A 72,089-nucleotide genomic window follows, 5' to 3' on the forward strand; every position below is an offset into this window, starting at 1 on the left:
CTGATGCCTGTCAGTTTGGGCAGCGCTGGATTAAAGAAGAAGAGTTGTTTTTTTTATGTGCTGACTATATCTTTTAAGGGGGATCAAACCGGCTTGCAATCTCCTTCCCTTCCTCTCCCCACAGCAGACACTCTGTGAGGTAGATGGGGCTGAGAGAGTTCTCAGCCGGGTTTGATTCCCCACTACTCCACATGTGGTGGAGGCTAATCTGGTGAACCGGGTTGGTTTCCCCACTCCTACACACGAAGCCAGCTGGGTGACCTTTGGCTAGTCACACTCTCTCAGCCCCACCTACCTCACAGGGTGTCTGTTGTGGGGGGAGGGAAGGTGATTGTAAGCTGGTTTGATTCTTCCTTAAGTGGTAGAGAAAGTGGGCATATAAAAACCAACTCCTCCTCCTCCTCCTTCTCCTTCTTCACAAACAAAGAGTAACAAGGCACAAGGGTTGGTTACCAAGAGTACATAGTTCCAGGTTTCCAAACAAAAAGTTCCACTTCAGCGTTCAGAGAAACACCACAAGAATAGGAGCTGGCCCAGAAAGAGCCATTACCCAAATGAGCAGAACCTCTCTCAGACCACAGTGATGAGGTGTGGTTCTCTAGGCTGAATCCTGGTGTTCAAACACACTGTACTGATTGCTGCCTGTTCTCCTCTTGGGGGAATTTAGGATGGTCTTGGGGTTTGGATATTTTTAAAATGTGCTTACTGAACTGGCACCCAGCAGACGGCTTGTCACAGAGCCGGCACCACAAAGAGGCCGTTTGCACTGGCCTCTTCATATCGTAAGAAGTTGCCCTTAAAGACGAACAGCACCTGCCCTTTTACATGATAGGGAAGGGGCTGTGGCTCAGTGGTAGAGCATCTGCTTGGCATGCAGAAGGTCCCAGGTCCCTGGCATCTCCAGTTCAAGGGACTAGGCAAGTAGGTGATGCGAAAGACCTCTGCCTGAGACCCTGGAGAGCCGCTGCCGGTCTGAGTAGACAGTACTGTCTTTGATGGACCAAGGGTCTGATTCAGTATAGTTCAGCTTCATGTGTTCATATGTTTATCTCTACTGCTAGATTGTAGCATTTGAGACTCAAGTTGATGTCTGAATGGTTGTCTTCTGTGTGAAAAAAGAAATCCTTCCTGCGCATGCAAACATAGAATGATAGGGAAAGAAGACCCGGATAGAATGATTGTGGACAAATCAGTTGTGTAAGTTCAGGAAGTTTTTGTTTGTTTGTTTTGGAAGGAGGAAGTTTTCTAACATTTCCCCCTCCCAACTTGCAATCTGGGATAGTACAGTCCAGCAACAGGGGCATCACACAGGACTGCTGCTTGGGTACCTGGGTGCTAAGAATAGGGTTGCCAACCTCCAGGTACTAGCTGGAGATTTCCTGCTATTACAACTGATCTCCAGCCGAAAGAGATCAGTTCACCCAAAGAAAATGGCCGCGTCGGCAATTGGACTCTATGGCATTGAAGTCCTTCCCCTCCCCAAACCCTGCCCTCCTCAGGCTCCTCCCCAAAAGTTGGATGTATATATAGGAACAGGGCTTTTATTTGACGACCATTCAGTCAAAACACATTTTGCCTTGTACGATTTAATGGGAATGGTTCCATATTAATCTTTTGAAATCTATTAAAAGACCATTTCTATTAAGATTATATGTGCTTCTGTAATAGATCTTTATCTGTTCCTCAACCTTTTCTGGTTTACAATGGTGAGCCCACGTTCTGGGAGATCCATTCCGGAATCCCCCACGCTGGCATAGAAATTTCCCAGGTTACCCCAGGGTAGGGACATTTTCTCAGCCTAACCTCCCTCAACGAGTTGGTTGTGAGAATAAAATTGAAGAGAGGAGATGAATGATGATGTCACTGCTTTGGGTCACCACTGGGGATAAAAGCAGGGCATAAATAGCTAAATAAATAACAGAATAGAATTCTCTCGGCTGTGGTACTTCAGACTGCGAGCTGAGAAATTAAAGGTAAAGGTCCCCTGTGCAATCACCGAGTCATTCCTGATCCATGGGGTGATGTCACATCCCGACGTTTACTAGGCAGACTTTGTTTACGGGGTGGTTTGCCAGTGCCTTCCCCAGTCGTCTTCCCTTTACCCCCAGCAAGCTGGGGACTCATTTTACCGACCTCGGAAGGATGGAGGGCTGAGTCAAACTTGAGCCGGCTAGCTGAAACCGACTTCCGTCGGGATCAAACTCAGGTTGTGAGCAGAGCTTGGACTGCAGTACTGCAGCTTCCCACTCTGTGCCACGGGGCTGAGAAATTACACACTTATTATTTCCCTACAGGGAGTATTCCGACTCCCAGCATGTAGAAACCTAGGGCATTTTCAGACAGCCCAAATAATGCACTTTCAACCTACTTTCAATGCACTTTGAAGGTGGATTTTACTATGTGAACTGGCAAAATCCACTTGCAAACGATCGTTAAGGTGCAGTGAAAGCGGTTTGAAAGTGCATTATTAGGGCTGGGTGAAAGTGCCCCTAGTATCATCAAGAAAAAATGCAAGCGGGAACACTTCTTCCTGATGTGCAATTGCCTCATGATTTCTTACAGGAGCGCTGACAAATTGTATGCTCCCATCCTGCAGTTTGAAATGGTACAGTCCAGGAAAAGCTGCTGGCAGTGTAGATCAGCTTTAAGAAGGACCCCAAAAGGAAGGAGGAAGGGGGAGAGCAGAGCATCTAACTCCCTGCCTTTATATCCTGGCTGAAAACCATTCTTGCCGTCCTAGCTTCACAGGAAATAGGTCAGTGTTTCTAGTGGAAATTCTGGCGAGCAGGGCAAGGTTAAACGTGTTGTGCCTCAGAATGCATTAATAGCCTGGTGTTATCTTTAGAGGCAATAATGACACTATTACCATTTGTCAGCACGGTAGCTGACTTCAGGCGTCATTTTACTCAAGACTGGGACTGTTAGAGGACGGCGCGGAAGTGATACAGAAACCCGAACTTTTGCGGACCCAGTTTTTAAATGAGCCGTGGTTGTCAGATGTTGGTGAGCAGGGCTGGCTGTGGGGGCGAAGGCTCTCTGCAGGCATAAACGTGTGATGTTGAACTCTATAACTTTCTTTCCCCCCCCCCCCACATGCAGAGGAAGCAGACCCAGTTATCATTTGGCATTATTCAGAAATCTTAATGCAGCTACAATTCATGATCTTGATCTGCTGGCTGGCCTGCTTAGTTCCTCTATAGAACTGTAACTACGGTACACTGCATTCTCACCTGCCTAGCCAAAATACATGTGCTGGATGAATGATAGATGTGTTGAAAATGACTCATGGTCTTACTTTTTGTAGTTTAGGATTTTCTATCTGGCTAATTTTAACTAGTTTCACGTAGGGTTGCCAACTCTGTGTTGGGAAATCCTTGGAGATTTGGGGGTGGGGCCTGGGGCAGGAAGGACCTGAGTGGGGTATAGGGTTGTCAGGTCCCTCTTCACCACCTGTTGGAGGTTTTTGGGGATGGAGCCTGAGGAGGGGAGGGTTTGGGGAGGGGAGGGGCTTCAATGCCATTGAGTCCAATTGCCAAAGAGGCCATTTTCTCCAGGGGAACTAATCTCTATCGGCTGGAGATAAGTTGTAATAGCAGGAGAACTCTAGTACCTCTAGTACCTGGAGGTTGGCAACCCTAAGTGGAGTATAATGGCATAGGCTTCACCCTCCAAAGCAGACATTTTCTCCAGGAGAACTGATCTCTGATGTCTGGATAGATGTAATTCCGGGACATTTCCAGGCCCCACCTGGAGGATGTGGTAACCTGATTCCCTTTTTCTGCTTGCTTGGTTCACCTGTTTACTAGGTGTTTTCTTGGCTTTGGTCTTGGCAGAGTTATCATGTATTTATACAGCATGATTGATGCTTGTCTTAAAGCAGGCTTGGCTACCTTGTGATCCTCCAAACTGAATGCTGCCCACGGTCATGCATTGCCTCCAGGCAAGTGCTTGACTTCTTGGCCCAGGCAGGCAGCAAAAACCTCCTCATTGAGCTCTAGTAAGCAGACTGCCATTCATAGGTAGAGGCCTTTGGGGGTAGGGACTTGGTTGGTCACATATTGCCCAGGTAGGGTTGCCAGGTCCATCTTTGCCACCGGTGGGAGGTTTTTGGGGCAGAGCCTGAGGAGGGCGGAGTTTTGGGAGGGAAGGGACTTCAATGCCATAGAGTCCAATTGCCAAAGTGGCCATTTTCTCCAGGGGAACTGATCTCTATCGGCTGGAGATCAGTTGTAATAGCAAGAGATCTAGAGTCGCACTGCACTAATGTTTCACAGAGTTACTTGGATAAATTATAGCTTCCTGAAACTAGTATCCTGCTATGTAGTTTTTGCATGATTTAATGTGTTGTGTTAATACTTATGCTTTGCTTGACTTCTGCTTTTAGACTTCTGATTGGTTCTACAACCCTAATCCTATTGCATTGTTTATTGAACATCCCATCCTGTTGATTGCATCAGCTCACTCTGTGTAATCCAACTGAAGTCCAAGACAGAAAAGCATACTATAAATAACATAAAATAAATTTAAAATCTTTGACATATTTTTCGACTATCCTTATGAACTCACCACCCTAACTTGAGGGATAGGTTGGGAGAAACTCACTTAAAACCAAAAGAGTGCCTTTTCTAGAATGTCTTAGGGCTTCTCTTGGAAGCGTGAGAATTAGGAATCTTGTGATTGCTTTCCTTGTAAAGGCAAAAAGAAAAATAGCAATAAGATTTGAAAAATGGCTGGGCTTGTTTCCCCCTCCTCTCCGACAGGTCAGGGGCTAGACAGATTTCAAACAAACACTGTTATCTCATGCTTTGGCGAGACCTTGACTGTACAGAACAATTTACCATTATCTGCCCTGATGGACTGCAGTTGTACAGAAAGCAAAGATTGCTGTTGTGATATTTTCATTCTCTAAACTCCAGCCTGCATGGATTGTGCTCTCTAGAGCCTAAAACCTAAAATAAAATAAAGGCCACGTACAAGTGCTTTCAAATACACATCATGTATTGGGCCTTTTAAAAGATTAACAGTGCCATCCTAAGCAAAGTTACAACTTGGTAAGCCAACCAAAGTCAATGAACTCAGAAAGGTGTAACTCTGGTTAGAATAGCATTGAAAATAGCCTAGTTTTCCATATATGATTCTACATATGTTTCTAATCCATGTTCCCCCTCGGTGGTATTTGCTCAGGCGAGCAATGTGTGAGTGTCTTTGGGGTAGAAATAAGTCTACTTGGATAGAGAGTAGGGTTGCCAACTTTTGGTTGGGAAATTCCTTGAGATTTGGGGCTGGGGAAGGCAGGGATCTCAGCAGAGTATAATGCCACACAGTTCACCCTTCAAAGCAGATTTATTTATTTATTTATTTATTTATTTATTCCACCCTCAATCCCCGGCCGAGGCCAGGTTCAGGGCGGCTAACATCACCTATATTAATACAATAAATGCAATAAAACCACAACATAGATAAATTAAAATTAGACATTAGACATTTGGACACTTAAAACAGATGACGCTCAACATTAAGGTATAGCGATCACTGTAATTTCAAAAGAACAGTTTGGGGTCCCCCCATGGTAACAAGATAAAAGAGAAAGGGGTGGGGATATGCAGGCCAGCAGTGATGAAAGAACCATCACTGCTCTCAACTATAGGCATAATATTTCTGATTTACAGGCCCTGCAGAAATCTTTAAGATCCTGCAGGGCCCTGGTCTAGTTGGAAAGGGAATTCCACCAGGCTGGGGCCAGGGCCGAAAAAGCCCTGGCCCTAGTTGAGGACAGCTGGACACTTTTCTGGCCAGGGAACACCAGCAAATTGTTATTAGCAGAGTGTAATGCTCTCTGGGGGGTGTACCAGGAGAGACAGTTCCACAGATGGTCCCAGATACGGTTGCCAGGTCCCTCTTTGCAACTGGCGGGAGATTTTAGGGGTGGAGCCTGAGGAGGGTGGGGTTTGGGGAGGGGAGGGACTTCAATGCCATAGAGTCCGATTGCGAAAGCAGCCATTTTCTCCAGGGGAATTGATCTCTATCGGCTGGAGATCAGTTGTAATAGCAGGAGATCTCCAGCTACTACCTGGAGGTTGGCAACCCTATATAACAACCTGGTAACCTAGTCTAGATTACAAAATGGTCACTGTTCCAAAACTGCCTAGCTAAACTTCATGTCTGAGCTGGGATTTGAACCATTTTTGTCTGGGTCCAGCTCTAGTCAGGGGTACTCCCAAGATGGCCCTGCAGGGGGAAAATACTTTTAGCTTGTCTTTTGTTCCTGGACTTATTTTGTGGCTATTCCCATGTTTGAACCCTCAATACTGTACAATGATGTGCAGCAAAGTGAAATGCATATCATTAAAATATGGCAGTGCTAGACATGGGGGGAAATAGGACTTCTGGGGCAGGCACTTTATTGTAGATCTAACTTTTTGAGCTATATTTCTCTATGAACATCTTACTTAGACGGTGTCACGATATCTGTACTATAATGATTTATGAAAACATATGAAAATAGCTGTCTTATAATGAATCAGTCAATTAACCTGTCTAAATGCAGTATTGTCTGCTCAAGGTCTTTTCACACATTTCTCAGTACCAGCTCCAAGTTTGCAACAGGTTGAACAGAGAGCTACAGCTAATTCTGAATCTCTTTAATGTGCCTATATATATTTGTTATAATTGCGCCGTATTTTTAAACATACACTTAATGTAACCTGTGAAAAGACCACAAGGCAAGAAACAGGCCTCAGAAATAACTGAGGATGTTGGAAACTGAACCTGGAGCCTTGTTTTGCAGGTTTGTATAATTAAATGAGGTTCACAACTAACCTGATCTCTTCAGATCTCAGAAGTTAAGCAGGGTCAGCCCTGGTTAGTATTTGGATGGGAGACCACCAAGGAATACCAAGGTTGCTATGCAGAGGAAGGCACTGGCAAACCACCTCTGTTAGTCTTTTGTCATGAAAACCCCAAAAAGGGGTCGCCATAAGTCAGCTGCAACTTGACGGCACTTTACACACAGAGATAATTAAATGAGGTTTACAACTTTACAAAAACTAAGCTCTAATATTTGTTTTTGAAAAATATTCCTGTCTTCCACTAGGTGGCACAGTTCAAATTCATTCTGATCAGCTTAATGCACAGTCAAAACAACTCAATCCACCTTTGCCCATAGACAACTTATTTTAAGTGATTTATTTGCATGTTTGCGGTATAACTTGGTATCTGGTTGGAAAGTACTACTGTATATCAATACTTTACAAAGTGTCCATTAAAAAAAGAATGTGGCAATTGCTGATTCAGATTGATCTTCATTTACATCTTGCAATAAATATTCCATCAATAGTTGTTCCCCCCCCCCCCCCAGAAGCGGGCATTCAATTGATCCTTCAACAGCATATCCCAAGATATGTTGAGCATAGTGGTACAACACTTCATAGGGTCCAAGATTCAATATATGGCATTGAATTGGCATGAGGATGGGGCCATGGCTTTGTGGGAGAGAATCTGCTTCACGTGCAGAAGGCCTGGCACCTCCAGTGAAAAGGATCAGGTAGTAGGTGATGTGAAAGACCTCTGCCTGAGACCCTGGAGAGCCGCTGCCAGTCAGAGTAGACAACACTGACCTTGATAGACCAGTGATCTGACTCAGTGTAAGGCATACGTTCATTTCTAATTAAAGAATCTCCAGGACCAAGTTCAGCCCCCAGGTGAAAACCAGGGAGATCTGGAATAGTGCCAAAAAAGGAGTGTCTTCCTCTGAAACCAGATTCCTTCCACCAGAGCAAAGCTCTTTGGTTAATGGAAGTAAGTCATGAGATCCTCAAGGCATTGCCCAGTTCTGGAGAGCCAGCATGGTGTAGTGGTTAAGAGCGGTGGACTCTAATCTGGAGAACTGGGTTCTATTCCCCCACTCCTCCACATGAAGCCAGCTGGGTGATCTTGTGCTAGTCACAGTTCTCTTAGAGCTCTCTCAGCCTCACCTACCTCACAAGGGGTCTGTTGTGGGGAAAGGAAGGGAAGGAGATTGTAAGCCGGTTTGATTCACTTTAAAAGGTAGAGAAGATCGGCATATGAAAACCAACTCTTCTTCATCTTTCCAAAGGGCAAAAGATTTGTGCACATCTGCTCAGGAGTGCACTTGGTTTCCCTCCCCCCTCCAATGATTGCCTATCCAAACAGTAAATATGACTGAACATGTTTGACTCACATCTGTTCTATAATATGTACAACCATGTCTAGTATGAGCTTAAATATTTAGTTACCTTAAAAAAAAAAAAAGCCAAGTCAGTCCACTAACACATTTGCTTCATAAGCCAGCACAGGCCAGGCTGTGACAAAATAAATTAATACAGTGCATGACAGGCAGAAAAGAATTTTAGATATCTATTATAGCAGAAGCCCTGACCTAGATGGCCCAGGCTAGCCTGATCTCGTCAGATCTCAGAAGCTAAGCAGGGTCAGCTCCGGTTAGTATTTGGATGGGAGACCACCAAGGAAGTCCAGGGTTGCTGTGCAGAGGAAGGCACTGGCAAACCACCTCTGTTAGTCCCTTGCCATGAAAACCCCAAAAGGGGTCGCCATAAGTCGGCTGCGACTTGAAGGCACTTTACACACACACATTATAGCAGAAGGGCATTTGGTGATTCTTGATGAGAGGACAGTGAAGACAAACTAGTTTGTAAGTCCATGAAGAACAATAAAATTGTTACCATGAAAGTAGAAGCAAATGTAATTACCTTGGTAGATGTTAAGTGTCCACAGACAATTAGTCTGTCTCTTTCAGAAAGCGCCCAGGTCAAAAGCTACAAAAGAGTGTGACACTTGTATATCAGGTTTCAGATGTTTAATAATTCCTTAGATAATTTGATCACTATTTGATTTACAGAACAGCTTTATCAGTGATTTTTTTCTTAATTCATGATTTATACTTCAATAGATGCAAGCTTACACTTTGTTTTCAACACAAACGGTTGCTCTAAATAAGATTACATCTACAAATTCACAGTGCTAGAATTCTGTACAAAGACTATACTAAACATATACAAACATACAAAAAATAAGTGCTTATATGCACACATTTTTAATACTGTTTCTGTGTCTTTGGCACCTGCTGTTTATAAATACGTGAGTGGGGAGGTAAGGGAGAGTAGATAACAAATAAAAATTAAGGAACAGTGTTCACCCTATGACAATAATTTCCCTTAATATTAGGCATGGGAATGCATCAGCGACAAACCAATATAGTAGGACCAGTGCCCCTTTTCCATCGGTCCATATAGCACCTGTCTCCATGAGGTGAGAGGTTCCTGTAAGATTTCCCCATGCCCTTGCAAGCACTCTCCTCCTCAAATTCTGGTAGTAGGGAAAGCCTACAGAAAAATGAAAGGGCGCACACTTTTCATACAGACAGGCCCAGCTTCAATCCTCGACATGTCCAGGTTAAAAAGATGATATCAGACTGTGGAGCTGAGATTGTCCCCTCCCCAAAACAAAAAAGAGACACAGCCAGTCCCAGTAAAAGGGATCAATGGGATCAACTCAGTATGAGCCAGCTTTATAAGTTCATATTATTGTAAGGACAGGTAGAGCTAAAACACGGGTAATACTGTTTGATCTTGGCTTGGGTTTAAACAATTTCTCCTGTTATGTTGGGAAAATATACAGGCATTGTAATCTCCAAAAGAGGGACAGAAAGGAAACATAAAATGAGTAAAATTCAGTGTGATCTATTGAATTAAAAGTTTAAAACATGTTTACAAAAGAATGCACTTGGTTAGGTTTTAGGCAGTCCTGGGGGGCTATGTGGATCATGAACCAGCTTCTGAAGACCTGGGCATGGGGCAGGGTTTCTGCTTGCTTTAGGAATGAGTATTCAGAGGTAAACCTCTTCACTTGAGCCATTACAGTACTCACTGATTTTGGTACATCAGCATATCTTTATGTTCTTGAATTGTATGATATATCCTTGGATTTGATTAACTAGGGGTTGGAACTGAGGCTGGGAAGCTTAGGCCTGTCAGCAGGAGATCTCCAGCTACTACCTGGAGGATGGCAACCCTACTTGGTAGCCAACAATTGTTTCTTGTAGCCAGCAAGGCTTGGCTCTCCCACTTTTTGTTCCCCAGAAGACAAGTAAGTGGATCCTGTCTGTATCTACTGTTCGGTGAGCTGGCTTTATAGTGCATATGCCAAGGGACTTCTGATGCTGACCTTCCCGTGTTGCTGATGGCTTTTCTTAAAGAGCCTTACATTATTGTTTAAAAGTGTTATTTTAAAGGCTTTTCCAACTGGTCATCAGAATTACTTTTAGGGTCTCTATTGACTACCTGGAGGCCATTTTGTGGAACTCTGGTAAAATTCAATTGATAGTGATACTTTTTAATCTAACAGGTAATATAAAAAGACCAAAAAAGAAAAAAGAAAAGAAAAGGGTAATATAAAAAGACACTGCTGGTTATTCCAGTAGTTGATATCTTTGGCATGGGAAACTATCAAAGGACTATGTATAAGCTGGAATTCTTGAGAACTGGCTGAAAAAATAGACACCGTTCACCCCATGAACAGCTCTACAATCCTAGAAAACAGGAAATGACTTTGACATTACAGAGTTCCTAAGGATTCCCCCCCACAAAAAAAACCCTTCTATTGATGCAACATTGTGCATTCATAGCATGACATCTTGCAAGAACTTGCTTTTGGGGAAAAACAAGGAAGAGAGATGTGCCGTCTCTGAGCCCTTCTCAAGTTACACATAAATAGTGGTAGCAGATGTGTGAATTACACTCTCTTGCACTTAGTAGAGCCGCTACTTCACCGTATGAAAAGCCAAGCTTACTCTTCACTATCATCAAAATTGCTCTGGTTTTCTTTGAGCTGGGTTACAACAGGATTTTTTTTTAAAAAAACATTTTGCCCTCTTTGAAGTCTGTGTGCATATCGTTCAGTTTCAATAATTTGTGATGATGCGATTAAGTTTTAGGCTGAGAAGCAACATAAAAATTAGACAGCAGAAGGCACCAGAGGGGACACAGACCTGCAACACAAAACAGCATCTTGTCTTTAAGGTGACACTGGACTCCTGCTTTGTTTTAGTTGAGGTGTACATTGTAGTCTCTGTTGCATTTTCATTTGGATTACAAATGCGGTCAAAAAAATACGTCCAGTTTAAAAACACTTGTGACAGTGGTATAAGGTTGCAGGCCTAAGACTCATTAGCGGGTCTTTCTTCTGAGTAAAGATGGTTAGGGCCAAGCAGCATCTTCACGTATATTTGGAACTAAAAATTTCAACATAATTATTCTGCCCCTGAAAAACCATGAGATCAGCTGAATATGGTATCTGAAAAAGAATGCGGTAGGGGCCCCATTGATTTGCCTTTGAAACCTTATAGTCATATTTTCAGGGTTTTTGTCCCCTACCACCATGAGGGCCAGAAACACTGTTTTTTTCTTTTAAAGGTAAAAATGGTAATTCTCAAAACAGAAGCTAGCACCTTTCAAATGACTGCTTTTCACTATGCCTTGTCTGGTACACAAGGGCCACAATCCAAAATGGTGACAGCACCTATTGGAAGCATCATGGGTAGGCCCACCATTGTTGGTGGGCTCCAGGTACACTTGGTTGTAACCTCTGAAAAGAATAACTGTATAAAATGCACAACAGCTAGGAAAGCCCAAATGCCTTTACACTCTTAAAAATACTATTGAACATTTCCCATCAAGGATTGTTATTTGTAAACACAAACCCACATGATACATTTGAGAAGCTTTCTTTTTTCTTTTTGAAGGTTATAGTTATTTTTCCCTAGTATAAAATGACTTAAAGCCATTAAAAAAAAAGACTTATCAGTGTTTAGCGTTATTTATCATGACTAAACTGCTAATCTACCGGCAAAGAATTATCCTTATATCAATACATTTGCTCAATCATTAATTCAAAATCACAGTGTCCAACTAATCATTAGCCTGAAGCAGGTCCTGTCCCCTGCCGCAGCTTAATTCAAGGCGATGCATTGCTTTCTGTGAGGCAGGTGTATTTTTAAAAAGCTCCGTAAGCATCACTGCGAGTAGCTACTGCAAAGGCAGGATACGCTTCATACGCTGCATAGGTGGCCAAATCTTGTCCTAGAGTCACAGCTTGCTTGAGTTGTGTGGCTGCCACAGATGCCGCTGCATTAGCAATGGCGTACCCTGTAGGGAAATGCAAAAAATATGAGTGTTTTATTATTACCAGAAGAGGATGGTAGTGCTCCTTGACTGCTCTTCTGAGAGTGTCCATACATGTCCAAGCTAATTAATGAAAGAAGAAAAAGAAGAAGAGTTGGTTTTTATATGCCGACTTTCTCTATCACTTAAGGAAGAATCAAACTAGCTTACAATCACCTCCCCTCCCCCTCCCCACAACAGACACCCTGTGAGGTAGGTGGGGCTGAGAGAGCTCTAAGAGAGCTGTGACTAGCCCAAGGTCACCAGCTGGCTTCATGTGAAGGAGTGGGGAAACAAACCAGTTCACCAGATTAGCGTCTGCCACTCATGCGGAGGAGGGGGAATCAAACCCGGTTCTCCAGATTAGAGTCCACCGCTCCAAACCACTGCTCTTAACCGCTACACTACGCTGGCTCTGGTGTAAAGTTAAAACATAAGCCAGCAGATATTAATGGCATGAAGATAGCAATACTATACAGAGCAATAGTATACATATTAGAAAGGGTGATTATAATAGGTAAGGAGGAGTGATACCAACACTGACCGACTTTCCTGTTACAGCCCCATAATACTGGGATGGGGCTGTGGTTCATAGGGTTGCCAGCTCTGGGTTGGAAAATACATAGAGATTTCTGGGGTGGAGCCTGAGGAGGGCAGCGTTTAGGGAGGGGAGAGACTTCAATGCCATAGAATCCAATTGCCAAAGCAGCTTTTTCTCCAGGTGAACTGATCTCTATTGGCTGGAGATCAGTTGTAATAGCGGGAGATCTCTAGCTAGTACCTGGAGGTTGGCAACCCTAGTGGTTCAGTAGCAGAGCATCTGTTTTGCATGCAGAAAGTCCCAGGGTCAGTCCCTGGCATCTCTAGAGAAAAGGATCAAGTTGTAGGTGACGTGAGAGACCTCTGACTGAGATCTTGGTGGGCAGTTGCAAGGCAGAGCAGACAATACTAACCTTGATAGACCGGTAATCTGATTCAGTATTAGATTCAGTATTATTCATTAGTTTAGAAGGCGAACAGAAGTGTGCATATGGGCAAGGAACTCCAATACATTGGTCATGGTCTGCAGAGGTCTCATGACAAGAAACACGTCACATCACTGCCATGCATGGCGAGTGAAAGGCAAGGTTTGATCATGAATGTTTTTCAAGGATGGTACTTTGCAATACTGTCATGCAAATATATAATTACAGTATCACCTAATATATTGACTTTTCCTGATGTCGCAGTAAACCAAGATTTTTGGTGAAGAGGAAATGGATTAGTATGGTTGCAGATTTGCCCTATTTCCACATGCATGGAGGTCAAACACACGGACCTTTCTTATTGTGGAGCTTGAAACGCTGGAATTCCTTGCTGCTTTCCTCTGTGCCTTTTTATTTTTGCAGTTTTTTCCAGTCATGTGTGATTTTAATGGAGTAGGATTCTGAGGAATATTGCTGCTGCTGACTTTTATTGTTGCTGTGTTTCTTATAGCTAGCATGTATTTAGCTAATTATTTACTAGTCTAAAATCAGCTTTTTTTGTTCTATGAGCATATTTTGTAGAGAAGTGACAAATGTAGGAAGACAGGTGTGAAACATGAGATAATTACTGATGGATAAGAAAAGGTCTTTCCTTTATGTGTCCTTACCTTAAATGGTTCCTGTAAATTCAGCAAATGTCTAGAAGCATTGGTTTGTCAGCAAATATCTACTGGACCATAAGACAATCAGTATAATTTCCCCAACCCACTCATACTCCAAAAATTCCATCTAATTTAGACTGATGCATTTTGCGAACATTAAAGGGCAACCTGTTACTGGACTGCTGGCACCTGGCTTGGTCTTAACATGTATTTCTCAGCCTCCCAGTCAGAAGTAATGGTGGGTAAAGGAAAGTGAGAGGTCACTATAATTAAGTCGTAAATGGCTCTGCCTTCAATAAAACATCAGCATATCTTACATAATGGGGAAGCTTGAACAAGCTTAGACTATTGATTTTTCTGCATGGCAGGAAGCTGGATGGATTTTAATTTTTTTTAAAAAACTCTGACGTTCCTGACCAGTTCCATATTAATGAACAGAAGCGGTTGGTGTATATTTCCAGTAATGCAAAAAGTGGGTATCCCACCATGAAGGAAATGTAGTTAGAGTAGAAACAATTTTATGTATAATGCCTATAATATAATACTTATAAACCGGTCCCATATGTCTCCTCCTTTTCCAGATTGGGTTCTTAATGTAATTAAGAATTCTGTTAGAACATGATCCAGCCCTGCTGGATCAGACCAAGGTCTATCAAGTCCAGCAGTCTGTTCACACAGTGGCCAACCAGGTGCCTCTAGGAAGCACACAAACAAGACAACTGCAGCAGCATTACCCTGCCTGGGTTCCACAGCACCTAATATAATAGGCATGCTCCTCTGATGCTGGAGAGAATAGGTATGCATCATGACTAGTATCCATTTTGACTAGTTGCTCTAGTCCCATGATCATTTTGGTTGCTCTTCTCTGCACCTTCTCAAGTTCTGCAATATCCTTTTTTAGATGGGTGACCAAGACTGTACACAGTTTTCCAAGTGTGGTCTCACCATAGATTTGTACAAGGGCAGTATGATAGCAGCAGTTTTATTCTCTATTCCTCATCTAATTATGGCCAGCATGGAATTTGCCTTTTTCACAGCAGTTGCACACTGGGTTGACATCTTCATCGAGCGATCCACTACCACCTCAAGATCCCTTTCTTCGTCTGCCATAGATCCCATCAGTGCATATGCGAAGTCAGAGTGTGCTGTCAGATGTGCTGTCAGGTTTTGCTGAACCAGGTAAAGCCATTTTCTCATTTCAAGAAGGGAGATGAAGGCTGGCACTCGTAGCATCACTGAAATGACGAGTCCTTATCCCCAATCCCCAGAGCAGTTTTGCAGCAATTTTTTTAAAAGAAAGGGGCTGTGGCTCAGTGGTAGAGCCTCTGCTTGGCATGCAGAAGGTCCCAGGTTCAATCCCCAGCATCTCCAGTTAAAGGGACTAGGCAAGTAGGTGATATGAAACCTCTCTCTGCCTGAGATCCTGGAGAGCCACTGTCAGTCAGAGTAGACAATACTGGCTTTGATGGACCATAGGTCTGATTCAGTAGAAGGCAGCTTCATGTGTTCAAATAACAGAAATAATGTGTCACTTAACATTTTAACCAAGAGTGCCAGCTTTGCCTTTCCCTATTTCTTATTTGCTTACATTCCTTTGTCTGGCTCTTAATTTCAGACTAAGCCTATTGAAGCACCCAGATAGGTAATGGTAGGGTTGCCAATTTTGGGTTGGAAATGCTGGAGATTTGAGGGTTGAGCCTGGAGAGGGTGGGTTTGAGGAGGGAAGGGACCGCAGCAGGCTATAATGTCATAGAGTCCACCCTCCAAAGCAGCCATTTTCTCCAGGGGAACTGATCCCTATAATCTGGAGAGCAGTAGTAATTCCAGATCTCCGGACCACACCTGGAGGTTGGCAACCCTGAGACTGGCCACTATGCTACAAGATTCTGGATTAAATGGACCACTTCTCTGATCCTGCAAGTCTCTGCTTATGTTCTTATGGTACAAATCACTCAGGAAAAAAAACTTAGGTTCATTTGCAGCCTCACTTCTTTGCTATGAGCAGAAGTTGTAATTTGTACATCAGCACCCCATTCATATTGTGAAGGTTTGAGATGTGTACAAACTCCAGATATTCCATTTGTGGTGAATGAGTCACACAACTGACTCACCACAAGCAAAAACGGGGGGGGGGGGGAGCAGCTTCTATTGGTTATGTGATTGTATCCATTGGCCTTTAACCTGGAGAGCCTGTTACATTTCTCTACCATTTAAACACTCCTTGGGAAAAGTGGCAAAACTTGACCTTTTTGCCTTACTTCCCTGACTGCATGGTCAGATTCTGCAAGGACTAGAACTATAAAAGATTGGCAACTCCTGTTTTCTGTTCGGGGCAGAAATTTCGCTCTGCTGTTTTTCCTCCAATTTTTTTTGGCTTTATTACATTTTATGTAACAATACATTTCAATGTAATAACTACCTTACACTCAGGTTTCTTGAAGTACATTAACTCTAAAATTTAACTTTAAAATTAAATACAACAGGTGAAGAAGGATAACAGGATGTGGAGAAAGCTCTACGGAAAATAGTTTCATGGAAGGGGAAAGGGATTTTTTCATTGTTATAATTTTTTTTTAGAAATGCCAATCCAGGCCTAAAAACAACATATTATATGCAAAATGTTGCAGAGGGAAATGAAGGGAGGGGGACCAGAGTGGAGAAAACCACAGCTGTAACAAGGGGAAGGATGATATTGATAAATAGAGGAAAGGAATTTGACAATCAGTTTTACTATTCAAAAACTATTTAAGGTTTTCTTTCTGTCAGAAGGTTCTTTCCTTCCCATTTCTAAAAACCAAGGTAGATTTATAGAAGGTTGTCTGATATTTCCCTTTCTTCCACACCCCAGAATCAAATCTACACCAAAAGCTGAAAAGGGAACCCAACAGGCAAACAAAGCCACAGTCTACAAAAATAAACCAGAACAATCACCACACTACAAACAAAAACATCCACAGTAAACACTGTTCAACCATACCAAATATAGTCCAAACTGATGGCCAACATGAAACCAGGCATCCTGCACACCGAGAAGTAACAGGACCAAGGCAAGAAACACGCCACCACAACAACCATCAGAAAAAAAGGACTGTTTCAACTCCACACTGTATCCCCAAGCCCAGATTCGCCCCTGTGGTTCAAATAGATGACCAAATGGAAACACGGCGCCTGGGGGGGGACATTGCCCCCCCCCCACAGAACTCGAGAAGCCAAGAACAAGAGACCCCCACACATAAATGCCACCATCCCCAGGGCCAGCGTTCAACTAAGAGCCTCAAAGTTTGACCTTTCTGTATTTCCTTCCTGATTTCATGCTCAAGCCTTTCTGTTATCCTTTCTGCTAGCAGATCCCATCTCTTTTCTGCTCTGCCGCTCCTCATCAGTCTCTTTTATATGATTCAACTCCTCGTGTGAAATCTCAAGTTGTTCCTTAGAGTGTACTTGATTAGATTGAGATCTATTTTCACACTCGTTGATTTTGGGGGGCTCAGGAAATGAGGCGCTAGTTCCTGCATTTCCATCAGATGTGGAGTATCTCTTTAAAAATCCAGGAAAATTGTCTTCATGATCTGGCTCGGTTATCTTCCTTGGGAGATGGCAAGTCAAGCAATGGTTCCATCAAAATAGAGGTGGTGTTTAAAGATTTCTCAAACTGAGTCAGCATTTGTTCATCTGCTGTAACATGCAAGGGTCTCCTACGACTGCTCAAAGGTTGTCGTCCATCCAGAATCTTGTCTGCAGAGGAGAGAATTGTATCTAACGTATCTGTCATTTGAACAAATGTATCATCACATTTAGCAGGGCACGTTTTAGCAGGAGCATGCCTGAGACATCCTCTAAGAAGCCAGCATAGTGACCGGAATCAAAGGTCAGGCACCTGAATCTCTAAAGACCTTTACAGGTAGAATTTGGTAAATGGAGAGAAGGGATTTTATTTTAAACAGCATGGCTGGAATTGTAGCATGTTTAAATGTCAGTAACACTCTCTTGAAAGCTCAAGAACTTGGTGAGCCAGTCAACAGTGGATAGGCCAATAGAATGGGGGCAGATACACAGTAATTTACTCAAGGAAAAAATAATAGCTTTCCGAGATTCCCATTGCCTTTGAGTTATTCTTATTAGGGTAACCTGCAACATAATTTGGTTAAATTGTAAAGTTCATTTAATTACCTTTTCTTCTGATTGGATTAAGTGTTTGTTTGTTATCAGCTCTAAGTTGCAATTGTTACTCTCATTCCCAGTATTTCTCTCATAAATTAATGAATGTCTCCTTAAATTCCGATAAAAGTTATCAAAAAGAGTCTTTAAAGGAGTCTAGTTGTTTAATAATTTTTGTCAGTTGCTCAAAAATTGAAGTGACTGAGCAGTCAGCAGGCATTGATTTCCCAAGAGGTCTAAGGGGTTATCATGCATTTTTTTGTTGATTGGAATCATTATGGTTATCTGCTAGAGGGTCCGAAAGAGAGCTTACATTCTTGAGCAACTTTTTGAAGTTTGTGTCCTCAGTGAAGGATATATTCTGAGCAAACTTACAGTCCACTAAAGATTGTAATGTGGGAGGTTCCCCCGGGAAGGTAAAACCTTTAACTGTAGATATAGATATAGAAGAGACTCCGCTTACATTCTCGTACCTCTTATAATTATATAGCTCATCCATCTTCGCCTGCTTAGATGTTATTGTGTAGCCTTCTGAGTCCGACCTTCAGCGTTTTCTTAAACTTGTTTGAACCAACTGTTCATCTGGTGCCATAATTCCTCCAAAGAGTGTTTTTTTTTTAAGGCTTGGAAGGCTGCAGTTTTTCCCTTGCAGCTTCGAATTTAGAGTACACACCAGTTGTGCCTTATCAAGATTCGGTGCTCAGAAGAAATATTTATCTTAAGACCATAAAATAAACAATAGAAACTGAGGTGGCACGCCGAGATATCTGCTCCTAAATTTTGCTCTGTTGTTTTCACTCTTCAATATTCCATCGGCTGTCTGATCCATTTGCTCCAGAGCTTCCTACGATTACTCTCTGCAGTACAATTTTTCATATGCATCTGGTCACACAAATTGGCTGATTGAAATGCATGCACGGAAAGGCTGCTATATGTGACAATCGTTGTGTAAGCAGCTTCCTGTGTGGCTCTAACTGTTATTAACCTTGTGATGAGAAACTGGCACAAAAGAGGGGGATCCACATGGGGAGAGCTGCTTCATTTGAACAGCTTCCCATGCAGAACTGAATCCTTGAAGCTGCATTTTTGAAACACCCAACCAGGAGTAAAGCAGCCCACATCACCTCCTGTGTTGTCTTGTCTGCACCAGAAAATCTAGATACAAAAGATTACTACAGTGCAAAGGCAGCACAATATCTAACGATGTAGGGATGCAACCCGGATTTAATCGGAGCCCTGTTTTAACCTGGGATCTAAACAATATCTGGTTCACTGTGCCAAATACGTGATTTCAATCTTAAGCATTTAAAGCCCCCCCACACACACACACATTTTAAACTTTAGCTTCAACATTTGCTGTTAGTTTGCCCTGGGGCTTAAACCAAAGTTGCCAATATAAACATATATACGAGTAATACAGCCAATGCAAATGTCCAGTTTTAAGCAGCAGGCACATCATTAACACTTGTTTGGATAAATACCCCATCCATCTCACTTGAGCCTGCAGTTATGTCTTTGTGGTCAAGCTAAGCCATGAAATAGTTACCAGAATAGAGCAGGGTGTGTTAAGTAAGAATGCGGAGAGAGGAAAGTGAAATTCCACCTCTGAGACGTGGTTCAAACACATCTATTATTTTACTGCCCATAACACGCAATTAAGGAGGGTCTGGAAAAGAATCTGCCAGTATTCACATACCTGGAAATGGAGCTGTAGCAGCCGGAGTCTCCGCTCCCTCCACAGGGATGCCCAAGGTCTGAAGGGTGTACTCTGCTGCGTACGTTTTGGCTTCATCTACGAATGCACATAGCTTGGGTGGTGTGAAGGGATGCCTACAAATCAGTAACAAACATTTGTTTCTATTGTTTTGCTACTACTATCATCTTGGCAACTACTATCATCTTGGCTACTACTATCATCGTCTTCGCAGACGCTATATATTTTCTATCTCCCTGCAAAGGACAAAGTGGCTTTCCTCCTGGCTGATCAGCGCCCCTGTATTACAGAGGAGGTAGCAAAGTTTCTTTTAGCTGCTATGAGGATTCGAGGAACCAAGTGCAAACCTACTTGATTGTTAGCATGATTGATTATTTTATTTACATATAAACTGTATTACTGTATTATTTTATATGGATATAACCGTATTTATTATTGTAACTGAAATTCATATGCCATTAATGGTTGATAGAGAATTGATCCCAAAGCTCACATCTGTGATCTTTTTATTTGGGATGACAGCATTCAGCAATCTATTGAGGGGCAGGTTTTCACCTGAGGGTCCACAAAACCCCATTGCATTCCTAATGTTCTCTGTTGATTCTCTTTGTTTTATTGAGGTGTTGGGTCTTTTTAGTTAGTTAGTTTGTGTTTAATTACTTTGAATGATTAGTATAAAATATGTCCACAGACATTATGGAGCTTTCTTTTTTAATTTACTTGTTATCCTTGTCAATTCTCATAATACAATTAATTTTATTATTGTTATCCTTGTCAATTCTCATAATACAATTAATGGGTGATTCACAAGTCACCTGATAAGCATAATTTCTGTTTGTTTATATATAATAATGTTTAACCATATTAGTAACATACCCCTCCTTTGTCTTCAAGTTCAGAAGGATAGAAATAATTCATTGTTTGGTTGTGATGAGGAATTTTTGTAAGGCTGCAGTCCTACTCACATTTATCAGGGAATAAGCCCAATTGAACACAGTGGGACTTGCTTCCAAGTAAACATGCACAGGATTGATTAGACTGCAAAGAAGTTGTGTAATAATTGCCTCCTCCACACACCACAAAAAAGTCCCATCCCCAGTATTAAGCCCAGCAAGAAAAACAGTTAACGTACATAGTAGGATTTTGACTGGCAAGGGCAGGAATAGTGATCTTATACAAGAACAACTGTCTTTGGTCTTGGCCAATGGCAGAATGAAGTTGGTAGACAGGTTGTCCCCAGTTATTCTTCTGGCAGAGCTCTTCCAATATCTAGAATGAAAAATATATTCCTTGCTGTTAGAACGCTGTGCTTATAAATTTGGCCCAGACCTTCAGTCTTGAAATATATTTCTTTCTGCAGACTATATTGCTGATTTTTTTTTGTATGCCAGTATCTTTTAATCGTCTGGTTTTAAAAGCTATGATGACAATTTGTAGGCACCCAATTGCCAAGAATCTTTGGAATGTAGAAGGTCCCAAGTTCAATCCTAAGCATCTGCAGTTCAAAGGATTGGGAAGTACGGTAGGTGGAAAGACCAGAGAGCTTGAACAGCAGAGGAGGTAGGGTCACCACTGGTGGGAGGTTTTTGGGGTGGAGCCTGAGGAGGGCAGGGTTTGGGGAGGAACTTCAATGTCGTAGAGTCCAATTGCCAAAGTGGCCATTTTCTCCAAGTGAACTGATCTCTATTGGCTAGAGATCAGTTGTAATAGCAGGAGATCTTCAGCTAGTACCTGGAGGTTGGCAACCTAAAAGGAGGTAAGGCTGACCTTGACAGACCAGCAGTCTGACTCTGCATAAGGCAGCTTTGTGTGTTTGGGTGACTTCATACAACGAAACCTAAATGCAATGGCTTAAACATTTCCACAAACGGTTACCAAGCCCTCTCCAGCCTACTTGGCTCACAGACCCAAAGGAGGAAGGCTGCAATGAGAAAGGACTAAAGCTGTTTTACAATTTACCCTGCCCTCTTAGCTGCAGCCTACAGGCCTTTAGGATTTCCGTGTCTGCTTTTAGGGCTGACGACCTCCGGGTGGGACCCGGAGATCTCCTGCTATTACAATTGACCTCCAGCCAACCAAGATCAGTTCCCCTGGAGAAAATGGCTGCTTTGTAGGGTGGACTCTGGCATTACACCCTGCTGAGGTCCCTCCCCTCCCCAAACCCTATCCTCCCCAGGCTCCACCCTCAAAACCTCCAGGAATTTCCTAACCTATAGCTGGCAATCCTATCTGCTGGCCAGCACTACAAACAGCATTTATGACTACTACTATAGCTCAGTCCCCCCTATCAAGAGGTCAGGAAATCATGCAACTAGCCCCACTTATCTTTGAGCAGGTAAACTTTGGCTTCCATCGGGGTAGTTAAATTGTCCACAAATTCAGACATGCTTATGGTGACATTTAGGGTTGCCATCCTCCAGGTGGGGACTGGAATTCTCCTCAATTTACAAATGATCTCCAGACTGCAGAGATCATAGTTCCCGTGGAAAAATTGCAGCTTTGGAGGGTAGACTCAATGGAAGCACATCCTGACAACTCCCTCCCCAAATTCTGGTCTCCACCCCCATATCTCCAAGAATTTACCAAGCTGGAGTTGACAACCCATTTCCATCTTAAAGTAACTGTGTGCAAACCTTAAGAGTACAGTTTCAGCCTAGGGTTGCCAGGTCTCTCTTTGCCACCAGTGGGAGGTTTGGGGGTGGAGCCTGAGGAGGGCAGGATTTGGGGAGGGGAGGGACTTCAACATCATAGAGTCCAATTGCCAAAGCAGTCATTTTTTCCAGGTGAACTGATCTCTATCGGCTGGAGATCAATTGTAATAGCAAGAGATCTCCAGCTAGTACTTGGAGGCTGGGAACCCTATTTCAGCCCCAAATCTGGTTCTGATGGGGAAAGTGGGTAGGGAAAATGAATAAATGCAAAATATGTTGGAAAAAACTCTACTTCGGGGAAGGGCAAAAATGGGCATCAGAAATTATTTCTCGTTATACCCCCTTCATAAGAGCTAACAAAAACTCAGGCAGTGGTCGAGGATTGGAACATTTCTCCTAAATTTGTTTTACCCACCTGTGGAGCAAGTTTAATTCCTTGTGGTTTTAAACTGACGTGATTCATTGGCGTAAGCTCCATTCCCGGCAAAAGATCATAGAGTTTGTCCTCCCCCCTCTTTTCTCCTTTGAGTTGGTATCCACGACCCAGGGCAGGGTTAGCCAAGTAGCCACGGCCTCCTAGTCCTCTAACTCCGGCAGCCCCTACAGGTACATTCATGTAAATTTCTAGGAATGTAAGAAGGCATTAAACTGAAATCAAATCACCGGAAAATCTCCCTGATTCTTATTGTAATGGAAGGCTTGGCCCCACACATTGGCCCCATATTGGAGAAGGGGATTCTGAGTAGATAAAATGCTACAGGTGGTAGTCAGCCCTATCATTAGGCTGGGTGATAGGGCCTGCTTCAGGTAGCAGATTTCAGGGTACCATTAAAGGCATCAGATTTGTTGATTATCAAGATTTTCAGGGTATAAGCTTTCGAGAGTCAATGTTCCCATTCATATACATATAATTCTTATCGACCTTTGAGTAAGAGCCAAGATGTTTTTCTTTTAATGTCATACTATTTACATATTATGAATCTGGGGTAGAAAATCTGGAACATAAATATGTTTTTTATTCTGTATTACATGTTTGAAGTTAATGTCTTGCTTAGGTTATAACGCACAATGCATTTGCAACTGCTTGTAACAGGCCATTTATGCAGGGTCAATTTTGATGCTCGCTCAAAGCTGTTTTTTTAAATGCGACCTTTAAAATGCTTATTCACGGTCTCTACTCAAAAGGAGAAATTCCACCCCCCCCACTCGTTCCATTAGCAAGCTCCGTTTGCATAGCTAACGCGCGGCTGTGAATTTTGCATGCTTCCTTGAGGGGATTCTTCATGGTGGGGGCAGAGCAAACACAAAAGGTCGCATTAAAGGGGCTCTTAAGAAATGTGAAGCAGGTATGCACCAGTTTCGCAGTCACTTCCTGAATGACGATTCAGTGTAAAAAACTCCAAAAAAGCTACAGGGCACTTCAGCCTGGAATGCTCTGCTAATTACCAAGGATAAATGGCCACAAACTTCTGAAGCTACTGGTCATTCAGGACTGATGAAGAGTCAAAACAGGAACTACTAGCTGGCACCCCATCTTTGTTTTTCCATTCTGTATATATTTGTCCAGAATTACCATGTGATATGTGTACTATTATTGAGAATTGCTGACCCATCTGATATGTGTACTATTATTGAGAACTGCTGAATTGTTTGATATATTATGCTATAATTATGCTATTTTGTTAATCACAATAATAACCCTTGTATTTATCTTCCCGAAATTCAGAGAGACCAATGGATAGTAGTGTTACATACGTTAACTGCAACTACAATGGTCTTTGCTAGGCAGTGGAACCAGAAAACCTCCCCTAAGGTACATGACTGGTTGTCAAAAATAAAAGAGGTGTATATTTTAGAGAAGCTAACAGCTTACCCCCTTAAAAAAACAACGATATTAATAGTGTAGGCCTGTTATGGACAAGAACCATTCAAAGAATGGAAATGTCCATTTTATAATAAGATGTAGTTTCAGTTAAGCGAGAAGGGGCTGCGGATGCAGGGTTGTAAAGTATTTTATGTGATTATGTGACTATTTGATTTTAGTTTATATCTCTATCTGTGTCTGTCTGTCTGTCTGTCTGTCTATCTATCTATCTATCTATCTATCTATCTATCTATCTATCTCTGTTGACTGTCCATTTTTATTAATAAAACTTAAAAAATAATTATAATACAATACAAAATGTTTACCTTTTTATATAAACTATCCACACTTTGGTAAAAAAAGAGAGTCAAAGCTCTCTTCGTTAGATACAAAGTATCAATGCCGAAGGCACAAAAATCCTTTATTGCATTTCAAGGGAAGGGATATGGATGGGTGCTTATAGGACTCTATGATTCTAACTTTTATTGTACCTTGTGGGTTTTTTTCCTCATTTTTAGTATTTGCAATTTTAGCTTGCAAGCTTTAGGCACCCCAGGTCCTTTGAAAAAGAAAACCAAAAACCTGCCTCCATTTGGAAAACGCGATGAACCTATGAATTGCAGTCCACTTCAATGTATAGCTGTCTCATTATCCTTCCTGCAGTACTGGGTTTGTATTGAATGCAAGGCAGGCCCTTATTACAAGCGCAGGCCTTCATTCTGTGAGAGGCCTGGAGATACAGTGGCTGGAGAGCACAAACGAATCCTAAATTACTTTCTCCATCTCCTTGCTTCTGTTCAGTTTAATATGAGGCTCTCCTGTCCATTTAATTTATGTACAAATGAGTTTGATTTCGGGGGGTGGGTGGGGAGAGAATTCCCTTTCTAACTTGGTTTCTTTTTAAGGTATAAACCTATCATACTGATTAACATTCACAGGTATATATGTCAGCCTCTAAATCAATTGCCCTGACCTGGATGGCCCAGGCTAGCCTGATCTCATCAGATCTCAGAAGCTAAGCAGGGTCGGCCCTGGTTAGTATTTGGATGGGAGACCACCAAGGAATACCAGGGTTGCTGTGCAGAAGAAGGCACTGGCAAACCACCTCTGTTAGTGTCGTGCCTTGAAAACCCCCAAAGGGGTCACCAAAAGTCGGCTGCGACTTGACGGCACTTTACATACACACACTAAATCAATTATGTTTGACTCTATTTTTGCCACCCCAAGTGTGCCACCTTTATTCATCCAACCTGTTTCTGCCACACTTTATGACTGGTTCAGTCTAGTAAGATGGTTCACACATGCATGTAAATCACTTGATTTTTCCCCCCATCAATGAGTTACTCAAGCGCTTGAAGACATGGAAATGAATATGTGAACAGATGTTGAAAAGCATGAAGTTTGCTTTGACATGCAGCAATATGAAAGTTCTGTCTGTGGAACTCAATGACAGATGGTGCATCTCTATGTTCATGGACATCAACAATGTATGCTGCAGCTGTAGACCTGAGCTTTGTGTGCATGTGAGTTTAAAGTTATTCAAACCTATAAAAAAACTTTTCCAGAAGGAGCACATCAAGGGAACTGTAACTTTGATCATAGTCTGGCGCCTAGAAGAAGACAGAGGTGGGGACATGGGGGCAATGGTGGTGAGTTCATGACATCATTTCTGGGGAAACTCCAGAAGTGATGTCAGTTCTCTCTAGGAATTTCTGGAAACTCTATGGTAAACCACAGAGTTTCCAGCAATTCCTACAGTGGGCTGATAACTTTTCTGGGTGTTCCTCAGAATTGACATCACGATGTTGGGCTGATGGCCTACAGGGTCTTGCTTCCTGATCTGGGCCTCTACTCTTAACACAATGCAGAAAATAAAATCCACAGTATCACCAGCGATGATCTCCATCAGCATGGCAGTTCATGAAGTCTGGCGTGCACATCTGACTTACACATGTCATTTTGCAACTCCAGATCGGCATCCGTCTAGTGTGCACTGAATTGTGGACCTGGGCTGCTGGAGAAATCTGTTCGGGGAATTGCACTTTAGTGATATCTCTGATATTTTCACCATATATCTCCTTGTCAAGCTATAAAGAGACTTCAGAAAACATTGCCTGTATGGATTGCTAATGTCATACTGTTGCCTTAAGTAAGTACTTCTAAACAGAGTTACCTCTAATCGATGGATGCCTGATAATGCCCCGGTTGCTCAGGTGGGCTTTGGCAGCTGGAAAATGGAGGTTGGGAATAGCAGCATAGGCTTGAGGTGCATAGAATACTGGGGCTCCCAGGTAGGCTGTAGCAGGGTCATAGACATGCCCAAATGTATAGGTATATTCTGGCAAAACTGCCCCTCGTCCTCCCGTGCCTCTGGTGTATCGCACGTAGCTGTCTTTGTCTACTGGCTTAGCTAACGTAACCTCAATGGGAGAGCCATCCACCACCTAAGAACAAAATCAGTGGAAAGCATAAGGAGGAAGGGAAAATGAGGTATATAAAAGCATTAAAACACATTTCAGTTACCAAAATTGAAAACCAAAATCTGAGGTTTAGCCAAGCTTGTGGTACCTGAATGAATATCTTGACTCTGATTACAGATTTCCAAAAGGGGGTGATTTTCACCAATTCCCTCATCCTGCTACAGAGCCCTAGCTCCCTCCCTGCCATGCTGTTCCCACAGAAGCATTTGAGGGTGCATTTGGGGGCTGCAGAAAGTCATGCTTCAAGCCAGAAAACCTCTCAATCTGCAGAAGTTCCTGGTGGAGCAAGTCATTGTCTCTTTCAAGGTTGCCAACTCCTGGTTGGGAAATTCCTGGAGATTTGGGGGGTGGATCTTGGGGAAGGCGGGGTTTGGGGAGGAGGAGAGGCACCTCAACAGGGTGTAATTCCATAGAGTTCACCCTCTGAAACAGCCAGACAGTTGAGCTCTGTAACCTGGAGATCAGTTGTATTTCCAGGAGATCACCAGGTCCTGCCAGGAAGTTGGCAAGCCTAGTATCCTCCCATATACACCTCCCTATTCTCTGAGGTAATCCAGGTAAGCCTTGCTCCGTTTTTTCCTAACTGAAGTTAGGAAGGCAGCCATGAGCAAGCAGGCTTTTTCTGTTGATATCGCTGTCCTTATGGAACTGTCCAGCAGGCCAAATCCACATTGGTGGCACTACATTTTTAAAAACGATTTATACATTGACTATGAAAGCTTGGAGCCCCAGGTCGCAGAGTGGTAAGCTGCAGTACTGCAGTCCAAAGCTTTGCTCATGACCTGAATTCAATCCCGACGGAAGTCGGGTTCAGGTAGCCAGCTCGAGGTTGACTCAACCTTCCATCCTTCCGAGGTCGGTAAAATGAGTACCCAGCTTGCTGGGGGTAAAGGGAAGATGACTGTGGAAGGCACTGGCAAACCACCCCATAAACTAAGTCTTCCTAGTAAACGTCGGGATGTGACGTCACCCCATGGGTCAGGAATGACCCGGTGCTTGCATGGGGGACCTTTACCTTTTTATGAAAGCTTATTAAGCTTATTAAGCCATGTTTATCCTACTCTCTTACACATCCTCTAGCAAATACTAAACAAATCCAGCATTACCTTCCCATTCAAAACTTTCATGGCTTCAACTGCCTCTTCTCGATTATTAAAGTGCACAAATGCATAGTCTCTGATTTTCTTCACTCGTTCCACTGATCCTGTAGAAGAGTTTTAGAGAATAAGTCTGCAGTGAACACTGGTAAAGCACTGATCTTCCACAATTTTTCCACAGTCTTCAGTTTGATTATTCTACAGTACAATACAATATGATAGAGTTTATTGTTTGTGGCCAAAGACCATTACAATCTGTCATGTAACACCTAATCATAAATAATAACATTAAAGTAGTCTGACCAAAAAATGCTAGTCATTAAATGCCCTGATTAAATACTGCTTTAGCCCAAATTTTCTTGGCTGCTAAGCAGGGTGGGTTTGATTTAAATCATGATTTAAGGCACCAGGGCACCAGGCTTTGCATTTCTTTGTTGCAGCATTTGCATTTTGCACAAACGCCTGCCTCACCCATTGGTTAGGGTTGCCAGATCCAGGTTGGGAAATATTTGGAGATTTTGGAGATGGAGCCTGAGGAGGGCAGGGTTTGAGGAGGGGAGGGACTTCAGTGGGGTATATTGCCATAGAGTCCACTGTCCAAATTGGCCATTTTTGCCAGGTGAACTGATCTCTGTTGGTTGGAGATCAGTTGTAATAGCGGGAGATCTCCAGCCACCACCTAGAGGTTGTCAACCCTACCATAGGTAGAGGAACTTCATTAAAATATTCCCAAACTGGATGTTCATATGGAGGAGTGGGAAATCAAACCCGGTTCTTCAGATTTCTCACATTTCCTGCTCAGTCCCAAAGTGGCCAGAAAATCCCATATTGCCATTTCAAAAAAGGAAAGGCAGTTGATGCAGTACCCGCTCAGAGGAGAGAAGGACTTTTAAAATACTGCTTTGTGTTCCATTCTTCATAGGGGTGGGCAGGGAGGGAGGGGAGAGGAAAATGATCCCCATGCCAGAATTGGGCAGGAATCAGGCTTTGCCAGGCCTGGCCAGAGAGGGCCAGCCACCAGTGACAGCATGACATTACTTCCAGGAAAACATGGAAGTGACATTATGCCTCTCTAGGAATCCCTGATTTTTCCCTGGAAATGACAACACACCTTTCTAGAGAGGTACGACATCAGTTCTGGGAAAAACTTGGAAGTGGAGTCATATGATTGCCCAATGTGTTTTTTTTTAATTGTTTTACTCACTGGCCATTGGAGTGCCGGTGAGTGCCGAGAGATTTCCTGCTCCCAGCAGGCATTTGGCAACCTTAGTTTCAGGTCCAATAGTATACTGGAACATGGGAAGTCTAGGAAAGTCATAGGCTTGCACTGTCAACATCCTAAATGTTTATATATATTTAAACATAAATGTTTAAATGCATTCTTACTTGTAGCTTGCTGCTGAGCCCTAGGGGATAGGTAGAATAGAAATCCAAATGCACAGAGCTGTGATAGTGAATAATCATACCGAGAAAAAAATGTATTTTTAAAAAGTCCTATGTCAAAACCTATATATTTGGCTAAATCTGGAGACTTTTGAAGCTAAGTATAATTGCTTCCCTTATCATTCAGTTTCTGTATCCTTGCTTTGGGCGTGTAATGAGCCTCTAGAGAATTTTATTCTTTCAGTTCTGTGCAATAGAATTGAGGTTTTATGCCTGTTAATCTCCATTTTGATGGCTGGGTATAGCTGTTAGCTGTTATATAACCTTCTACTGAATGATTGTGGAGAGTCTGTTAAAATGTTAGTTTTAAATACTGGGCTTGTACCAATACACCCACCCCCCAAGGATTTAGAGTTCTTTCAGGCATGACCAATTAATCTGATTTGAATTTTTGGGGTTGCTCACGTGTCCTGTTTTTTTTTTTTTTTAATACATCTGTGCTTAATCTCAGTGCGGCAGTAGCTAAGACATAGGGCGAAAACACATGGTCACTTTAGCCTCCTTTATTCCCTGTTTCAGCCAGGATCGAATGCATGCGTTTTGCCGAACGTGCGTTCGATCCTGGCTGAATCCTGGCTGAAACAGGGAATAAAGGAGGCGAAAGTGACCATGTGTTTTCGCCCATAGACTTCAGCCCTTACCTTCCAAGGTACCCTTTGGTACCTTGAAGCCTTCAGCATGTCTCCTGCTATTGGAGCTACATCAGAGAGCATACAGGCATCCTTTCTCATTAAGGATACCTTGAAAGGTGTGGCATCTTGACATTTTCAGCCTGTGTTTCTGCGATGTTTGCTTTGTTTGTCACTCAAGTTCACTTAAGGTATGAGATTTTAAATACATGGTGTGATTCACAGGATGGCTTTGCATGAAAACAACCAAGCAAGAAGAGAGAAAGCTCAAGAAGGGTGAGATTCTCATGGACCAGAAACTATTCACATGTAGACAAGGTAAGAACATAAGAAAAGCCATGCTGGATTAGACCAAGGTAGGGTTGCCAGGTCCCCCTTCGCCATTGGTGGAAGGTTTTGGGGCGGAGCCTGAGGAGGGCAGGGTTTGGGGAGGGACGTCAATGCCATAGAGTCCAATTGCCAAAGCGGCCATTTTCTCCAGGTGAACTGATCTCTATCGGCTGGAGATCAGTTGTAATAGCAGGAGATCCCCAGCTAGTACCTGGAGGCTGGCACCCCTAGACCAAGGCCCATCAAGTCAACAGTCTGTTCATACAGTGGCCAACCAGGAGCCTCTAGGAAGCACACAAACAAGACAACTGCAGCAGCATTATCCTGCCTGTGTTCCACAGGACCTAATATAATGGGCAGGCTCCTCTGATACTGTAGAGAATAGGTATGCATCATGACTAGTATCCACTTCGACTAGTAGCCATGGATAGCCCTCTCCTCCATGAACATGTCCACTCCCCTCTTCTTAAAGCCTTCCAAGTTGGCAGCCATCATCACAACCCGGGGCAGGGAGTTCGACAGTTAAACTATGTGTTGTGTGAAGATGTTTTTAAATAAAAGCAACCTGATCAGTTTCAAGGAATTTCATGTGTACCAATAGTAGTCACTTGTAAACAGATTTTGAATGTTGCCAACATGATTCTAGTTCACCAGCCAGGGGCAAAGTAGCGGGGGCAGAAGAAGGTGGGAGCAGCAGGCAAGACATTTCAGCTCAGGGTGATATATATGGTTTCCCCTTAGGGGTGCCAACCTACAGATACTAGCTGGAGATCTCTAGCTAATAGAACAGATCACCAGCTGATAGAGATCAGTTCACCTGGAGAAAATGGCCACTTTGGCAATTGAACTCTATGGCATTGAAGTCCCTCCCCAAATCCTGCCCTCCTCAGGCTCTGCCCCCAAAATCTCCAGGTATTTCCCAACCTGGAGCTGGCAACCCTATTTTCCCTTCCCCAGGGTGAATGCCGTTAAGGCCACTGGGGGGGGGGCTGATGGCCTGGGGGCCACCATCTACCAAGGCCACCCTAGTCCTGAGCAAATGGTGACCATCTCCCCATGCAAGGTGGGTGGGAGCCACCACAAATTGACAGTCCTCCCCCTATGCCGGGCAGGAAAGGAGGTGTCTGCCCCACCAGAGCCCCTTGTGAGGCAGGGAAGGACGTTCTTGGCTTGGTGGAGCTCTACAAACTGCAGGCCTGTATAGGCAGGCAGGCAGGCTGGCTCGTTGTTCCTCCAGGGAGAGGGGCTTTCCCAGGGCTGTTTTATCATCCCAGTCCACTTCTGGTCCTCCTCCATTTTATCCTTAAAATAACCCTGTGAGAAGGGGTGCCAACCTCCAGGTGGTAGCTGAAGATCTCCCACTATTACAATTGATCTCCAGGCAACAGAGATCAGTTCACCTGAAGAAAATGGCTGTTGTGGAAGGTGGACTCTATGGCACTATACCCCAATGAAGTCCCTCCCCTCCCCAAACCCCACCATCCTCAGGCTCCACTCCCAAAATCTCCAGGTATTTCTCAGTTTGAAGCTGGCAACTACCTGAGAGGTAAGCTAGGTTGAAAGAGAGTTTATTATCTGTGTAGTTCCTGTATCAATTATTGACAAACCCTGAGCAAGCTGCCATTCTTCCTTTCTTTTACCTGGTTTAACATTGCTGAATTCTTTTTCAATAGTCTCTTCAGTGGTTGATAACATAAGATTTCGCACATAGAGGATTTTTACTGATGACATCGTGTCTTCATCAACCTCTACCTCCGGCTCTGCCCAGTCTACCGCAATGGGGTGACCCCATAACTGTATCCTTCCTGTGAAACAGTCAGAATTCCATAAATATATTACTTTTAATTCAAATTCGATATAACACATAAATTATTTGGGGGAGGGAAGTCTCTCTGTCTGCAGAGATCTTATTACTAAAATAAATTGACTTTATTATGGAAACTGCTATTCGCTATAGCAAAGCAAGAGTAAGAATGCAGAGGATCTCCTTTCCTGAACTTTGTAAATTCACAACTGCTGATTTGGATTCATTATTTTCTTCAATGGCAATATGTACGTATGTACTTAGTGGTGACATATGCATGGTATCCATTTAAACCAATCTGAAGCCTGCCAGAAATGGTCAGAACTATTATAGCTGCCCTGAAAAAAAAATCCTAGGGATTAAAAGAAATTACCAATATCCTGATCCTGGTTTTCCTGTACCAGTGGTAGCTGAGTCCAGAGCAGGATAAAATAGGAAACCCCTTTTCCCACTGTCACAGATGCACGCTACTAATGAGGAAAAGGAGAGATATGACTGGAATTCTCCTTTGTGGTTGGATCAACAACGGCAACAAAGCGGTTATCTTACACATTCATCCCACACACGCTATTGATTAAGACTTGCTGGCTGCTCAAAGAACTGCTAGCTGCTGCCAAGTTACCACTGCACTCGACAACCCTGGATTCTCCTACGTTTGTGTATGAGAGTGCAAAAGGTCTCGTATATGGCATGGAGATCTTTCTCTTTTTGTACATGCACAAGAGTCCTTGCATGGTGGTAACACAGAGCAATGCATCTTCACCTCTCCTTCCCTTGCTGGTAACACCCATCCGGTTGCTTAGGTTGGTGGCCACCATCTGATCCTATCTATACCCAGTGATACTGCAGTATTCTTATGCAAACTACCTGGTAGCAATTTTCTTCTCGCCATAGCCGCTGCCCGATGACTGCTGTATTCCACAAAAGCAAATCCACGGTTTTTTGTTTTGTCGGCTGCACTAGGGTATACGATCACATCAATCACGCCGTCTGTAACTTTCTTCATTTCTGCCAAAATTTCTTCCCTCTTCTTGGTTTTAGGGATTCCTCCTACAAATAAACGGCAGTTGTCTACACTGGCACAAACCCCTAGGAGCCGTCCATTCCTGCATATAAACAACAATTCCATTTGTGTGGTGAAACTCACTTTTTTGAGAACTATAGATCAAGTTTAGTTTATTGTTGTTACGGTCATAGACCAGCATGACTATAGATCAAGATTGTGCTTCAGAACTATGAGTATCGTGTTAAATTTGATTTTATAAATAAAGTATCAACATGTAGGTAGCAAATCATAAACTGATAACAATGCCTTCAAATGGGTAAGGAATTTATCAATAATAATCAGATTTTTTTGAGAAATAGATTAGGCATAGGTTAAGATTTTGTTCATAAATATATTTCCAATCATTTAATGAGAGAAGATGTTAGTTGTTTATGCATGGGAGTTTTACCTGAGGTTTGTTGCTTGCTGGACCCACACTTTACTGTTGGGAATATATGCACTAGCAGTCCCCGCCCCTTGAAATGCTGCTTTGTAATTGGCTGTAGTGTCTACTGTGAGAGAACCCCCCCTCAGAAACCCAATTGCCACATTAAAAAGCATTTTAAAAAACAGAGCTCTCTAAAAGGAAGGGGGGGCAAGCCTCATTTCTAAAATCTTGTCTTCTGCTCAGAAAGAACTCAGAGGAAGCAGGAAGTGTTTTAATGCCTGCCCCTTGATACACTGCTTTGTAATTGGCTGTAGTGCTGTCTGTGAGAGAAACATCACTCCCCAAGCTTCCATGTCCCATGCTTTGCCTTATGCAGGAGGATTTTACTCAGGCTGAGCTCAGGGAATATGGAAGAATTGGGTTAATAGAGGAACAAGAAGTCCTGGGATTTGTGAGGGCTGGCAGCGAGGTCATCTCTAATGGGTGCAAAACTCATGCATAATTCCAAGGAACAACTGAGTCAGACCAGGGGCTAACTTGAGTGAAAGTACCCATGCATAAACAACTGTTATATAAAAAATCTAATGCAAGACAGATTTGTTCATACATAAAATCCATACATTTTAATCCACACAACAACCTTGTAAGGGACTGTAAGCTGAGACTGGACAGTGAGTTTGGTCATTAAGGGACTTCTGGTGGTTAGATCTGGCCCAAGGTATTCCAGTTGCTGATCCCTAGTATAAATCCTTGCTATACCATGTGTAGTTTGGATCTGGGGCCCAGCGTGGCTTGCAGGGACCAGTTTTGATACTTAAGTGCCAGATGGGCCTTGAGTAACCAAGTTGCACAAAAATATTTGCAGGATAATTTGTTGAATCAATTTCAGTCTTAGCCATCTAATACCAACCAGCTTTACCTAATTTCATAATTGTTCAGTTGCCTGATAGCATTCTTGGCCTCCTGTTTGCTGGAAAAGGTAACAAAAGCATATCCCCTGTTGTTTCCATTGAAGTCCATCATCATTCGCATTTCATAGATCTTACCGATCTGAAAGAGCAAAGAACAATCTTCCATAACCCTTTTTCTTAGACAGAGCCCGGACAAAGTTCTGAGGTTCTTGCAATCAGTTCCTCTTCAGAGTAGCTTGACCATTGCCCATGGTTGCAAAGCGAAGCATGTTTGATTCAAGATATGCTTTCTGACCCACGTTCAAAGTCAAAATAAACAAAGGAGGCATATGTTGAAGTTAACAGTCATGCTGCGTTTGCACTGTTTGATCTAGTTAGCAAAGTAAATGGCACACACTGATAACACATTGCCTGCTCTTCTGTGCATGTCTGAGGAATTGTAGAGTGCACTTATCCAAATATAAGTAATGATTTATCTCATTGATCTGTTCTTCGCATTATAAAAAAATCCCACTTCTGGTTGTGCTGAGAACAAAAAGAGACAAGAGGTTTCTAACAGTGTCATCCTAGCAGAGTGACACCTTTGTTAAGTCAGCTGAAGGCTATGGGTTTAGAATGGTGTAACTCTGCATAGGATGGCACTGTTCATCACAGAAAGGTCCTATGCCCAAGTGGTTGAAAAATACCTACCAATTTAACTTGCTGTAGGTGACTTGAATGAATTCTATTCTATGACACATTTTGTTTCCCTCAGAGCAACACTGAGCATTAGGAAGATGGCTGGCTGCTTCTTTTTGAAATTATTTCATATCCTTTTAGGCTGTGTTATGATCTCACTGGTACAATGGAATATTAGGTGTTCTTGAAACACTCAGTGGTAATGGTAAGAGAAGAAGTGTGGGAGGCCTAAACTTTCTCCCTCCATATTCTGGTTCCATCTGAAGGTGAGTAATAGGGCTGTCGATTTGGTTCAGCCCGAACAGAAAAACAGCCGAATTTTCCCCAATTTGGCAGTTTTTCGGTTCGGATTGAACCGAACTCAAAAAAGGGGGGAAACGGGGAGCCGAATTCAGCGAGTTCGGGGTGTTCCCGAATAAATTCAGTGCATTTGGGCCCTTTAAACAGATCTGCGCCTTCCAGCTGGGGCGAGGCGCAGATCTGTTTAAAGCGCCCCCCGTGCACCTTCAGGGAAGCCCCGTGAATGCACGCGGGGGGGGGTCTTTAAATAGGGGGGTGTCCCTGAAGGCGTGCGGGGGGAAAACAGATCTGCGCCTTCCAGCTGGAGGCGCAGATCTGTTTAAAGCGCCCCCTGCCCGGCTTCAGGGAAGCCCCATGAAGGCGCGTGGGGGAGGGGTTCTTTTAAGACGGGAAAAGGCAGGTTCGGGAACGCCGAACCTGCTGAATTTATTCGGCAATCGCCCCGAATTTGCTGAATTCAGGGCGTCATTTTCCTGCCTTTTTTCAGTTCGGTTCCATCCGAACTGAAAACCCCCGAATTGCAGAAAATTCAGCTGTTTTTTCAGTTCGGACAAACCGAATCGACAGCCCTACATGAAAGTTCCAGTTTTTCATGGATTTGTGCTTACTTGTTAGAAACATAAGTCCTGTACTGGAATTCAAACTGTATGTTAGCACAGGGGTGTGTGTGCATAAGAAAGACTTTGTACAGTCTTTCTGTTGCAGAAGCAAGGGTACCTATTAAGTGCATTGGATTCTCTACACCAGCAGTTCCCAAACTGTGCTCCACAGAGCACTTGGTGCTCCGCGAAACATCTCCTAGTGTTCAATGAAGAGATTGCAAAGAAAAATAAATAAAATAAATGTGACAAGCTCTCAAAATTGTGAATTTTTGCAGCCATGAACTGTGTGTAGATAAGTATCAAGTAGAAATTACTTAGCTTTGGTTGCAGCTATCTTAAATTCAACCAGATATAGCCACATTATGCAAATCAAAACAGTCCCATCCCTCTCATTAGAATCTAGGTTCTTTTACGATGCCAAGTGACATTTTTGTTTTTGCAACTGTAAAAAATGATTTTAAATACCAGATCTATGTGGCTAAAATATTGTGGGTTTACAATGCTTGCTTTGAGTTCGTTCTCAAATGTGTTGCCTTACTTTATGTTTTTGTTTTTTGTGTGTATGTAGTGAAATTAGTGGAGAAAATAATTTTTTTTAATGAAATAAAACTTGATGTTGAACATGTCCAAATGCTTAAACGACCTTCCATCATCAATACTACCATCATTCATTTTCGTATATAGGTGCCAGGCGAAAATTAGTGCTCCGTGACGAATTTCTCTCCTGAAAAGTGCTCCATGACTCAAAAAGTTTGGGAACTGCTGCTCTACACACATGAGCCGTTATGCAACTGTGAACTTCAACACAGGCACAGCAATGGGAATGAGGAAGCTACACTGGGAGGAGGGGCAGGTTGGACTGCTCTGAAGAAGTCTGTCCTGGACTATTTTCTTGTATTCCAGGTAGAAGTTAAATAAACTTGGGAGAAGACAATTAGAGGGCGATATGTTTATGTTCTGTTAAACTTATATTATGTTTATTTTATTTAAAATGTTTCTAAGCTGTCTTTCCTCCCAAATAGGGTGCCTAAGGCAGTGAACATCAACACTTCAAAACATTTCAACGTTAAAATACTGAACACATTAAAGCAGCATTTTAAAAGAGTATATATATAGACTATTGAAACAATTCAATAACAACATATAAACGGCTGACATACATAACACAAGTATGTCTTACAAACTATAAACTATGATCACACAAACCCTATTACACACTTACTGAGTTAATCTCTTAAAAATGTAATGTCTGGCAGATCTTGCCTTAGCCCAAAGATTAGCTCCAACTGGATTCTATCCAGCTTTCACATGTGACCTGATAATATGTTAGGTGTATTCTCAGATCTCGGAAGCTAATCAGGGTTGGCCTTGGTTAGTATTTGGATGGGAGACCACCAAGAAATGCCATGGCTACTATTAAAAATGGGTTCTAGTCATGATGCATACCTATTCTCTCCAGTATCAGAGGAGCATGCCTATTATATGAACACAGGCAGGATAATGCTGCTGCAGTCGTCTTGTTCGTGGGCTTCCTAGAGGCGCCTGGTTGGCCACTGTGTGAATAGACTGCTGGACTTGATGGGCCTTGGTCTGATCCAGCATGGCTTTTCTTATGTTCTTATCTTGTCTACATGGGAATAGTTTCTTGTCCATGAGCATCTCACCCTTCTTGAGAACTCCCTGCCCCAGGATGGGGTGATAGCTGCCAACTTGGAAGGCTTTAAGAGGGGAGTGGATATGTTCATGGAGGATAGGGCTATTCATGGCTACTAGTAAATGCATACTTATTATCTCCAGTCATGATGCATACCTATTCTCTCCAGGTACCTGGTTGGCCACGGTGTGAACAGACTACTGGACTTGACGGGCCTTGGTCTGATCCAGCATGGCTTTTCTTATGTTCTTATGTATCAGGGACATTCTGCAGAGACAGGAAATGGCAAACCACCTCTGAAAGCCTCTTGCCTTGAAAACCCTATGGGGTAACCATAAGTTGGCTGCAACTTGACGGAAAAATAGTGGTGTTGCTACTGCATTGGAAGTGGCATGTATCCCACTTTGAGCTAAATATTTTTCCTCTAACAACAGATTTTCACTGGAGTTGGAATTGTTCCTGGGAGGAAGGCTTCTTAGGCTGAAGGAAATCTTCCAACTTTGCTCAGGGTATGATACATGCCATGGAGTATTGGCCGCTGTAGGTGAGGAGATGATCAGTGCTCACACTTTCAACCTCTACTAGGAAACAGGTAAGGAGCGGAGGTAGATCTGGAGGGTTTCATACACACCTGTGTCTGTAAGGATGCCTCTAGAAGCCTGAGCACGAGTTGCAACTACCAGCTATACCTTTCACAGTTTTTAGAGAATCCCACTCCAAATGTGGCCAAAGCTTCACTTCATCCAAAGCTCTGATAACAGTAGGCAGTTGTGTAAACTTTACATCAACAATGAGCTACTTATGAATGTAATGTATAGTTGAATACACCTCATTGTTTTACTGCATAAACTCCAGACACAATCAGCAGTTCTACTTTCTGGTTTGTTCATGGAGAAAGTGTGCTGCAGTTGAAGATTTATACCGACTCTATGGTCTTCTATGCATGGCTGTATCACTCACCGTCACCCCTCTGACGACTTTGAATCTTTGTGTTGATTATGCATGCCGCTTCCAACTGTCAGAGGTCACCTCGCTCTCCCCCTGCATTTCCTCATGTTTTCAGATTTGCAATAAAAACAGGTCTTTGAAAATGCAGGCAAAATGCAGGGAAATGCAGGGGGAGAGCGAGGCGACCTTTGATGGTTGGAAACGGTATGCATAATCAACACAAAGACCTGAAGTCATCGGAGGCATGACCTCGAGGGAAACAGCCATGCATAAAAGACCTAAGACAGCAGACTTAAGCAGATCTGCTTGGACATAAATCCCATTTTATTCAATGGGGCTTATACCCTGAAGAATGTTTTTAGGATTGAGGCATACATATCAGTTTGCCTTTTCTGGCTCATTACAAAGAGCTATGGCCTCCCGACACCTCCCAAGATTGTTTATGGATTTTAAGGATGCCTAGGTTATATAAGCATGTCATGTAACATGTTAATCTGTAAAAAAAACAAAAAAACCAGCAACAGTCTTGTGGCACTTCATATACAATAGCAGCATGAGACCAGAGTAGACAAGGATCTTCATCGTCCCATGTAAGAGAAGAAAATCTAGGAAATATAAAATTATTACTTTTTCACATAATGGTATAAGTTCATCTTCAAAGAGGTCTCGGGGTAATTTTCCAATGAAAATCTCACAGCCTCTTTCTGGGGGTGGTCCATCCCAGCCTGGTGGTGGCCCTCCATACTTTCTTTGGCCATTTTCCTGAATTAAAGAGAAAAAAAGATATTTTGAAATACACATAACCTTAAAATTGTAAGTCTCCTCAGTATACATCAGTTAATTTTCTTCATGTTGCGATTGCTTGGATCCCGCCTAAAAGTTCTGAACTCTTAATGAGGAGTGATTTTGACTGATGCCCCATGACTTTTACCTTCCCCCCAAGCTATTATTGGGGGAGGGAACCTGTACCCCTCAGGTGCAGTATTTCAGGGGGGCCTTTTGGGCTGCAGCAAAAGGAGGGAGTCAGGGAAGTCACATTCCATGGACAGAAATCCTTCTGGCCACAGAACATTTAGGCAGGGTCTTTTGCTGCTACTAACACAGTTTTTATTTCATTAGGTATATCTTAGGACCACCCCAAAGACATTCTGGCAGCCTAGGGTTGCCAACCTTCATGTACTAGCTGGAGATCTCCTGTTATTACAACTGATCTCCAGCCAATAGAGATCAGTTCCCCTGGAGAAAATGGCTGCTTTGGCAATTGGACTCTATGGCATTGAAGTCCCTCCCCTCCCCAAACCCCACCCTCCTCAGGCTTTGCCCCAAAAACCTCCTGCTGGTGGCAAAGAGGGACCTAGCAACCCTATGGCAGCCCCAAGAACTGCACTACATGCCCTTCCAGAACATATATTGTTTGGTTATTTCCTCTGAGAATATTCCTGCCCCAAGAGACCACTTGGATTTTTTGTGCGGTCAGACCTATCCTGACATCACCTCATGAGACCTGAAAGAGCCTCTTTCTTTACTTTCATCCTAAAATATTGCTTATAACAAAAATGTATTATAACATCTAAATGGGAAGAGAAAGGAACTAGCAGGCCCCCTTTTAAAAGCCTTTAATGATGGCAGATCACTATTTTTGACAGAATATCAAAAATTATTCCTCTGCTCCAGTAATAACTGTATCTCCTTTCTACTGTGAACTTTTGCACCTTTCTTTCTGACTGGATGGCAAAGCATCTGTAAAGAGAATAGATATCTTGGTGAGAGCACACAAGAGCGAGAAGATCAGTAATTGTTAATCATCCAGCTGGCAGGGAAAGTACGCGAATTAGCATCTAGCCATTACAATCATTGCCTTTAATAATTAACTCACGTTGACTTTCTCATTGCATTTATTCAGGTAATGTCTGTGAATTTTAAAGTATTAAGAACTGCGCATCTTAAAATCTCTCCGGTGACAAATATTCTGATGCATGGGCTTACGTCATTACATTGCAGTGAAAATAAAAAGTGTATCCCTGAAGTTTGGATGTGGGGCATGATAACCCATGTAAACTTCTTAGGGGGCTGTACAGGACCACCAGCAAGGTCATCGTGGTAGAGCCCAACTGAGATTGAGAAATCAGCACATCCTCGAAGTGTGGTAGGACAGGTAGCTGCCATGGTTTATGTGATCATGGCAACCTGTTTCTGATCAGCTGCAAATGTCTGAATTGCAGCAGAAGAAGAAAAAGAAGAAGAGTTGGTTTTTATAAGCCGACTTTCTCTACTGCTTAAGGGAGATTCAAACTGGCTTACAATCACTTTCCCTTCCCCTCCCCACAAAAGACACACTGTGAGGTAGGTGGGGCTAGAGAGCTCTAAGAGCTGTGACTAGCCCAAGGTCAACCGGCTGGCTTCATGTGTAGGAGTGGGGAAACCAACCTGGTTCACCAGATTAGTGTCTGCCGCTCATGTAGAGGAGTGGGGAATCAAACCCGGTTCTCCAGGTCAGAGTCCACTGCTCCAAACCACTGCTCTTAACCACTACACCACACTGGCATGCAGAGCCTTCATACAGAGATGGCAGTTTATACAAACAATCCCAACCAGGTTGTGAGACTACAGGCTCCTGACAAACCTACTTGCTCCGGAGATAACTAAGGGGGGTGGGGTTGCTGGCTGAATGAACCTAGCTGTGTATTTTGTATAAAAAAACTTCACTAGGGGCAGCACAGGTGGAAAGCATATGTCCATCACATATAATGCAATAACTTGTGAAATAATTCTATCTTTGTCATAGATACTGAAAAATATTATTATTGATTGAGGAGAGAACTTGTTGTCCTAGTAATTGAGCAAACCCTTGTTAATGGTGCCATCCATATCAGATGAAGCCAATTGGCTTAGAAAGGTGTAACTCTGTTTAGGATGGCACTGTAAACTATTTAATTTACTTTCAAATCAATGAGAAAATAGCAACCAAGAATGTGATGGGGAATTCCTACCTGAATCAAATTATATCCCGTGCGCTGAATTAATGTGCGGAGGGTAGCTTCTTTCTGGGTGCCGGCCAATCCATCCCCGGATTTTTGATTTGATTCCATTGTGACTGATTATCATCAAAAAATCACTTTAATTAGGGGTGCTCACTGCAATCAAATTTAAGATAAATTAAGTAAATTAAAAAAGAAAGCTCCATAATGTCTGTGAACATATTTTATATTAATCATCCAAAGTAATTAAAAACAAACTAACTAAAAAGACCCAACACCTCAATAAAACAAAGAGAATCAACAGAGAACATTAGGAATGCAATGGGGCTTTGTGGACCCTCAGGTGAAAACCTACCCCTGAATAGATTGCTGAATCTGCTGTCATCCAAAATAAAAACATCACAGTTGTGAGCTTTAGGGATCAGTTCTCTATCAACCTTTTGTGAGCTTTGGGATCAATTCTCTATCAACCTTTATGAAATTTCAGTTACAATAATAAATATGATAATATACAGATAAAATAATACAGTAATACCGTTTATATGAAAATAATATAATCAATCATGACAACAATCAAGTAGGTTTGCGCTTGGCTCCTCGAAGCCTCAGAGCAGCTAAAAGAAACTTTGCTACCTCCTCTGTAATACAGGGGCGCTGATCAGCCAGGAGGAAGTTTGGAATCAATTATGTAGATACTGGTATTTGGGATTCATTGCAAGTTTTTACAAGATTTTGTGTTTTCAAATTCAGTGAATGAACTTTGCATCCAGTCAGCAAATTCCTCAACCATTTCAGTATTACCACTGAGGTCATGAGCTAGATGATCAGTGGTACTTGCGTCATTCTTCTTTTTCTCTACAAAGCAGGAATGCTGTAAATAGATGCATGAAAAAGGCCTCAAAACCATATTCTGAATTTAATAATCTGAATGAATACACTAATTGTTATTGTGAATGTAAAACCCATTGATATGGGTTTTATATTATCATATTAGATTATTAGATTATGTCTTTGTGAACATAAAATCCAGTTTTGAGAACTAGGTATGACTGGTCATTCTCTCTATTGAACTCTCTTTCAGGAAGGCCCTTTTCATTCTGTGGGTACTTGCTAGGGTTGCCAGGTCCCTCTTCGCTACCAGCGGGAGGTTTGGGGGGCAGAGCCTGAGGAGGGCAGGGTTTGGGGAGGGGAGGGACTTCAATGCCATAGAGTCCAGCTGCCAAAGTGCAATGGAAACAGAGGAAAGAATGAAAGAGTGAGAATATGCAGGAATCTATCACTCACTGTAACATTCCACCATCTTGTAAATTATACTGTCATGGTGTTCCACTACCACTTGAAAATGAATGGTCATGGGACTTCTGGATCCGGGGGCGGATGCCGCGGCAGCACAAACCGCGCTCCGGGCTTAAAGTGGCTGGGGGGGGGGTAAGGAATCTGCCCCCCCACATCTTCAATGTGGCTCCCCTTGGAGAAGAGGGGAAGCTGATCGGGGTGCCAGCGAGCATCTCGTCCTAGGTGTGTTCGCTGCCTCAGAAGCGGCGGTGAATGCCCGGATGGGTGAGTGGAGGAGCCGGTGCCATTTACAATCGCGGGAGCCCGGGAAGGCGGTGCTGAGCCTCGGATCAACAACACAAGGTCTTTTTTTTCTAAGCTCTAAAGAAATGAATAACTAACTCATGGAGGTGTCTGACAGTGTTTAAAATCATGATAAGCAACCTGGACTTTGTTATATACTCGCTAACAATTCTAAAGTGAAACTTGGCATTTTGCCAGTCTGTTGCGCACTTGGAATTTGCCAGCAAAGCCAAGCTAGAAACAGATCTAAGTGGACTTGGAAGGAGTTTAAAAGCTGGCAATGGAAAACTGAATGATGATACAGCTGTGCTATATCTCTCCAGGACTGATTACTGCAGCAATTTAAAGTTCCAGTGGCAAATGATTCATGAACTGATGTGTTAAATAATATGTTTCACCCCCCCCCCTTTTCTTTCTCTTGGATTATAAAAGCAGCCACTTCAAGTTTTTTTTTGATGGGAGATAAAGAAGACAAGGAAAAGAAAGACACAGAGAAGCAGCCTAAAACATTTATTAAGGAGTCTAAACATCTTCAGATCCAGCAACCTTTTCCATCACGTAGGAGAGCTTCTGTCACCAGTCCAGCTATTTCACCAGCCACCTCTCCAGTAACAGGGACAACTATTGCTACCAAAATGGCTAAAAAACCTGATGCTACCCTGAATTCTCTACAAGAACTTTTGACTAAAACACTCCAGGAGGTGACATCAGTTAAAAAAGAGGTGGCAGAAATTAAACAAGAGGTGGTATCAGTCAAGCAAGAGATGGAATCTGTCAAACAAGGTCTGAACCAAAATACAGCTGCCATTTCTGCATTACAAGACTCTATTTCATCTTTGACAGTAAAACAGGATAAGCTTGAAGCAAAAGTTCAGAAACAATCAAAGGATAACAAAGAAACCAGAAAACGGGTTGACGTCTTAGAACTGTCAATGGAAGCAAGTCAAGAGAGAGAGGAAAGACGTGATGACCATACAGCAATGTTGGAGTTAAAAATAAAAGAAAGTTGGATTCGTATACGTGGTCTCAAAGAAAAACTGGAGGGTACAGACCTAAAAGTATATCTGAAAATGCTGTTGGCTGACTTTCTTTGGGAAGAGGAAACGATTGTGGAAGGTATAAAATGTTTTATAGATGGCATATAACCCCTGTGATGATATCTAAAATGAATAGAGGAGATACGGGATTATGTTGGAAATGTGGAAAGGAAAGAGGTACATATATGCATGTATGGTGGTTATGCAAAAAAAATTAAAAGCTTTTGGAAAAAAGTACTGAGGGAAACGAATAATTTGATTAATGGTGGAGTAAAAAGGAAGTCGGTATTCTGTTTATTGGGTATTCCACCAAAAAATATGAGTAATAATGATAGGGTTATCTGCCAATATAGTTTTGCTGCTGCAAGAATTGTGATAGCTAAAGTTTGGAAGCAAGTGAATAAACCTTCAATTATTGACTGGAGAGAGAAATTATGGATGTATATGAGGATGGCCAAATTAACGGAATTCCTACATGGAAAGGATATGGAAGAATTTAAAAAAGCATGGTCTAAGGCCACCTCATATTGGGATAAATTGGCAAAAATGGACTTTACACTATTACTTAGTGAGTTATAGAAACTAGTTTTAATAACTTTATATTATTGTGTTAACAAGTATTATTATAAATAATGTCTAGACACTTCTTCGGAAGTCGGGTGAAGGGTCACTTTTTAGGTGGGTGGAGGGTGAAGGGGTATCTTCATGGATTTTATAATTTAGTAATCATGAATGTAATAATTTAGGTATATAGATACCCTTCTGTATTTTCTTTTTGTATTTTTAATGTTAATTTCATTGTATTTGTTTTGTTTTTGTTTTGTGTTATAAAAATTAATAAAAATGTATTAAAAAAAGAAAAAAAAGAAAATGAATGGTCATTTATTATTTAGATTGCTGGTGGAAGGCTTTGCATTCTGGCACGCTATGGAAGAACTGACATGCAAAATGAAATGAACATTTCACCAGAGAACAAAATTAAGACTGATTCACAGATTCATTTTGTCTGCTTAATATCTCTTCATTCAGATACTTAGCAGAATGGCTTGTAAATAAACTGCAAAGTCACTGAGCACAATCTGTCAGAAGATATAAGGATTCAGGCCCCCTTCTCATATGCATAAGCATGTAAAATGCAAATATGGACAGGGGGAACGGGTTCACAGCTCCACATCCAACGTACGTGCATTAACTTGAGTATGCAAAAAGCTCTGCATGTACAGTTCTCTCCATGTGACCCTGTGTTCTGTTTAGGGTTGCCAACCTCCAGGTACTAGCTGGAGAACTTCTGCTATTACGACTGATCTCCAGCCAATAAAGATCTGTCCCCTGGAGAAAATGGCCACTTTGGCAATTGGACTCTATGGCATTGAAATCCCTCCCCAAACCTCGCCCTCCTCAGCTCCCCCAAAGAAACCTCGCGCCGGTTTCACACATGTGTTTCACACATGCAGCTCAGCTCTTAGTGTTAATGGTCTGGATCAAAAGTACCACTGCTTTCATGTACTGCGGCTTTCTCACTCACCCCCTGAAATGCTGCCCCATAGTTCAAGGCTGGAATTTTGCTAGGTGCAAAGTGGGGGGGGGGGTCTACAGTAAAAGGGGAATTGGCAACAACCATCCTGTCCTCCACCAGTGGAATACTTCTGCCAGTGGAACATTATGGTTTTTTTTATTATGGATCAAAACTACTAACCTATTGTACCAATTGCTGAGATAATGTACGTAAAGTGTTTTAACTATTCTTCAGCATTACATCATTTTATTTATTTATTTATTGAAACATTTATATCCTGCCTTTCCTCGTGGTTCAAGGTGGCTTACAATAATAGTTAAAACATCCCCGGCTAAAAACAAAAATAAAATAGCTAACCCCAGATCTCCACCCCCTGCACTTAAAAGAAGCCTGCCGTTCAAACACTCTCAACAGCCCTGGAAAGCAGACAGGCCTCTAAGATCTCCAAGGAGGGCCCCCCTCACCTAGGGTTGCCAACTTCCAGGTACTAGCTGGAGATCTCCTGCTATTACAACTGATCTCCAGCTGATAGGGTTCAGTTCACCTGGAGAAAATGGCCGCTTTGACAAATTGGACTCTATGGCACTGAAGTCCCTCCTCTCTTTCCAAAACCCCGTCCACCTCAGGCTCCGCCCAAAAACCTGCTGCCGGTGGCAAAGAGGGACCTGGAAACCCTACCCTCACCTCTTTAGGGAAGCCATTCCACAAAGCTGGAGCCCTGATGGAAAAAGCTTCGGTTCTGATCAATGCCGGCTGGGCCATCTTAACTGACAGGCTAGCCAACTGTTGGCTACCTGACTACTGTAGTTGGCTCACAGGGACATATGGAAAGAGACTTCAAATACATAAATGCTGACTATTAAACAATACAATGAATAGTTAAACTAGTGGCCTGGAGCACAAGAAATTCTCAAAGGTTAAAAGTTAAAGGTCCCCTGTGCAAGCACCAGGTCATTCCTGACCCATGGGGTGACGTCACATCCCGACGTTTACTAGGCAGACTTTTTTGGGGTGGTTTGCCAGTGCCTTCCTCAGTCATCTTCCCTTTACCCCCAGCAAGCTGTGTACTCATTTTACTGACCTCAGAAGGATGGAAGGCTGAGTCAACCTTGAGCCGACTACCCGAAGCCAACTTCCATTGGTAAGGTTATCTTTGAAGGTTATAAAAGGTTATCTGCTGTATAACTGTAGTGACTTTTGTCTGGTTAATATCATCCATGGATTACTACTGGTAGTCGCTTATTCCTTTCTATATATTTAATTTAAAAATTTGAAAATACAAGTATAATAATAAAAACAGATAACATTTAAAAAATTTTTACTGAAAAGTTCTGCAATGAAAAACAATTTTTTACTTATCTATCAGAATAATTCTATTCAGGTATGCTCATTAGGGGTATTTTAAAGTAGTTTCTGGTGGCAATACATTCCTGGATTGTTAACATTTTATGAATCTGTTTAGATTACATGAGCCAAGCCAAGATTATACTGTCTTTACATCATTTTCTTGCTGATAAATTTGGAGAGCTACCTAAGTTTGCTAAGCTGTCCTATGATGATATTATTCACCCTCAAATTGCTTTAAAAATCTTATTTGCTGGCAGTATTACAGGCTACTTCTGAGTTACTAAAAATAAAGGAATTCTATTTGTCAGTTCAAATTAGACCACCTTTTCATTCCTATTCAAAAGCTGCTTCAAAATGGGTTCCTTCAATATAATTTTTTTTATAGAATACTTTTTAATCTACTGACTTTTAATATAATTTTGATGTGGACATAATCACATCATGCAACTAGTAAAAAAAAATCTTCAGTGTAAGGGCCTTTTTAAAAACACCCATTCAATTCCATCTTCTGGAAATGAATATATGAGTTTTAAACCAGCAGTGAACCTCAGACAATGCAAATACATTTCAAAACGACTTGCCAAATATCTATCCCATTTTTATCCTGCCACTTCTCCAGGGAACTGAGAATGGTGTACATAGCGTTTTCATCCTGCATTTTACCTTTGCAACAGCATGATGAATTAGGGCATACTGAGAGAGTGGCTGGCCCAAGGTAACTCTGTGAGCTCTGTGTCTGAATGAGAACTTGAACTCTGTGCTACTGTCTTAATTTTCTAACCACTGCAATATATTTGGCTTTCAGTATGGATCAATTGCTCTGACCTGGATGGCCCAGGCTAGCCTGATCTGGTCAGATCTCAGAAGCTAAGCAGGGTCAGCCCTGGTTAGTATTTGGATGGGAGACCACCAAGGAAGTCCAGGGTTGCTGTGCAGAGGAAGGCACTGGCAAACCACCTCTGTTAGTCACTTGCCATGAAAACCCCAAAAAAGGGTTGCCATAAGTCGGCTGTGACTTGAAGGCACTTTACACACACACACATAGATCAATTACATTGATATAGATTATATTTTAGACAATGAAGAAAGAAGGTACCCCCACCTGAGACTATCCCCTCTTCTAAAAAACAGTTTCCCAAAGTTCAGACAGCTGAGGCACAATTGAAATATTGTCAGAGACCTGTCTTACAGCATGGTGTAGTGGTTAAGAGTGGTGGTTTGGAGTGGTGGTATGATTCCCCACTTCTCCACGTGATGCCAGCTGGGTGACCTTGGAATGGGGTGTGTCTACTTCAGTTTAAGCGATCAGATGAATTAAGAGCCAGCGTGGTGTAGTGGTTAAGAGTGGTGGTTTGGAGCGGTGGAGTATGATCTGGAGAAGCGGGTTTGATTCCCCACTCCTCCACATGAGTGGCGGAGGCTAATCTGGTGAACTGGATTTGTTTTCCCACTCTTACACACGAAGCCAGCTGGGTGACCTTGGGCAAGTCATTCTCTCTCAGTCCCACCTACCTCACAGGGTGCCTGTTGAAGGGAAGGGAAGGTGATTGTAAGCCAGTTTGATTCTTCCTTAAGTGGTAGAGAAAGTCAGCATACAAAAACCAACTCTTCTTCTTTAAAAAAAATTTTCTTTTAAAAATATGTTAAAAAATTCTCTCTCTCTCTCTCTCTACATGTTGTTTCTGGTGCTGCATGGGAAGAGACTGCAACTCACACAGAAGCAGCCTGTCCTCAGGGTAGATAATTACTGGGTTTCTTGTTAGGTCACCCACCACCACTAGAAACTGAGTGGAGGAAAGCTAGGCCAGAGCAGTAAATGAATCATAGTGAGATGCATAGGGTTGTCAGGTCCCTCTTCGCCACCGGTCACCAGATTTTGGCAGAGCCTGAGGAGGGCGGGGTTTAGGGAGGGGAGGGGCTTCAATGCCACAGAGTCCAATGGCCAAAGTGGCCATTTTCTCCAGGTGAACTAATCTCTATCGTCTGGAGATCAGTTGTAATAGCAGGAGATCTCCAGCTATTACCTGGAGGTTGGCAACCTTAAAGATGCAGCAGGCAGCCTCTTACATGAAGGGTTCCTAAATGCTTGATTTATTTCTTATGGCTCACAAGCACATGGTTTAGCATTTACTGATCAAAAGGAAAGGGTTTATTTGTTCAGTACATTTTTATCCTATTCCTCCTACCAAAAAAACACAAAACTTGGGGCCCTTCTCCTGTTGTATCCTTCCTAAAACCTTCATTGTGATGGGGATGTCAGAATTAGAGAATGTGACTGACTCAGGATCACCCAGTAATGAGTAGAGTTTGGACCTCTGTCTCCCTGATCTAAATTCTACACCATATATTTTCTCATTTTGCAAAAGACATTGCCCTGGTAAACGTTGAAAATAGGCTTCTTAGGACATAGAAAGGCACTGTTAATTGTTCGGTTCAGCCTTTTCTTTTGGGAAGTCATATAGTTAGTTATATGTCCCTGAACTGGATGGCCCAGGCTAGCCTGATCTCATCAGATCTCAGAAGCTGCTAAGTAGGGTTAGACCTGGTTAGTATTTGGATGGGAGACCACCAAGGAATACCAGGGTTGTGATATAGAGGAAGGCAATGGCACAAACCACCTCTGTTAGTTTCTTGCCTTGAAAACCCTACTGAGTTGCCATAAGTTGGCTGCAACTTGATGGCACATCACACACACATAGTTATATATAATTAAAGCTGCATTTAACACAGCTTTATTTTGCCGTTGAATTTTGTACATTTCTTTATTGGATTATAGCCTGCAGGACTCAGTGGTATAGTGATGGAGATCCTGAGCCTATCCAATCCGACTCTTGCAGCTCTTACATATGAACTTATAAAGCATCCTCATAGCTTTAGATCTATACACCTTAGTTTTGTTTAAACTGAAAGTGCAAAGGTTTGAACTTTCTGCAAAGCATGCACTCTGCCCCTTTTGGCTCACCTTCATTCATATCAACCATTCAGGGATGAATGCACTTCCTTTTTAATGGCGGGTTATCAACACCTTTTTGACTCTACTTGAGGCTGACTCATAAAACTTTGCAGCGTAGCGCCTAGTGGGATTCTGCCCCCATCCCTGTATCTGTAGACACATTTGTCTTTTGCTGTTCAAAGATCAATGCACATTGCAAAGAAAAAGAGTGTGGAATTTCTTAACCTGATGGAAACACAGGTTTCCAATGTACTGCCTTTCCTTCCAGCTGTGCTTTTGCTTCTGGGGCGTGCTTGTTAGCGGCGCTCTCTCGGGAAGCCTGGTTACTGTTTCCATGAATAAGATAAGAAAAATGGTGTTTGTTGTCTACAGATCAATAGACCAATACTGAGCTGCAAGAGACACTTGTAGCAAAACCGAATTGAAATGGTGGAGAACGAGAACTCTGGGAATAGATCTGAATGTGCCTCTGGGCAGACCTGCTTAGGATTGCCTTCTAGGTGATCCTGCATTGAGCAGGGGTTGGACTACATGGCCTGTATGGCCCCTTCCAACTCTATGATTCTATGAACACCAAGTATGTAATAAATGTACCCAAACGTGTAATTTCTGAACTCTTCATAAAGGGGATACAGCTATAACTGGATTTGTTTTCACTGTATAGTCTTAGTACATTTCTATAAATACTCCCTGGGCCCGAACAGACATTTCTTGGCCGAGATTTCACCCAGATGAGGCTACAAGCAAGTCTCAAACGCATGAGCTCTCAAGGGCCAATTTAATACAGCGGCTGCAGTGCTGAACTTTGACTGGAAATCCAAGGTTCAAACTGCTGATCAGGCATGAAGCTCAGTGACTTTGATTAGTCAGTACCACTCGGCTCATCCTACCTGACAGGGATGTTGTGAGGATAATATGGGTGTGGGGGGATTTGATATATATTCTCTTTAGGTCTCTGGAGGGCAGATTGGAGGGAAATGTAATTGCTTCTCTTCACGTCCATTTTCTTCCGTATAGACAGCAGGGTGGCCCCAACTGTCCCCTAAAGAATTTTCCTCCAGCCAAAGACACCTTCCTCCAACTTAAATGGCTCTTCTCCAGCGAAGATGCCACTTAAGCGAGAGGCAGGCTCCTTGGGTTAGAGGAAAACTTTGCTCAGTGGAGTGGGAGGAGGGGCATAGGATCCACCCAAGTAAGTGTGGCAGGAGAGGATCCTGTAGGCAAGTAAATATCTAAACCCTGTTTGAAGGGGTTGGGGAGAACAGGCCCCTTAAAGAATAATATATTTTTAAATGACAACAATGTTACATGAGATAGGTCTCTAAGTAAGCAACATATATAAAATCTAGCACACAACCGAAACCACAGGCCTGTTTTTTTTTTTTTACATGAGATTAGGTTGATCAGGAACATCATTGTTTCCTACTGCCTTTGGCTACCCATCTGTAGTTTTAAAGAGAGCTGCCCACATGATAGAGAAACAACATAGTAAAAACAAAACAGATGATCAGATGTAGACATTGCATATTTGTTTTCAAGATGGTCTTTGTCGGTGTATTCACATGGCATTTTTTTTTTTTTTTAGGTTTGATAACTTGGAAAAATCTCTGAACTGACAAAATAAATACGCTTCCACTAAGTTGGTATTACAAAGCTCTAAGTGGCATGCAATTATTCTTATAATGGTGCTGTATAAATAGCCCAAATATCTTCATTCTCAGCCCTTGCCTTTAAAGTCTATTTAAAGCATCATCCTGAAAAGGTGACCCTGAAAGAGCACCATCGTAATTCCACCAGACAGCAACATGAATTGGTTGAATGGACACAGTGGGTTTATGGTTAGTTATGGCCTGTTGCGACACAAGGCCCTATATCCTTCTTTTAACATCACCCATCATTGCATTCTCCAAGGGCAGGGTCTGTTACGACCTAGTTTTCACTAACTACAAATTAATTTAATATGGGTGGTGTTTTTTTAAAAATAATAATAATAATAATTTGGAATTCAGTTCATGTTTTCCAGATCGGAAGAAGAGACACAAATGTAAGCCACCAAGAAACATTCATCTGATTCACAACAACTCGCTTGCTAGATCTCCTGCTGTTTCCCCTGCTTGTAAACTCTTCTGCACTCAAAAACAACACGGATAAGACACAGCAAAAAGAGTGGCCTGCTTTCAAAGTAGATAGCAACGTATACAGAAATACAATAATATTTGCTTATAATAGAGAGAGCAATTGGGCAAAGCACACGTAATGATTAGCCACCACAACGTTGTGCTTTAACAAAACCAAAGAGAATTGAGGGGGGTGGTGTCAGAGGGCATTATTTTCTGTCCCTCTCATGTCGTAATAAATGAAAGTGATCAACGCCTCCTCCTTTGCTGCTGTCTGACTTGCTGTCTTCCATACCAAATTGGAACCAGCACCTATAATTGATATGTAACGCTTCCTCTGACAAGCCAGAGGAAGCATGCTGTGGGAGCTGGCACAAAACTGCTAAGCAGCAAGAAGGCAACGTTCTGGTCCTTGTCACCACCATTGCTGTCTCAGCAGTTGTTCATCTGGCAGATAGTAAAAAAGCCATGTGTGACTAGCTCAGATGCCAACTTCACAGCTATCTATTCATTGCCGGCCCTGGAATAACTGTATAGTGTATAAATCATTGCAGATAGAGAATCCCGGTTCCTGCCGACTCTACATTTTGAAATTTCAAAAGCCTTTTCTTGTTCAGAAACAAACAGTAAGAAACACTCAAATGCCGTCATCTATATTTAGGACATTCTTAATAGCGGAAACAGAATGGCATAGACTATACCTGAGCAATTTCAGAGATCACCACCTGGAAAGGTTCTCCTTGATTATGCCGAGTTTGCAACGTGTCACTCTGGTTATTCTCTAATCATCATATCAAACTCCAAAGGTTCACCAGCCCCAGGTTGGTTTACAGTGCTGTAGGTTAAATTTTAACCAGCCCTATCTCTCTTTGCTCCGTGCAGCCCTTTGACCAGATAGCTAGGTCATTGCAGCTTACTATCTACACAAGTTTACAAAATTCACAGGACAAAAGTCAATAGGAGACCTGAGCACATGTGCACTTGAGGTGAGAAGGATATCATTTTTAAAAATTGGTCACTCCATTAACCGAGGAAACATTATTTCAGTTAAGGGATTTTAAAATTGGAATCGTTTGCTTTATCACTTCCATGAAGAACACTCTGTAATTTTTTCCCCTAGTTTTCAGAAAGTTCTAGGGTGTATATTTTCAGAATTAGTTTTGCCCCCGGCGATCTTTAGTAGCATAGATCTGTTGACGATTTAATAAAGCTGTATGTTACAATTTAGGTAGGTATACATGGAATGCAGTGTTTTTTTCTTGGTATTCAGTAAAGACCTATGTTATAAACCACGTTTCCGGCCTTTTCCGCATGCATTGCTTACCCCAGATTTTCCATGTGGTCAATCTGCGAGACTTGGAATCGCATTCCATGAAGTAGTTCCGCATGCCTTTTTTTGCAACGTTGTTCTTTGTTTTCCTGTTCACTTCTAAATCTGTTTTATCCTTTCTGCACTGGTTTTCCCCAAAAGCGATGTTTTCTGGTGGGGGGTGTCATGTCATTCATGACATCATGGATGATCATGCTGGATTGTGCTCCCCCCACTTCCTCCTAATTTTTTGTGTTTTGTGCATGCACTGATGCACACCACCATTAAATGGGACAGACACTACGCTTGTGCATTAGTGATAATGTGATGTGCTTACGTATAGTCCGTTCTGTCTGCTATGACTGATCACTGCAGACATGATTTTCTTGGAAAAGGTGCCTCCATTGTTTTTTGATATTCTCAGAACTGAACTTCAAGCTGAATGCCATTTTGATTCCACGTTGGAGAATCTCTCTGTTTGGACTACTTTAATTGAACTTCTCAATGGAGCTACAGAATTTTTTCTTGATATCAGCAATGTATCTGATGCTTTTCCTTCAGATAAACTTTCAGATTGTTCTGCTAATTTACCTTTGCCAGGTGCAGATTAGGCACAGAGCTTTTTTTAAAAATATGATTTATTTTTTTAACTTTAAATGGTCACAACAAAACATTATAAAATACATAGAAAAAACTAAGTGAATAATAAGAACCCCCATAAACTCCCATCTAGGCTGCAAAACCAACTATCAAAAAGGGCAAAACAGGCAGAAAAAAAAGGACCAATGTCCTCCATTAATGTTGTCAAAACCATCATATAACTTTGTGAGATAGTTCAGTGTCTTTGACAAAAGAAAAAAAAACCCAGAAATATAACACACGGATACCAAGGTATGTGACATCCCTGACTGCTGCCTGTGTTGTCCTCCACAACATATGTGAGGGAAAGGGTCAAGCCATTTTGGAGGAACACACACAACATGGACCAACCCTTGCAAAACTCTCTGAGCCAGAACTTACAGTTGTGCGTACCTGCCATCCAGGGTAGTATGACCCCAATGACTGGCACCATCTAAAAGAGGGAAAGGCAGTTAGAGAAGTTCTCGCCACATTCATGCGAGCCCACATGAGCCGCTGAACACGGAGTGCGGGGTTGGTTTCCCTGGGGTTCTTGAACATAGCACACTCTGCACCTTGCTTTCTCTTTTAATGCAATAAAAGTTTATTGACACTCCACTCGTATGGTTTTATTGGTCTTCTGGGTTCTCTGCAGGCAAAAACGAACACAGAAAGGATGGGAGACCCATCGCTGCAGAGTGGATGCAACTGCCTGAATTACAATTTCAGGGCACCTTGCTGTTGCTGCTGTGTTTCTGGGCAGGGGGTTGAGAGCAGGAGCAGTGGTGTATGAGTATCCGGGATCTGCAACATTCTCCTTACTATGCTGTTTTCTGGGTAGAAGTTTTTTTAAAAAAATGGATTCCATGTTGTGTGGTTTGTGTTTGGGGGAAAAGCACACTTCATAGCAACCGGTTAATGTTTGCCTTTTCCAATTTCCCCCTGTGGAATGATGGAAACAAAATGCTGAAAGTACTTACTGCCCTGCTCCTCATTTTCTGGTGATTTGTGGCCTCCATCCGATTCTCCCATGCAGCCTTGCTCTCTAGAAGATGGACCACCTCCTGTTGTGCAGAACAAACGCCAGCCATCATGTGAGAGGCAGTGAGACAGTCAGTGAGTCTATTTCTCTCCAAGCACTGAAGTTGAAAGTAAATGTGTATCACAGGCCATGCTTCCCATATTCCCTTGAACACATAACCTAATGCTTTTCAACAGAAAACCTCCCAAAGGAACCGAATGTGGAAACATATGCCATGTTTTGTGAGACCAAAAAGACCTTGTGGTATGAAAAACGTAAGGAGTGGCATGCCTCCCCCCCTGAAGAAACCCAGACACCCACATCCCAGGCATGTCTCAAAGCAGCAAAATTCCATGGTCACTCCGCCCTCACGACACACACAAACACACATGCCACCCTTATGGGTGTCCCTTCCAGGTTAGTCTGAGCACTGAGGGAAGCAAGAAATAAGATGCCAACGCACCTTCCCCCAAAAAACAACGAATCTTCTTGCGACTAAGGAGTAATTATAGTCTCATCGAGGTCTTGGCCAGAAGACAGATTGGTGGATCCACCACTCACTGGACTGCCCCTGTTACCTATTGGGGAGGATGGAGTTAGTATATGGACAGTGAATGTAGGAACCCTTACCTGCTTCCATGGGTGTGGAACACTGAATGTCGTCTTGGTTGATGGTGATAAGATCATGGGAAAAAAGTTCCTCTGAGCCAATCACACGCTCCTGGTTTGGCATTGTATCTCAACAACCCACTGGAGATTCAAACTTCTTGCAACCTGTTTTGGTCAAATGAAGAAGAAGAAGAGGAGTTGGTTTTATATGCTGACTTTCTCTACCGCTCAAGGAAGAATCAAACTGGCTTACAATCACCTTCCCTTCCCCACAACAGACACCCTGTGAGGTAGGTGGGGCTGAGAGAGTGTGACTAGCCCAGGGTCACCCAGCTGGCTTCATGTGTAGGAGTGGGGAAACCAATCCAGTTCACCAGATTAGCCTCCGCTGCTCATGTGGAGGAGTGGGGAATCAAACCCGGTTCTCCAGATCAGACTCCACCTCTCTTAACCACTACATTACGCTGACTCTCATCCCCTCTCAGAATGCGGAGCAATTCCTTGTAAAATGGGCACATGGCTGGTGCATTACCTGTCCGATTATTGTGGGCTTGTACTAGCTGGAGATCTCCTGCTATTACAACTGATCTCCGGTCGATAGAGCTCAGTTCACCTGGAGAAAATGGCCACTTTGGCAATTGGACTCTATGGCATTGCAGTCCCTCCCCTCTCCTCCCCAAACCCCACCCTCCTCAGGCCCCACCCCAAAATTCTCCAGGTAATTCCCAACCCAGAGCTGGCAACCCTAACTGGACCTCATTCATGACATCATGAGTCTCAATGTTTAGGATCTGATTACCTTAACCCCCCTCAGTGTACTTACCATAAAATGTTTGGCTACCTACCTGCCTCTGACTGCCTGAAGCTGTGGAGCAGTCAGCAGGTGAGGGCTGTTGTCTGTGGATCCTGCTTGTGGGCTTCCCTATGGCATCTGACTAGGTAATGTTGGAAACAAAATGCTGGACTAAACAAACCATTGATCTGATCTAGCATGGTTACTCTTATGTAGTCATGAGCTTCCTGGTTGCATATGTGAATCTTTCCCTGCCTTTCCCTTTCCCCAAGAGACTCCTGTGGCCACTGAAAATCTTCTGGTGATGGTGGTGTTGGGGGAGGCTCTTTAAATTAAATGCTCCACAATTAAGGTTGCCAAGCTCCAGGTAGTAGCTGGAGATCTCCTGCTATTACAAGTGATCTCCAGCCGATAGAGATCAGTTCACCTGGAGAAAATGGCCGCTTTGGCAATTGGACTCTATGGCATTGAAGTCCCTCCCCTCCCCAAACCCCGTCCTCCTCAGGCTCCACCCCAAAAACCTCCCACCAGTGGTGCAGAGGGACCTGGCAATCCTACCCACAGTTAGGGTTGCCAGGTGCCCTCTGGTGGCGGGAAACCCCCCGGCAATTTACCCCTCTGTCCGTCGACCACCTGAGGGTCGGCGGGCAAACGTGCACGTGCGAGTACATACCACGCGCGTCACTTCTGGTTCTAAACCAGAAGTTCCGCCTCGCGAGGGGCCTTTTACCTCTTAGTTTGAGTGGTAAAGGTCCACTTTACCACTCAAACTAAGAGATATAAGGCCCCTTGTGAGGCGGAACTTCCGGTTCTAAACCGGGGCGCATGCACACGCGCACATTCCCAATATAAGCACAACAGCCTCCCGCCGGAGGAGAGGGGGGACTTGGCAGCCCTACCCGCAGTGCTTGTGGGTGGGAGTTCCCATAAGGGGAAATGACCTACCTTCATCTTGCATGAGTAGAAACCCATCATTTTGATAATTTATTTTTGAGTGTTTAAGATATACAACAGCTAAAGAGAACGGTAAGGAACAGTGAAAAAAATGCAAAGTAAGCTAATTAAAGGCTGGGTATCATGGAACCCAACTTATCTGTTTTTGCTAGCACTTTGGACATGGAAACAAACAAAACCACCCTTGTTTCTAATGTATTAGAGAAACAGTTGTTGTTTTTTCCCTTTTAGGAAGGTTAGATAATAGCTCAAAGTGAGCAAAATCTATTTTTGTCCTTTAGCACCAGAATCTGGTTTCTTTTGTTCACGTCTCAAATTGTGCTTTCTAAACAGGACGTTCTGTTAATGAAGTCAGTCTTAGAACGATGACTTTCAAAATTAGCTATTCTCAAACTTTACCATAGCAAGCTTCACCAAGATATGCTTCTGGAAGAAGAAAGCCCCTGAGAATGCACCAATGTATAGTCCAATGCTGCCTAATAGGAAATTCAGTTCTATAGGGTCAACTTTTGATACAAGACTTTTATATTGATTATTTATTTATTTATTCTATTTCTGACCTGCCCTTTCTGGCCAAGATCGGGCTCAGGGCAGCTAACAATCATAGAAATACATAGCCATACATTACTAAATATCAAACATAATTAAAATAAAACAATTAAAATCTGAGCACTCCAGATGGTGCCAAGATGGTAATCCCCTTTATCCTATGGGTGAAAGAACATGGGATGCAACAACATAACCGGAGCATAAACTTTAAGTGGGCCCAAACCTTAAGTGGACTCAGCAGGGGGGAGGCCAATTGATGTAGAACCGTTGCTGTCCTCAACCATAGGCCTGGCGGAACAACTCTGTCTTTGTCAGGCCTTCGCTGGTTCAGGCCTTTGCTCTTGACATGACTAGGCCTGATGGCCTTGGTTCACATGCCTTGTGCCAGACGGCCTTGGCTCCCATACCAGTATAATCCGTGTATGGTTTCGTTCATCCTGTGTTCTGCAGCTGTGGGGATAATTGGTCTATGCTGCCTGGGAACCTCTTATCTCGGGGTTACCTCACCTTGTTATGATTTCACTAGCTAGAGTGTTCTTAAGCATGTACTTTCTTCTGTATCGTTATTAACAGCCTTCTTCGTTCTGTAGACAGTCAGTTCTTTTATTTACCTTTTTGCTTCTAATAAAGTATTATTACTTCAGGACCACTTGCCTGGATGAATTTGCTTTTAAAGGGATGCTAGGGGTAAACGCCTGATCCTGACAGTCTTACAGGCCTTTGGGGAATTAAACTAAATCCCGCAGGGCTCACTCGACAGAGAGTGCCACCTGGCAGGGCTGAAAATGCTCTGACTCTGGTTGAGGACAGCTGGATATGTTTTAGGCCAGGGATCACAAGTAGGGCTGTCGATTCGGTTCCATCCGAACTGCAAAACTGCTGAACTTCAGCGGTTTTGCGGTTCGGATGGAGCCGAACCGCAAAATGGCGGGAAACTGCGGTCTCAAACTTGGCAAGTTCGGGGGACCATGAAAAAAATTCGGCAGGTTCGGGATCCCCTGAACCTGCCTTTTCCTAGCGGGGGACAGGATCGCCTTCGCTTTCCCCACCAATCTCCCCCCCAATCTCCCGGGCGATCCTGGCCCTGGGATTGCCTTCCCTCCCCCCCAAATCTCTCCCCAATCTCCGTGGAGCAGTTTAAAGCCCCCCCGCCAGCCTTCCCGGGGCTCCTGGGAAAGCTGGCGGGGGGCTCTTTGAACTGCTCCACGCTGCCAAGACCCACTCGCCTGCCTTCTTGGGGCTCCCAGGAAAGTGGGCAGGTGGCTCTTTAAACTGATTTGTGCTGCCATGGCTGGCAGCGGGGATCATTTTAAAGAGCCACCCGCCCGCTTTTTCTCATTTTAAAGAGCCACCCGAGAAGGTGGGCAAGTGGCTCTTTAAAATGATCCCCACTGCAAGCTTTATTTGGCCGAATTTATTCGGGAACACGGAATTCCAAGCTAAATTCCACAAATCCGAAGCAGGGGAGTTCAGAGTTTGGCATTTCCTGGGAGCCCCGAGAAGGCGGGCAGGTGGGTCTTGGCAGCATGGATCTGTTTAAAGAGCCACCCGCCCGCTTTCCTGGGAGCCCCGGGAAGGCGGGCAGGTGGGTCTTGGCAGCGCGGATCTGTTTAAAGAGCCACCCACCTGCCTTCTCCGGGCTCCCGATAAGGCGGGCGGGTGGCTCTTTAAAATGATCCCCACTGCCAGTTGTATTTGGCCGAATTTATTCGGGAACGTGGAATTCCAAGCCGAATTCCACAAATCCGAATAGGGGGAGTTAGGAGTTTGGCATTTCCGGAATAAAAACGGGACAAATTTTGCCGAATTTTCCCCCCCAACAGTTCTAATCACAAGCAGGTTGGTTCCAGAAGAGCGCAGTGCTCTTTGAAGGGTATACTGGGAGAGGCAGCCCCGCAGATATGATGGTCCCATACTGTTTAAGACCTAGAACCTGATTTGGCATTCAATCTGGAGCCAATGCAGCTGGCAGAGCACTGTTGGATATGTGCTCTCCATGGGGTCCCTGTCGGGACCCTCGCTGCTGCATTCTGGACCAGCTATAGTTACCAGAGCAGTCGTAAGGGTAGCCCTGCATAGATTAGACTTCTTTCTTGCTGTACCCTAAAGACCTGGTCTGGTTGAAGCACCCTCTCAGCTCATACAGCAACCCTGTAAAGTATGGGCATGAAATGTTTACTGCATACTCCAATGTCGTATGTACAATTTTTTTCTAGTGGCTAAATAAACCAACCAGTTTTATAGACACGTTTATATACGGGCTAGGCTAGATTTCACAAGAGTGCTTTAGAGCTATAAAGGTTTATATATTTTTTGGATTCAGAGGCCCTGAATCCAATTTTCTCAGACTTTTTTTTTTTTGGCCATCAAGTCACATCTCACTTATGGCAACTCCTGGTGGGGTTTTCAAGGCAAGACATATTCAGAGGTGGTTTGCCATTGCCTGCCTCTGGGTCATGACACTGGTATTCCTGTGACGTTTCCCATCCAAATACTTGCCAGGGTCGACCCTGGTTAGCTTCTGAGATCTGGCCTTCCCCAGTTAGCCACCACTTTGAGACAGCTAAGGATCAGTACTTGAATCTTTGGTATGAAGATGCCATGAACTTCCATGGAAATGACCCTTAGAGATTTTTTAAAAAGTTAATTTAATTTTCTTGCAAACCCTTAAAGCAGAAATGTCATCATTTCATAGCAGTTAAATGATTTCTCATTTATTTCTTTTCTTTCTGTACTATAATGGGAGACATATGGAAAATCCATGCCCAAATAGATTCGCCGAGGCTCAGGAATGCATATTGTACATTCTGTTTCAAAAGGGTTCTGTGAACTCATGGACATTTTCAGCATGATGAAGCCTTATTATGGGTCATTCAGAAGCGCATTGGCAAACTGCAGACGGGCCTGTACATGAGCTGTCTTGAGCAAGAGGACCTTGCGGGCTCTACAAGATCTCAGTCCTTCACGGCGTAGTGTGTTACCAACTGTTTTCATGGTGACTATGGTCCCAGCTGCCCTGAGATCATTGACAAGTTTCCCCCGTGTAATTCTGGGCTGCTTCATCACCGTTCTCGTGATCATTGCAACTCCACGAGATGAGATCTTGCATGGAGCCCCAGACCGAGGGAGGTTGAGGGTTAGGGTTAGGGTTAGGATCTGGCTGGTTGATGGGGGATCAAATACTTATTTCACTCATTATAATGCACATCAATCTCTGATTTTTGTCTTCTGGGTTTCTGGAGGTTATTCTGTCTCTCACAGCTACAAGGAGGTTGAGGGTTAGGGTTAGGGTTAGGATCTGGCTGGTTGATAGGGGATCAAATACTTATTTCCCTCATTATAATGCACATCAATCTCTGACTTTTGTCTTCTGGGTTTCTGGGGTTTTTACTGTTGTTATTCTGTCTCTCACAGCTACAACAAACCTACCATTAAAATTATGGACTGGTCATTACTTCGTCAGAGGGCAAACGGGCAAATTTAGCAGGGGATCAAATACTTTCCCCCCTCACTGTATTTCTGGAGAGGTAACTGTGTTAGTCTACTGCAGCAAAAGACTAACATAGTTTATTCCAATGTAAGTTTATGCGAGTCAGACCTGACTTCATCAGATGCATAAAAGACGATGTTGCATTGAAAAAGATCAGGCTATGCATCTGATAAAGTAAAGCCAGGCTCATGAAAGATTATGCTGCAGTAAGCCTTGTTAAATTTAAGTTGCCACTGGGCTTCTGTTTCATTTTACTATGATGTAGGTTTACCATCTGCCCGCTTATGGTGGGAGAGTTTCCGTGGCTGGGCCTGCCCTCTTACCCTTGCTCCCTGGACTGGCAGGAGAAGGGTCCAGGGGTGGACATGACATTGCTCAAAATGTGACGTCACATCTGCCTGAAAACCCAGATGTGATGTAAGCACACTGGACGACGCTCTGGTTGTCTCCCAAAGCTCAATGGTGCTTACTATGGTGGGCCAGAGTATTGCCCAATGTGCTTATGTCACATCTGGGTTTGGGGGCAGTTGTGAAGTCACATGTTGCGCAACATCATCTCTGCCCATCGTCCAGCCCCTAAAACTCCTGGGGATGCTAACCGGCACCATGGTATACTGTCATGTATGTGAGTATGTATACATATTTTTAAGAAGCATGGATTATCCCACTGTTTAGGATTCCTGAATGTCTCTTGTTGGCCATATTCTAGGTCCATACCGCAGCTGGGTGAAGTCTGTTCTTGGTACATCTGCTTAATTCCTGACGCTGGGGACCGATGTTCTGCTAGCTGGAATATATAAGTATGTTCCCTCTGTTGAACTCATATATAAACAAGGATACTGTGTCATGTCTTTCTTGCAGTCAGGCCGTGGCCTTCTAATATGAGTCAGGAGAAACACTAAATGGTTATGCATGCTTTTCTCCCACAGAGATTATTTTTGATCTGAGGTAAAGGTATTTGTAAAGTAGCCCATAGTTGCATGTCTTCCAAATGCGTAGTTTGAAATTGTTTTTTATTAAGAACATGTTGTTCATCTCTCTCCTCCCCGCTGCTTCCCCCTTTTCACTGTTTGGTAGCTACTTCAGCTCTTGTTCCATGTAACAGACAAACTCTTGACCCTGCTTGTAGTTTTATACAACAAATAATAATAAAAAAAACTAAAAAGAAGCCAGTGAACTTGTTTTCAGCCCCCAGGGATATTTTTAGAAAAGTGATGTCATTTGGTTCTCGTTTAAAATTAGTCAACAGGAACAATAAAAATAAAATATCTCCCGAAACTGATTTCACTCAGTAGTAATTCTGCCGGTCAGTTTTAATCCTGCTCTTGCTCTGAGGCACAGAGGGAGTTTGCACGATTCCCTTTCTTCCCATTTTTATGTTCGCAGCACCCCTATGAAGTAAGTCAGGCTGAGAAAGAATGACTGCTGGAAGGTTACCCAACGATAAGAGTAAAAAATTGAACCCGGGTCTCCTCAGCCCTAATTCAAACAAACAAAAATTAGCCTGCATCTTCAGAATAATCCCATGGTGTACTGCTGCGACTGTCCCACTTCTTGCTGTGAGGTTTGGGTGGGTGGGTACTACATTTTAAATTCTAACTCTGCGGAGAGAAAAGCTTTCTATATTTACAAAGCCAGCATATTAGGGAGAAAGAGAGAGGTCTGTGTTAGAATTTATCTCCCCCAATATGCCTGTGCCCTGACCTGGATGGCCCAGGCTAGCCTGATCTGGTCAGATCTCAGAAGTTAAGCAGGGTCAGCCCTGGGTAGTATTTGGATGGGAGACCACCAAGGAAGTCCAGGGTTGCTGTGCAGAGGAAGGCACTGGCAAACCACCTCTGTTAGTCTCTTGCCATGAAAACCCCCAAAAGGGGTCGCCATAAGTCGGCTGCGACTTGACGGCACTTTACACACACACAATACGCCTGTAGCCTGTGACCTCATGGGTCTTTTATGCATGGCTGTTTCACTCCCCATCGCCCCTCCAACGACTTCAGATCTTTGTGCTGATTATGAATGCTGTTTCCAACCATCAGAGGCCGCTCGCGCTCCCCCCCGCATTTCCCCCCGTTTTGTCTGCGTTTTCAAATTTGAGACCAAACGCAAGCAAAACGGGGGGAAATGCAGGGGGAGAGTAAGGCAACCTCTGATGATCGGAAACCGCATGCATAATCAGCACAAAGACCGAAGTTGTTGGAGGGCTGACAGTGAGTGAAACAGCCATGCATAAAATACCATGGATTGGTACTTGAGAGTTCCTGTGGCTGCCCTGGAGCACAGGGAATTTGCTTAGAGGCAGAGGTCCATGGCAGGTAGGGTTGCCAGGTCCCTCTTTGCCACTGGTGTGAGATTTTGGGGGATGGGGCCTGAGGAGGGCATGGTTTGGGGAGGGGAGGGACTTCAACGCCATAGAGTCCAATTGCCAAAGCGGCCATTTTCTCCAGGGGAACTGATCTCTGTCGGCTGGAGATCAGTTGTAATAGTGCGAGATCTCCAGCTAGTACCTGGAGGTTGGCAACCCTAATGGCAGGGGAGGGAGTACAGGCCAGGATTCAGAACATAAGGATTCTCCCATTCCTCCTGGGCTATTTTGGAAAGGTGGAGCTGTTCTGCCACCATGGAGTTAGCTTTAGGTTGGCTTGGGCCACTGTTACAAGATTTTGTAGTATCAGAATCAGAAACATTTATTGCGGCATTGCGCCAATAAAAATTAAGAACATAAAAGCAATATTACAGCGGATACATTGATATTGTTTAAAAGTTGTGTCATGTTAATTTAAAAGAATATATATATAAATTAAAATGTTTCACGATTTGGATAAGACATAAACATTTTGACACAAATTCAAAAGAAGTTTTTTAACTTTGTTATTTCTTTGACTTTTATTTTACTAAACTTTGACAAAGTTTGTAGATTGCTGCGCAGAATTTGGTGACCTCTCGAATTTTTAGGTGTCGTGAGTCAGCCTGAACTCTCCTTGGAAGAAGAGGAGGAAGGAGCGACAGAGCAGGGTGATGCACTGGTGGAAGTCTTACCAGGGAGACTGGACCATAGGTCTGAACCAGCAAGGACAACAGATGCAGAAGAAGGTGGTGCATATTGGGAAGGAGCAGAGGAACAGAGAAGGTTATCACCTCCGGACCCGCCCAGCCCAGTTAGCGGGCAAAGATCAAAGGTTCGGCTCAGTTTGCAGGAGAGGCATCGCAGCGCGAGATTGCAGGCAATTGGTCATAGGTGTTTGCAGGAGCCGACACCAGCGAGTGATGCAGAACAGCTGGCCCGGGAAGGGAGTGAGGAGGAACAGCCATAAATCTTGGGCTGGCCAGTCGGTGTGGGAACAATTTTGCTAATTACTACAAGCTCTGTTGCTCGTGCTGAGATCTCTGTGCACGGTATTGGCTTGCTTAGGTGCCAGCTACCAGCTCCTGCCCTTCCAGCATCCCTGTAGAACCTGGGAGGACCGAGCCTAGACCTTGACGCAAAGGAACTCGTACTGGCGAGTGAACCTGTTCCTTGTTTAGAGGGATGCCTTGGTTACGCACTCAGTCCACCCACACTACCGGGAAGAGTAAACTGCGACAGGCTCTGCTCCCCCCCCCCCAGTACCCTCCATTGCCTGGAGTGGAGTCAGAGGCCAAGCACCTCAGCCTGGTGCCTGCCTGTATGCAACAGTAAGGGAATTTCATGTGAGAGGAGCTTCCTAACCAGAGGTTTTTCAGAATAACCTGAGATTTTCTCAAGCATGGACCGGGACAGCTTAGAGCAGGCATCCTTATAGATTGAGCATCTGAAAAACACGTGTTCCATTGTTTCTATTTCCCCAGAATTGCATGGACAAAATCTCTCTGATTTTGAGATCTTGTCATACCTCCCTTGTAAAACCGCAGAGGGTAGGGCTGAACACCTAGCTAAAGTGAATTTCGTAGTAATGCTTATTGTGCTGCTATTCAGAATAGTGTTAACAGAAGTGCATTCCTTTTAAAAACAAACAAACCAGGAACATATATGCAAAAGCAAGTGGTCTCCTTAGCTGAAGGAAAAGAAGAAGAAAGCAAAATACACAGGAATTATGAAGATGGCTTGCAATTGAATTTAATAGATCCAGACAAATCTGCGCTAGCGCCATCTACCTAATTATACTAAGCCTTGATCTGACTCCTGTTAATAAATTGAAGAGCGTTACAAGACTGATCTTGTGTTTACTTACTCAGGAGTAAATACTACAGAACTTGTGCCTGAGTGAACTCTGATAGGCTTGGACTGTGTCTTTAAATTCCATCAGTGTCATGTGACATTCTAAAAAAACAGACTGATTGCATGACAAAACAGTGTTTTCAATTAATGCAGCATTTTCTTTTCCTTTGAGTCACTACTTGGGCATGTTGTTAAATATTTTCATTTCAAACAGTGCTTTGGATTTGGCTGTCCTTCACATTCGTCCTCTTAAATTGTAATTCCCTCTGCTAAGGTGGGGGAGGGGTGACAAAGAAAAATACACATAGCTAAAGGTTTTTAAAGTTTTGATCCTCAAACATTAGATCAGATCATACTTCCACATGTAATAAAAGATACGTAAGAGCTGCTGTGTTGACTTGACAGAACTGTTGTGTTAGCTCAGATTTCCTGGTGAACCAGCAAAGCTCATCAGAGCAGACAGAAGGTGTGACCACCATAAAACATATTAATACTGATATAGTATGATCAGAGCATGACAGAGAATGCTATGGTGGATGAAAAGACTTTCTCTCCCCATATTTACCCTTGCACCAGCTATGGTCTTCTGGTTGCCATCTAGGGTTGCCACCCTCCAGGTACTAGCTGGAGATCTCCAGCTATTACAACTGATCTCCAGCTGATAGAGATCAGTTCACCTGGAGAAAATGGCTGCTTTGGCATTTGGACTCTATGACATTGAAGTCCCAGCTTTCCCCAAACCCCACCTTCCTCAGGCTCTGCCCCAAAACCTTCTGCCAGTGGTGAAGTGGGACCTGTCACCCCTACTGACACCTACTGGTTGTTCCAATATTTACAGTAGCAAGTAGGGTTGCCAACTCAGGGTTGAGAAATTCCTGGAGATTTGGGGGTGGAGCCTGGGGATAGCAGGGGATTGGAAAGGGAGGGACCTTTTTAAAATTTTTATTGCAAACTACCTTGAGCCAAAGGGGAAAGTGGGTGTCACTGTTGCCTGCAGCATCAGACCAGTTCTCTGGCCGCTAGCTGCCTAGACTTGTTAATACCTTTCCCTGCAGTGGACTACAATTCCCATGTGTCAGTGCAAGAATGCAAATGCAGAAAATAATTGTGATCCCATTTAGACCTTTCAATAAAACACCAGTGTTTAAACTGTTTAGGCTTTTGTTTGCAACTTTGTGATCAAATTACAATTTGAGTGGAGGAGCATCATGTAGTATCTTTTAGTTTATTGTCCCACATCGTTCCACAGAATGAAGCAGTTTGCATACAGCCCAATGAAGATTTCTGTTAATGCACACAGCTTTTTCTGCTATTATATGGCAATTCAATGCAGGCTAATTCTGGAGGAGAGGAACGGAAGGCTCAGGCCCGCAAGCATGATAAGGCCCTCAGGCATTATGATGTGTTACATCTTTTTCTAAACTCATTTTGCTTTTCTACTGGATAGTGAAATCTTGCCAATAAATGTAAGAAGAGTTCCCTCAGCAATAAAATGCATTGGCTGTTTTCTGTGAGGTTTTTTGCTTGTTGTTTTTGCCGTCAAGTTGTAGCCAACATAGAGTGACCCCACAGGGTTTTGAAGGCAAGAGAGGTTCAGAGGTGGTTTGCCGTTGCCCGTCTCTGGTATTCTTTAGTGGTCTCCCTTTCAAATACTAACCAGGGTCAGCCCTGCTTAGCAGCCAAGATATGACCAGACTGGGCCAGCTTAGGCCACCCAGGTCAGGGTGTTTTCTGCGCAGACACTGACAATTGTGAAGCTCCATCTCATATTGCCAGCTATTTTTAATAAGCAGATGTTGCTATTCCATAACCTTAAGTTTGTCTAAATAAAATGCTCTCTGGTTCTTCTTCTCCTAAAAAAAAAAGCTGACTATTCCTGGACTGGACAAACTCCTTTTTGTGGCTTTCAGCTCCCACCCAAGCAAGTGGGTGTGACATTCCTAGTGGAACTTTTTATACTGAGTGGAGGTTGGCATCCTGTCTCACCAAGAAAGAGACAGACACATTGTGTGTTATATGTAGGAAACCAGGGACACAGCTTATGATCTAGATATGTCCTTACCCTAACTCTTGAGAGGAGAATGTTTTCCTACTGTGTGCCAAATCTTAGGTGGAATTGATACACCCAATGACTTTTTCATTGTTCACAGCTTTTCTTTGTTTTGGGGGTATGCAAAAGACTCATAAAAGCAATACTACTGAACATTCCTGGTTTTTTTCCCTTTGAAAAATGACACTTGAAAAATATTTGGCCTCAATGTTCATCGAAAAAGAAAACCTCAGTGGAAAAATGTAAGTGTTTAGCTATTAATTGTTTTTAATAAGTCACATGCTTGCAAAAAATGAGAGAAGAATCCCTTTTGTACTCAAAAGAAGGATGGCTCCCATTCTCTGAATCCAAATAAAATGTTTTACACTGTATAATGTAATCCACTGAAATGGATATGGAATGCTCTTGATCAAACACATTACTGCTTTGGCAGGTGTATGTGTGTGTTTTAAAGCCTGAAACATCTACGCAGGTTGTAAATGTGCAAGAGGTGCTGCTAGAGAATTCAGAAAAAAATTAAATAAAAGGTGTTCAAGAAGAAGAAGAAGGAGACGAAGAAGAAGAAGAAGAAGAAGAAAAAGAAGAAAAGGAGGAGGAGGAGTTGGTTTTAATATGCCAACTTTCTCTACCACTTAAGGAAGAATCAAATGGCTTACAGTCTCTTTCCCTTCCCCTCCCCATGACAGACACTCTGTGAGGTAAGTAGGGCTGAGAGAGCTCTAGGAGAGCTGTGACTAGCCCAAGGTCACCCAGCTTGCTTCATGTGTTGGAGTGGGGAAACCAACCCAGTTCACCAGATAAGCATCTGCCGCTCATGTGGAGGAGTGGGGAATAAAACTCGGTTCTCCAGATTAGAATTCACTGCTCCAAATCACCGCTCTTAACCACTACACCACACTGGCTGTCAATTTTAAATCTTTCATTTGCAAAACTAGTGGATCTTTATGTTTGGCTTTTAGCAGGGGAGCGCAGCTATCGTATACCCTTGACCGAAGAACGGTACACTCCTTCTATCTGGGATGGTCATCCTCTTCCACCGAGCGCGCAGCTTCGGGAAGGATGCACATGGAGCGGTGAGGGAGGTAGGGGACACCCGCCTAGCCAGCCAGATCAGCCGAATCAACCCTGGCGATCACTGGGGTGACAGATGTCGCAGCCAGATCACCCTCTCATCCATGTGAAATGGCTCACAAGTGAGCTCATACAAAGAAGAACTTTCCAAAATTCTTGCTGAGTGCAGATTATTTTCATGCACAGAATTTTCCCATGCCTCTTAATTTTTTTAAAAAAATATCTGCTCTGTTTGTCCCATCATGTTTGAGCCATGGTTTGGAGTGGCGGACTCTGATCTGGAGAACCAGGTTTGATTCCTCACTCCTCCATATGGCTCTTAACCACTACTCCATGCTGGCTCTCCATGAAGTCCCTCCCATCCCCAAACCCTGCCCTCCTCAGGCTCTGCCTCAAAAATATCCAGGTATTTCCCAACCCAGAGCTGGCAACCCTACTCGTGAGGTGGTCATGAGCCGCTGCAGGGGCTCTTTTTCAGGGCTGTTTTTGCCTCCCAATCCGCCCTCGATGCAGGTTGGACAGAGAAAGCCTCGGGCCACCTTTTTCTTCTGGCTGGCTGGTAACCCTGCCTTCATCCATTTGAGTCAGTATAGAACACAGCACACAGGTTAAATAAAATGAAAGTCAGCATTGAGATAGTAAAAGACTTTGTTTTGAATGAGTGAGAAAACAGAGAAAGGGACCCCAATGCAGTAAAGAAAAGTGGGTTATGGAACTTGCCTGGAGTGCAGCCCTGTCCATTTCCCATAGAGAAGCCCATTCCTGAAGGTACAGATTCACAGAGCCAGATTCACAGGTCATGGAGAACTCAGGTTGGGTCTGGGATCCCTGGTCCATGTTCTGTGTAACAGTCACATGGGGCGAAAACTCATGGTCGCTTTAGCCTCCTTTATTCCCTGTTTCAGCCAGGATTCAGCCAGGATCGAACGCACGTTCGGCGAAAATGCATGTGTTTGATCCTGGCTGAATCCTGGCTGAAACAGGGAATAAAGGAGGCTAAAGCGACCGTGCGTTTTCGCCCTTGGCGTAGTTGTCTCCATCTGTCCAAACTGTGCTGTTGTTTGAAGGTTTAATACCACACATGTAGTATTCCTGTCGATGGTGCTTGTTAGATACATGATTTGCAGTAGATCCCTCTTTTAGAAACAGAATCGATTAAACAGTAGGGCACGTTTATCTGTGAGAGAGAGAAAATTATTCAGGGATAATTTGGACCCATTTTAAAAAGAAACCACCAAGTTGCTCAGTTTACAGTTCAGAAGAGAATCTTAATGTCGCTAATGTTCAGGGAAATTATTGGTTTATTATTCTGGATTTAGTCCAGTACTAACAAAAAGTTGTTTGTGATGCGATGGCAATAGCATTTATTTTTACATGTGTGCACAAACTACCAGTGTAGTAAGTATTTAATATAATGGACTGCAGAACACAGAGTGAACTACTTAGTGTGGGCAGAGTGGTGTTATTTAATGTTTTTAATGTCAATGTTTGTTTTACATCTTTTCCTTCAGTTTAGATGACTATGAAATGCTGTTTAGCCTTCATACCATCCAATTTCCTGCCTCCTCCTTTTGATCTGAATGCTAGAATTGCTGGTGTTTTGCCAATATAGCCATGGCATAACGATGTGTGGGAAATGCTCCTGTTTTCAAATGGTGACTTTAAAAACAAACCATGTATTTTTTTTAAAAAAAAATAGAAGCCAAGTTTAGACCTTAAAAGTTTCCTTTTTTCTCTTTTCTTTCTTTTTTTTCAATAAAAAATTGTGTTAGTTTAAATAAAAAATCCCACATCTGTGAGAGCACTTTTCCAATCCCTTTTCCAAATGGTCGTAAAGGAACAGCAATTCAAGACAAACATTTCTTGTTGATTTAAAATGTTTTTTTCTTCATTAAGTTGATTTGAAAAAATAGTTTTTAGAGAGGATTTAGGAAGCTCTGATTTTATAGGGATTTAGTGTATGAGATGAGGATAACTAGGCAGGAATTGTGTACAAACCCAATTCACTCATTACATTTTTATATGCACATATAAGATATCTGATATTAATACCTAAAAATGTTAAGTATGAGTGTAACTTTGCAAAAAGTACCATGCCCCCACACTCATTAGGGATGACAATTGGTTGTAGCTTTCTGAGCTGTAGAGTGTACAGTTGGTTACAAACCCAGGTTTGCCGCTGCATAACTTTTAAAATGGCCTTGGGGGTAGCAGATTAAAGCATTGTATTTCCCTATTGTGTAATGATGGTTTTAGTAACATTATGACGCAACTCACCAGGACTTCATTGTTTGAGTCCAGTGAATAATGCTATTTGTAAGAGCAGCCAAAAAAGATTTTAGCAGTTGTTGCAGCATGTCATATTTGCTGGATAGGTGTGACATCTGTTAGAGACCTTCACACAATTGTGTGCCACATGAATGCGGCTGAGGGTTGACAACCTCCAGGTAATAGCTGGAGATCTCCTGCTATTACAACAGATCTCCAGCCTATAGAGATCAGTGCCCCTAGAGAAAATGGCCGCTTTGACCATTGACTTCTATGGCACTGAAGTCCCTCCCCAAAACCTGCCCTCCTCAGGCTCCGCCCCAAAAACCTCCCACTGGTGGCAAAGAGGGACCTGGCAACCCTAATGCTGCTGGTTGCACATATGGCCCCATTACGACCAATAACAGATGAAGCTTTACAAGAACATGGGACACTTTTACTTACTGGAACTGTCAATGAGAAAGAACGGATCAAGAGACCTAGGGCTGCCAGCAACAGCAACCCCCACTGTCCGCTACCACTCTGTTGGCTAGTGGGAGACAAATGAAGGGGAAAAAAACACCATCAACACACCGTTACATCACTTCCAGGGAAAACCCAGGAGTGATGTCATGCTTCTCTAGGAACTGATGGAAACACTTTAGTTTTACCATAGCACCTCCAGCAATTCCTAGAGAGGCATGATGTCACATCTGTGTTCTCCCCAGAAGTGATACAATACCACTGATTTTCGTTTTCTCCTTTCTGCCGTGCTCCTGTTGTGCACTTTGCTTCCTCCAGCCCCCCAGTAGCATATCTCCTCTTCACAGCTGATCCTTTAAAAAAACCTTTTTCTTCAGGAGTTTTTTTTTTTAATGCCTGTGTCAGAAGAGGGGGATTTAACATTAGGGTTTCCAGGTTCCCCCTGGCCACCAGCAGGGAATTTGGGGGGGGGGGTAGGGTTGCCAGTGTCAGGTTGAAAACTCCTGGAGATTTGGGGGTGGAGCCTGGGGAGGACAGGGATCTCAGTGGGGTACAATGCCACACAGTCCACCCTCCAAAGCATCCATTTTCTCCAGGGGAACTGATCTCTATAGTCTGGAAATGAGCTGTAATTCCAGGTGATCCCCAGGCCCC

The 72,089-nt window shown here is 43.1% G+C and overlaps 1 protein-coding gene across 1 annotated transcript; it reads right to left on the reverse strand.

Annotated features, from left to right (window-relative positions):
• Positions 1–12,030: 12,030 nt before the first annotated feature.
• A1CF (APOBEC1 complementation factor) lies at positions 12,031–52,783 on the reverse strand. Its single transcript, XM_056849789.1, has 12 exons — positions 52,748–52,783; positions 41,511–41,614; positions 39,148–39,282; positions 34,347–34,477; positions 32,862–33,100; positions 31,831–31,995; positions 27,798–27,895; positions 26,385–26,655; positions 22,763–22,947; positions 20,829–20,965; positions 19,679–19,812; positions 12,031–12,182 (listed from the first exon to the last, which is right to left on the reverse strand). The coding sequence occupies exons 2-12, from the start codon at positions 41,607–41,609 to the stop codon at positions 12,031–12,033; spliced, it is 1,746 nt and encodes a 581-aa protein (XP_056705767.1). The 5' UTR covers positions 41,610–41,614; positions 52,748–52,783.
• Positions 52,784–72,089: the final 19,306 nt, after the last annotated feature.

This window comes from Euleptes europaea, chromosome 5, assembly GCF_029931775.1.
Source record: "Euleptes europaea isolate rEulEur1 chromosome 5, rEulEur1.hap1, whole genome shotgun sequence".
NCBI classification, from domain to species: domain Eukaryota; kingdom Metazoa; phylum Chordata; class Lepidosauria; order Squamata; family Sphaerodactylidae; genus Euleptes; species Euleptes europaea.

Excerpts from the sequence above, each read along its gene's own strand:
- A1CF (XM_056849789.1), bottom strand. The coding sequence starts at position 41,609 with ATGGAATCAAATCAAAAATCCGGGGATGGATTGGCCGGCACCCAGAAA. Across the intron at positions 27,896-31,830 it reads ATTCAGCAATGTTAAACCAG|GATCAGTGGAACGAGTGAAG; the intron begins GTAAAAGAAAGG and ends ACTCTTCTACAG. Across the intron at positions 19,813-20,828 it reads GCCAGTCAAAATCCTACTAT|GCATCCCTTCACACCACCCA; the intron begins GTACGTTAACTG and ends ACTGATTTGTAG.